This window comes from Podarcis gaigeae, assembly GCF_964106915.1.
Source record: "Podarcis gaigeae genome assembly, chromosome: 16".
NCBI lineage: Eukaryota > Metazoa > Chordata > Lepidosauria > Squamata > Lacertidae > Podarcis > Podarcis gaigeae.
In genome coordinates, this window is record NC_139693.1 from 17,051,573 (window position 1) to 17,109,536 (window position 57,964).

At 46.2% G+C, this 57,964-nt stretch overlaps 1 protein-coding gene across 1 annotated transcript; it reads left to right on the plus strand.

Moving 5' to 3' along the window:
• Window positions 1-2,396: 2,396 nt before the first annotated feature.
• On the plus strand, window positions 2,397-57,577 carry ITGA10 (integrin subunit alpha 10). The gene is given in 31 exon segments (XM_083716625.1): window positions 2,397-2,713; window positions 16,948-17,059; window positions 22,362-22,471; window positions 23,877-23,965; window positions 26,814-26,928; window positions 28,004-28,131; window positions 33,584-33,732; window positions 34,623-34,773; window positions 35,616-35,781; window positions 36,450-36,517; window positions 37,560-37,704; window positions 38,292-38,372; window positions 38,375-38,439; window positions 39,172-39,315; window positions 40,383-40,586; window positions 42,205-42,335; window positions 42,832-42,998; window positions 43,799-43,941; window positions 44,161-44,271; window positions 44,766-44,851; window positions 45,113-45,254; window positions 45,995-46,087; window positions 46,446-46,522; window positions 47,544-47,633; window positions 49,870-49,954; window positions 50,699-50,812; window positions 51,634-51,735; window positions 53,267-53,380; window positions 54,190-54,288; window positions 54,731-54,844; window positions 55,872-57,577. Coding segments are annotated over 31 exon segments (3,501 nt in total). The 5' UTR covers window positions 2,397-2,661; the 3' UTR covers window positions 55,926-57,577.
• Window positions 57,578-57,964: the final 387 nt, after the last annotated feature.

Here is a 57,964-nt window from a genome sequence, read left to right on the forward strand (position 1 = left end):
AACAGAAATCGTGCTCCGGCGGCGCAGCGACAGCCGGAGGCCCCATTAGCTAAAGTGGTGCTTCAGGTTAAGAACAGTTTCAGGTTAAGAACGGATCTCTGGAACGAATTAAGTACTTAACCCGAGGTACCACTGTACTTATTTCGGAAAGAGGGCACAGCAATGGGGGCTGTGGGTGTGTTTGTCCACCAGGGGGAGCTGCACCCTCAGGAATGAATGACCTATCCATGATGGGTCCCCATGACCCATCTGTCTATCCCTGGAGTTGGCAGGACAGGAAGAGTGTGAAGGTCATGGCTGCCCAGCACCTTCTTTCAAATCCAAGATGCACTGCAAATCCACTAAATGTCTCAATTTGCTCCGAGGCAAATCTGGCCTGTGCCCTTAAGCACCTATGGAAAATTTGGCATTTTGTGTCTTCAGAATATAAATATTCAGGATTCACCAGTGATATGAGCTGATGGGTGTGCTTTTTGGGGGGGGGGTTGGGTCTTGTGGGCCTAACTGAACCCCCAGTTGGCCAAGACCGGCCCGAGGGCTGCATGTTCTCCTGCTGAAGTCAATAAGTGCAATTGCCAACGAGGTTGGCACTGCCAGGCACATGGGCGTGGCAGGGGCCTCCTAGTTAATCCCTGGAGCCTCCTTGGCCTGCTGCTGCCCATCACTGTTGCTGCCAGCTGTTCACTTGCCCTCTCCAGGGGAGCAAGCCATGGAAGGAGCCAGAGGAAGGAGCCACCAGCGGCTCACTCCTTACCCTCTGGTGGATTGGGCCCAGAGGCAAAGCAGGTCAAGTGAATGGGCCGTTGTGACAGTGCCAAGGTGGATGGGGTGTCCTCGGGCAGTACTGAGAGAGCATCTTGTCCTCGGCCCGCTCAAAACCTAGATCCAGCCTGGATTGCTGCTCCATTGAGTGCCGAGGGCTTCAAGCAGAAGGCAAATGGCTTCACTTCAACAAATGTTTCAAAGTTCCTGCTCAGATTGGACCACTTTGGCAAGGAGTGGCTCGGTTTGGGAGGCCGCTCCCATGCCCCACTGTGCTGACAAGGAGTCCTTAATTCGGGGTTTTGGTAGCTCAAAGCTCCTACTCGCTTTCCACACAAACCTTTTAATTTCTTACCACAAAGGAATTTGCAGCTCCAGGGCAACGGCAAAGCTTTACAAGCGGAAGGAAACCGAAAAACACACACACAAATGTTGCCTTTTACTGATTCAACTGCATCGAGCATAAGAAGAGCTTGCTGGATCAGGCCAGTGGCCCATCTAGGCCAGCATCCTATTCTCACAGTGGCTGACATGCCTGTGGGAAACCTGCAAGCAACACCTGAGCACAAGAACTCTCCCTGCTCCTAGGGTACCCAGTGACTGGTTTTCAGAAGCATTGCTGCCTCTGACTTTGGAGGCAGAGCATAACCACCATGGCTCATAGCCATTGATAGCCTTCTCTTCCATTAATTTGTCCCATCCTGCTTTAAAGCCATCCAAGTTGCTGTGGGAATGAGTTCCACAGTCTGTGAGTTCCAGTCTTAAGTACAGTGGTACCTCGGGTTACATACGCTTCAGGTTACAGACTCTGCTAACTCAGAAATATTACCTCAGGTTAAGAACTTTGCTTCAGGATGAGAACAGAAATCGCACGGCGGCAGCGGGAAGCCCCATTTGCTAAAGTGGTACCTCAAGTTAAGAACAGTTTCAGGTTAAGAATGGATCTCCGGAACGAATTAAGTACTTAACCCAAGGTACCACTGTATTGTGGCATTGGTGACACTGGGACAAGCGTCCCCTGAAGTCTATCAAGAGGCCCTGATCCTTGTTTTCACGAATGTTTAGGGAATGGCTGTGGTTTTGGAGAAATTGCACTCTACATACATTCAGAGGCTAACTCATTTTAATTATTCCATCCCACGTTCCAGGGCTGAGACCAGGGTTGGCATTGCCATCAAGTTCCAGGGCTAGACTCATGCTTGGAGTGAAATGTCAGAGAAGTGTGTCAACTACTTTAATAAAACTAATAATTAATCAACAACAATAGGAAATGTTTGTCTATAAAAATGAAGAGTGTCATTGAAGATCATTGCCAGGGAAGTTGGCGCTTTCTGCTCCTGGAATGTCTCAGGTGGGAGAATCGGCTGTGCTTATTCAGCAGTAAAATAATTGCACTCTGTGTACTGTCAGAGATGGTTAAAACTTAAAGAATATCAGACAGTGACTCTTGGTCTCTTACAGCTTTTTATCACCATGGTTCACCCACAAAATATGAGCAATTTTCTCTCCATTTTCTGGCATATAATTTGGGTTATTTTCTACTTTGTGATTTTGGTATCTTTTAAAATAAATAACTTTCCCCTTCCCTCTCTTTTTTCTTTTTCTTTTTTTAAGCGAGTTGCATCTACATGACGAAGGAAGGAGCACAGAGGGAAGGCTGAACGTCTAATTTATTTTTAGCAGCCAATTGGAACTTTTTTCCCGAGATGAAGGAGGGAAAGGAAAAAAAAAATTGGTGGTGTACGAGAGAGGCCAGCAGAAGACAGTGTAACCTTTGAGGCTCTGCTGCTTCTGCAAACGCCACCACTCAGCTGCTGAGGCGAGGGTCCAAATGTCCAAACAGCCTCGGTTTTCTTTTGGGACGTCCTGCTACTAGTGCGGATTCTGACTGGAGTGATAATGATGGGGCCATACAGCTGCTCCTGCTACCTCTTCCTTCTCCTGCTACCAGGTACCCTTATTCCAGAATATTTAAGCCCATTTTAAAAGACGGAAAGGCTAGATGGCTGAATAATTATCCTGAAGTTAGGAGAGAACTGGAGAATGGAAGGGGGGCAGCTCTATTAAGATACAGGTTTACTGGATGTCATTAAGGGCTCCTGAGTGGGAGGAAAGCAGAACTGACCCAAGGGGAGACCATGTCTCAATCATGCTGCAATGGATTGATTGTGCAACCAGCCATTCAAAATTCCTTGTGCCTTCCTTTGGCTTAGCCTCTCTGCAAATGGTAGGAATAGAAGTTGTTTTTAAATCTTTTTATTTTAAGCATTTCATATTTTTTTTAAAAGCTGGCTCATCAGCAAAAAACCGCTCTCTGAGTGGTTTACAAACCACTACAAAAGAGGCAGTCCTTGCCTTCAGGCTTAGAATCTGAAAGAGACACAGCACAGAAGGAAAATGGTTGGGAGGGAGGAGGTAATACACAAGCTCAGGTTCAAGTTGGAGGCAGTGGTGGCCACCAAGGTGAATGGCTTTAAAAGAAGACTGGACAAATTGATGAAGGACAAGGCTATCAATGGCTACTAGCCACAATGGCTATGCTCTCTATGGTTGGAGGCAGTCATGCTTCTGAATACCAGTTGCTGGAAGCCACAGAAGGGGAGAGGGTTCTTGTGCTTGGGTGCTGCTTGTGGTCTTCCACAGACAGCTGTTGGTCCACTCCGTTGTTGCCAACCTAGCAGTTTGAAAGCACACCAGTGCAAGTAGATAAATAGGTACCACTGCAGCGGGAAGGTAAACGGCGTTTCTGTGCGCTCTGGTTTCCGTCATGGTGTCCTGTTGCGCCAGAAGCGGTTTAGTCATGCTGGCCATATGACCGAGAAAAGCTGTCTGTGGATGAACACCGACTGCCTCGGCCTGAAAGCGAGATGAATGCTGCAACCCCAAAGTCGCCTTTGACTGGACTTAACCATCCAGGGGTCCTTTACCTTAAGTTACCTTACCACCAATGAGATGCTGAACGAGATGGGCCACTGCCCTGATCCAGTAGCCTTCTTCTTCTGTCCTGATGATCTGTCTTAAAAATAATGATTTGGGTTTAAATCAGTGCCTTAGAGCATTCATACAAAGAGCTTCACGTCCATGTTATCAGTAATCCCTGTGACAACACTGTGAGGTAGCCCTGAAGCATTATTTTAACATTAGAAATGAAGGTATTGAAGTGGTGGACAAGATCCAACATCACACCCTGGGCTGTTACAGGGCCTCCCCTTCCTCTCTTCTCCTCTTCAGCACCCAGCCACCCAAATCTGCTCCAGAGTTCTCCTACCCTGTGGACCAGATTTGGGAGAGGGGGCTGAGACGCTGCTGAGGGGAGAGAAGGGGAACTCCTCTTTGACCAAGCAGGATGTCACAACTGGATAACCCCGAGAGATAAAGTCATGACAAGGGCGAGATCTTGTGTCATCTTAAAAAGTAACATATTAATTACGGCATAAGCTTTCACAGACTACTTCTTCATGTCTGAAGTGGTGTCCTGAGCTATAGGTATAAAGACACATCTTTTTTGGAGGGGAAGCAGGGATTGCAAACAGGTTGGAGGGAAATGAAATGTGGAAAATTATTACCTTGCTCTACGTAAAAGTATATAGCAGTTTTCGCCCACCTGGTGCCCTCCAGATGTTTTGGACTACAACTCACATCAGCCCCCACTAGCACAGCCATGCCGTAACCCAGCATGTTATGGTTTCAAAGTCCACAATAAAAAGTCACCAATTTAATCTTGGATTAACTCACGTAGAGACCACATAAGGAACCTGGAGGGAGATTAACTAGGAATAGCTATTGGCCAGATAACATGAACGGCCAGCTCTCTCCCAGCTCTGAGTGGGAGAGACCTTTTTCCCCTCTCTTTAAGAGGGGTCCTCATTTCCTTCCCTCTGGTTATAATGAGAACTTCATCGCTTCTGGTCACTTTTGCCTTCACTGTAGGGTTCCCCTGACAATGTAAGCTCTGCAAGACCTGAGCATGTTAAGTTAAAAGGAGCTTCTCATGAAAATACACTTTGCTAAACCTCAGCTGCTGGATAGCAGAGATCTAGCATCTTGCAGGTACCAGTTGGATTTGCAAAGCAGAATATAAAAATCAATCCTACACAGTGAAGCCAAGTTTTATTGACGTTTAGAAATCAGGTCTTGTTGGCAAAGCCGTCCACTGCCTTTTATTGCATCGGGACTGAAAATAACTTTGTTCTATGTTTCCCCAAAACTACATTTCCAAGGGGCTGCTTGAGCCTTGGGATCAGGAGGAATCATCCCAGATCTTTTTTTCCCCGTTGGGGCTTACATACATTGCACATCAATAGTTTTGCACAACTTCTGTTCATTTCAGAGGGGCTTGTTCAGGAGAACTTTCTGAAGGTGGATTTGTCCCTGGGGGTCAGATCCATCTCATTTCCCACTCTTCCACCCATTAATGGCACCCATAACGTCTTACTGGGAGTAAGAACTTGCTTTGTACTACATGGGAACAAAGGAAAGCTGCCTGAAGTGTAGGTGGGTTCCCACGATGCAAGACGCAGTGATAACAACAAGAACCTTTTATTGAACTACCGTATTTTTCCCCCTATAGGGCGCACTGGCCCATAGGGCGCACCTCGGTTTTTTTTTGGGGGGGGGAAATGAATAAAAAAAAATTATTCCCACCCACCAGCCACAGGGCTGGGGCGGGGGAAGCCCGAGCTTCCCCCGACCCCAGCCCCCAGAACAGGCTGCTATCCGCAAGCCTTGCGAGCCCGGTGGCAATTCCCGCCGGGCTTGCAAGGCTTGCGGATGGCTTCCTGAAGCCTGCATTCGCCCCATAGGACACACACTCATTTCCCCTTCATTTTTGGAGGGGGAAAAGTGCGTCCTATAGGGCGAAAAATATGGTACATGACTGGGAAACAGGGGCAAAGCAACTGCTTATATACATTTCTGAAAGCCTGGGCTGCTCCCAACGTGATTGGGTGTTTAAATTTCCAAGCTGCGAATCACGACCCAGAGTTCAAGGACCAATGGCAGAGGCCCAAATCCTGAAATGTTCTGTGATTGGACATCCTGTATCGAATCAGAATACAGGAGCTCAGAATCCTTAGTCCGGGCTCAAGCTCAGGCAAACACAGACCGCTGAATATATAATACTGCCTTTTCCCTAGCCAGACTACTGACCCATCTAGCCCAGTATTGTTGACACTGACTGGCAGCAGCTCTCCAGGCTATCAGACAAGAGTCCTTCCCAACCTATACATTTAAAGCTATATCATGCCACTTTAAACAGTTACGGCTTCCACCCAAGAATCCTAGGAAGTGTAGTTTCTTCAGGGTACTGAGAGTTGTTAGGAGACACCCCCACATTCCCCCCCTGCTTTGGATTCAGCACAGAGCAGGGCATGCCTCTGTTTCCCCAGCTTCCAGCCTCAGCCAATAATCCTAATCGTACTTCACCTGTAATTGTACTTCAGATTACAGGTGTACGGGAACTCATGTGACTGGATGAAATTAAGCTTTTCAACAACTAGCATCGCAAGGCTAGACTCCCAGCGCCGCCACCACCACATATTATGCTGGTTTTCTGTGTAGGAGGATTTTTTTCTGTAAGGATTTGATTGCAGGAAGTGTTCCAGGTGAGACACAGGCAGGGCCACTTCAGCCACACTCATAAGAACGTAAGGAGAGGCAGCTGGATCAGGCCAAAGGTCCAGCATCCTGTTCTTCCAGTGACCAACCAGATACCCCAATGGGAAATCTGCGAGCAGGAGCCAAGCCCAAGAGCCCTCTCTCTTCCTGTGGTTTCCAGCAGTTGATATTCAGAAGCATTGCTGCCTTCAGTGATGGAGGCAGAGCACAGCCATTGTGCCTAATAGCTATCGATAGCCCTTTCCTCCACATTCTCCATCTCAAGGACATGATTCAAGCAAATCTCCCACCCTCCTCCGGTCCCTACAATCTGTTTTTCCTCTTTCCCTCCCACGCCTTACTCTTTCTCTCTGTTGACTATTTCTGGACCACTCCCAGCTCTGGAGATGCTGCTAACCAGCTTATTTTTTATTTTTATGAATGGATATTGCAGGCTTCTTGAGAGCCTTCCTTTTGCAACACCCATTGTGATTTAGCAGGCTTGTTTATGAAGCTTCCTACAAGCTGGGGGGGGGGAGAGGTAGCTTTGGTTCGCATTTATTCCACCAGATCATCTTGTTCTCCACTCCCCCATTCCCACCCTCCAAATCTATTGACAATGCTAAGGCTTTGAAAAACAGCAAGTCCTTGAAACGTTGCAAAGGATTCTGGGATTCTTCTCTCATATTGTACTTTGCCAGTGTTAAGTATTGCTAATCCTGGCCCTGCCTGAAAAGCTGTAGAGTTTCTGCCAGCCGGTGCTGACAATACTGGGCTAGATGGACCATAGGTCTGAGTCAGTGTTATGCAGCTTCCTGTATTCCTGTGAAAGGTGGGGGGGTTAAGTGTAGCAAAATAAATTAAATCTGCCGGCCTCAAGTCTAAATAGAGAGAAGGATGAACAATGGACTTGACTCAAGGCTAATGTTGACAAACATTACACCCCCACGTCAGAGAATTTTGCTCAAAGAAACAGAGAAATCAGTTGCATTAGAAAAAAACACAAGATTACAGCTACAGTGGTACCTCTGATTACTTAATTCATTCCGGAGGTCCGTTCTTAACTTGAAACTGTTCTTAACCTGAGACACCACTTTAGCCAATGGGGCCTCCCGCTGCTGCCGCTGCCGCCGCCGCACAATTTCTTTTCTCATCCTGAAGCAAAGTTCTTAACCTGAGGTACTATTTCTGGGTTAGCGGAGTCCGTAACCTGAAGCGTCTGTAACCTGAAGCATATGTAACCCGAGGTACCACTGTATTAAAATACAGTGGTGTCTTGGTTCTCAAACTCAATCCATTCTGGAAGTCCATTCGACTTCCAAAACGTTTGCAAACCAAGGCTCTGGAAACAATTCCGACAGCCGAAATGGATGTTCGGCTTCTGAGAAACGTTCGCAGACTGGAACTCTTACGCTTTGCGGTGTTCGGGAACCCACTTGTTTGTCAATTAAGCCATTCGGGAACCAAGGTACCACTGTACTGAGTTAGGCGTCTTGATGGATAGAATAAAAAAGAACTTTACATGGTCCTCTAAGACCCACCCCACCTACCAATTTTCTCTTGCTCTGTGAAAAATGAGTTTTAAGAACCAATACTTTTATTGATTCTTTCCACTGTGAAATCCTTGTTCTGGTGGAAGAGTGAATTGGATGCTGCCCTTAGTGAGTAAACTGTTATGTCACTACCCCACACAAGCTCTGGGGGAAAGAAGCGCACAAAAGCTCATTTTCTTTTCCAGATGGGGATGAAGACTTGGGGAAGTGAAACCTAAAAGAAATTAAGAGCTTAAGAAGAGCCTGGTGGATCAGGCCAATGGCCCATCTCTCCCAGCATCCTGTTCCCACAGTGGCCAACCGGATACTTCATCTGGGAAACACAGAGCAAAAGACCCCTGTCCCGTCCTTCTTGTGGTTTCCAGCAACTGGTATCAAGAAGCATTACAGTGGTACCTCGGGTTAAGAACTTAATTCATTCCGGAGGTCTGTTCTTAACCTGAACTGTTCTTAACCTGAGGTACCACTTTAGCTAATGGGGCCTCCTGCTGCCGCCGTGCGATTTCTGTTCTCATCCTGAGGTAAAGTTCTTAACCCGAGGTACTATTTCTGGGTTAGCGGAGTCCGTAACCTGAAGCGTCTGTAACTTGAGGTACCACTGTACCGCCTCTGACCGTGGAGGCAGAGCATAGCCATCCTGGCTAGTAGCCATTAATAGTCACCTCCTCCTCTTCCTCCTCCATGAATTAGTCCAATCCTCTTCCAAAGCCATCTAAGTTGGTGGCCATCACTTCCTCCTGTAGGAGGGAGTTCCATAGTTTAACTGTGTGCTGCATGGAGAAGAACGTTTGTTTATTTGTTCCGAATCTTCTGAGATCCAGCTTCGTTGTATGTTCTTGACTCGTAGTGTAATTTTCTACTCACCTGTTATGTCACCTCATACTCGCGTTCTCACTAAAATTAAAAGCCCCCAAACACTGCAACCTTTCTTCACAAAGGGATTCGCTCCATCCCCTTTTCTGAACTTTTTCCAACTGTGCAATATCCTTTTTGAGGAGAGGTGACCAGAAGTGTCCACAGTATTCCAAAAGCAGTTGCGCCAACAATGTAATGTGTTTGAACTGCCTATAACTGTTCCTTGGACTTATTAGCTGCTGGAAGAACATAGGGATAGGTGAATCTGCAAATTTCGGTTTCTCATTTTTCCATTCTTAAATTCCGTTATTCACATTTCCGCGTAAGTTTAGGGTGATTTAAAAAAGAAACACAAAGTCCTAATGAAAATTTAAGTGTGAATTTCCCCCAGTGTACACATTTGTATGCAATTTTACCTAATACACTCATATTTTTTTGCAAAGCAACCCTCTATAATGTTTAATCTTTAGTATCTTATTTTCAGTACTATATAGCCTACTTTTCTTTGCATTGCACATTACTTGGCATTGCAAAATTCAGAGCTGTGAGAATGAGTGTGGATTTCTCCAAATAAACATATTTTTGTATGCACTTTAATGTTTTTGAAAGCAATTTCTCCTAATATGGTGCATTTTTGTACGTTATTTTCACTAATATGTTCATTTTCATGCATACATACTTTTACCTAATACGTGCATTTTTTGCAAACATTCCTTTGTTGGAGAACTGCACTGCAAAATTCAGAGAAGTCGAATTTTGAAGGCCGGCTGTGTTTCGGTTTGTGCATTATTTAACAAAAATGTAAATTTGGTAAGTTTGCCTTTAAAGGCAAACTCAATAAAGACGTTGTGTCCCATCTCTAGCCATAAGGATTCTTTCAATATTCCAAGACAAAGGCAAGACGGATTGGTTTGAATTCGCCCCCTTTAATTGGTGTTTCCTAAAATATGCTTGTGGGCTATGATTCCTTTGACATGCTTTTGCTACACCCACCACAGGAGAAAATAAGCAATTTTGACTGCTTATGTGAGATCTCTGAGAAGCAAGGAGGAGACCAAAAGTTTGGGATTTGTGAGGAGAAAGACCCTGGTACCTTTTTTTTAAAAAAAGGTATTTTAAATTGGCAAAAAGACAGCAATCTAACAAAAAAAAAAGTCTAGCAGTATCCTTTTTCCAGTCTCTCTCTCTCTCTCTCTCTCTCTCTCTCTCTCTCTCACACACACACACACACACACACACACACACATATCACTAACATCAGGGATGGCAGTGGTGACAGCAAATTATGACTGCTCTGCCCTCCCACACCTCATCGCCATTCCACCCAGCATCTGCCACCTGAAGCAGATGCCTCACTCTGCCTAATTGTAGGGCCGGCGCTGAACCTATGCAAAGACCCTATCCCTAGAGAGATGAATTAGGAATGGCTTCAGGACTCCACATTAGGAGCCTCCCAGACCCTGAGATTTCAGGGCCCAAACCTGAGATCTAGGGGCAGCACCTGGTGATGTCACAGGGCAGGCCCTGAAGAGACCTGAATAGGGACGGCGGAGGAGGGAGCAAAGGAGGACCGACCTTCTACTCCCGGAGTGTCTATGCTACAATCTGCAGCCAGCTCCTGTTGGGCCGAAGCTTGCAAGATGCATGCACGGTCTTCTTAATAGATCTATTTATTAAATGCCCCCTCACCCACCTGGAGATTTGAGACCTCCACCTGCCACCTGGAGGGGAGCAGGCACACCTGGAGATGTTCAGCTCAGACCTGGAGGTCTGGAACCCCTAAATCGGTATGAGAAACAATGTATCCAACATTACAGCAAAGTATAGGGCGCACACCTGAATTCTGGATAACATCGTGTGAATGCAGGTTTTTTTAAAAACACAGCAGTGGGAATGCAGTGAGTGTCCAGAGTGAATGCAAAAGTCTAGACTCTTAAGACTGTGCTCACATTCCCAGTAAAGGGCAGTGTTAGCAGAGCCTTAGAGTCTAGACTTTTGGATTCCCTCCCCTCACCACCAGTAGTTGAACTACACCAGCCAGCCTGGTGCCCTCCAGATGTTTCGGACCACAACTCCAATCAGCCCCTGTTAAGAGTCCAAAACATCTGGCAAAGGCCAAACTACACGGTACAAACAGCAAGGTTTGCTTTTGAACTTGTAGTGGAGGTTTGCTGGGCACATTCTCCATAAGTAAGAAACCGCAATTTATGATATGAGATATATATATTTCAGCTTCTACCAGTCCATGATTGCTTTGCTTGTTTCCGTTTGGCATTTGGAATCTGGGGCAGGGACAGACAGAGGTGCCATTGTGTGAGAGGCAACAGACAGAGGCGACACCCTTTCCATACACATCCACTTGCGAGCCAGGAAACGCTTTGCTCTTTTTTCCGGGGCTTTGCCAGATTCTGAGCTGCCGTTGGGAGGGCAGGACTATTGCTGCTGACCTCCGTTTCTGGAAATCGTTCCCTCAGATACTGGCGATGATGACTTTGACGCTACCTGCTTCTGTTTTTCCTTCCTTCCTTGCTGACAAAAGCAAAACACTGGCACACTTATTTCCAACAAATAGATTTCGACAGCTTCCATGTTATCCTTTGCCCCAGGCAGAATGCTAGGGACATTAATACTCATTTTCATATGGAAAGCAATTTGTACGATTCGTATGAAGGACCTCCAACAATCAGCTATGTATGTATTGTTGGCTAAGCCCAGGTTTCCAGCGTGTAAGAGTGTGTTTCCTTTGCCACGGAGTAACTGCAGCAATTGGAGAGCAGGATTACATTCATAAGATAGTATGGTTGCTCTGTAGGCTTCAGGTCATTTATTTATTTATTGGCAGTATTTATAGCTCACTCTTTATTGAATGTTTTCGATCCTGGAGCTGGGAACAAAGTAATAAAAATAAACAGAGGAAATCAATATACAAAAATTACAAAATCAAATACACAGGACCAATAAACAACATAACCATTCTATCATAAGGTAAACAAACAAAATTACTACAGCATAAATTAATACTTCCAATTTAACAAAATACTACTTCTACTAAGAATAATGTCAGATAGTGATGTGCAAGTGGATTTGCTGGCCTCCAACATCTCCTTACCGGCAGAGATAAATATCATTCAGGGGTCTTCCCCTCCATTTTACAAATTAAACCACTGCCTTTACCCTGATATCAGATGTGTGTAAAACAGTGATCCATGGCTAGAGACAAGGGGGAAAGTGAGGCACTCTGCACACGATCAGGAACACTGCCATTTTTACTATTGTCTCAAATGCACCTGGGCTGCAGGGCTGAAAACAGATTCTCAGGCGCAGCTTAATTTTTCTTATAACGACTACCTGCCAGAGGAGAACAGAGAAGTCTTTCTGAGCCAGCCAGAAGGGTAAACAATGTTCTTGCAGGGCCAAGATAAACTCTCTGTCCAAATTTCAAATACTGGCCCACGTTTGCTCCTGGCCTTCCCTTCCCTCCAGAGTGCGTTCGCTGAGCGGAGCGGATGTGGGATTGTGCCGGTAACTTGAAACGGACGAAATTTGTTGGGAACTTTGTGAAAGTTGGATTGGAATTTTGGCTCATAAGGCTGTGCCATGGCGGACTGCGGTGGGTGGGTTGCTGTTTTAGCAGCTGCAAACATTAGATCGTTTTTCTTCTTCTTGAGCAAATAAATCTCACCCCTCCTCAGCACATACATTCCCAACAACATGGCCGTAAGTTTAGGAGATGCAAAGCAGGCAGATGGCTGCTTTGTGTGAGAGAGTAGTTCCCAAACTGTTTTGAGCAACCACCCCCTTGGTTCCACAAACCCGTGGACATTCAGTTAACGTCAAGGAATGGTCTGGATCTGAAGATTGGGGAATGCAGTTGCAGGCAGATCAATTCCTCTCAGAAGAGGAGGGGGAATACACCTACCCACCCACCCACCTCCAGCATTTTCAGAAGCAGAGAGAGAGGCATACATAGACACAGAAGCTGAACAGATTAGGGAGGAGTTACCCAGCTATGAGATAATGACAAGAGATCCAGAAGGGAGGGGGCAGCTGGGAGACACATCAACTGAGAGTGTGTGGAAACCCCCCTCCCCAGGGACTCAGAGGTCCAAACGTATCAGAGAACATAGGAGGCTGAGAGGGGGAGGAACTTCCCATTGGCGCGCTCCTTGCTGCGGAAGTCAGAAGGAGGATTCAGAGTAGGCAACTGATCTTGCATAAGGTTTCTGTGTGTGCCTGCAACATGATGCTGTAATAAAAGGACTATAAATCTATCAACTGCTCGTTAATTCTTATCAGTGAGCTACCGAAGGGTGAGGGGAACTCCCACACTTGACAGTTAAGTGGAATGTTGGAAGATTAAGGCGGATAAAAGGAAGTCCTTCCACTGCGTGCAGTTAAACTATGGAATCTGCTCCCACAGGGGGTGGTGATGGGCTCCATCTTGGATAGATTTAAAAGAAGATTGGACAAATTCATGGAAGAGAAGGCTATCAACAACAACTTCAAAACACTAGCCATTACAGTGGTACCTCGAGTTACATACGCTTCAGGTTACAGACTCCGCTAACCCAGAAATAATACCTCGGGTTAAGAACTTTGCTTCAGGATGAGAACAGAAATCGCACGGCGGCAGCACAGCGGCAGCGACCTCAGGTTAAGAACAGTTTCAGGTTAAGAATGGACCCCCAGAACGAATTAAGTTATTAACTCGAGGTACCACTTTAATTGCACATTTATTCAAAATCCATTTAAAACAATTTAGTTAAATAATTGAATAAAATTGATGATCCAGTGATACCAGTTTTTCAAAGCCTGATGGTACCCTGCCAGCACCCCGATTTCTCTTTGTTCTCCCCTAAATAATCCCACGGCCTCCGAGGGGATGGTAAGACTCACCTTGGGAATCACTGGTGTGAGGCCATGAGCCCAAGTTCCTGTGATCGACATGTAGAAACAAGTTTCAGCCAACAAAGTTGTTTGTTTATGGAATGACTAATTTTTTAAGAATTAGTACAATTACTGCACATATGTGAAATCATAAGCAAAAAATAAGGTAGGTCCCTCCTGTGAGGAGCTTACAGTTTGAAATTTGATCACAAGAGAGGAAAATACCGGTATATATTCTAAAAATGTTTTGGATCCTGTTTTCTGGAAATAATGCTTGCTTTCATATAGGGCTGTATCAAACCACCCCCAAATTAGTGGTTCATCCAGTTTTGGAGGTGCAGTTTTGGAGAGGGATGACGATTGAAGAACACACACACACCCCACTCAAAACTGCAGCCCCAAACAGTAACCAAAATGATGCTTCCAGGTCCACTACCTGCAAGAGATAGGTGAATATAGAATAGCTCTTTTCTTTCACTCTCCAAATCCCTTGTTGCTCTTCCTTCCTGCATTTTAGGTGGGGTTGGTCTAGATGATCCTCAGGGTCCCCCAACTCTACAATTCTCTTATTCCAAGCAGTGTCTGCTGGAAATATTTTGACCTGGTAGGGCTGCAATTTTTAACCCTGCCGTTTTCATCCCAGTAGGACTTATAAAACAGTTATTTAGGAAAGTGTGCCGTTCTACACGTGCAGAGTGCTACTGTCTCCTCCTCTCTGAAAAAACAACCCGCCAGGTTCTCTGCACATCTATGGAGAGGGAAAGAGGGTCCCTGTGCGAGGGCTCAAGTATGATTTTCAGACAAGATTGACTCCACAACTCTTATTTGGAAATTGAGCCTTATCAGATGACATAAGTTTCTGAATCCATGTATTCACCCATTGCCAAAAAAACCCACAGATATAAATGCGAGGAAAATTTTATTCCCGTTGCATGCAGACCCCCCAAAAAAAACCTCTGGGGGAAAATCAGTTTAACTATTCATTATCCAAAACATTTCTCTCTCCCCCCCCCCCATCAAAAAACAAAGAATTCCAACCCAGGGGCTGGGGGAGATTTATTTCCTTTGAGCCAGGACACATTAGAGCATAGCAGAACATATTTGCAGTTCCTGACTCAGTCCTGAAAATGTGGCATAATAATCTTTGTTCATGTACAGGGTTCATAATGTCAGGTGATTTAATGATAAAAAGGGTATTTACTATAGAAAGAGACTCACAATTGCTTGCTTGTTCTCTCTCTCTCTCTCTCTCTCTCTCTCTCTCTCTCTCACACACACACACACACACACACACACCCCCCAACACGGCTACCTATCTGTAACACACACACACACACACACCCCAAGTACAAAACTAAACCCTCCCCACTCCCCAGCTCCTCAAAATAGGATTGTTGTTTTTCTGGCTTTCAAGGAAACAACTGTAAAAAAGTTAAAGGACCCCTGGGCAGTTAAGTTCAGTCAAAGGTGACTATGGGGTTGCACCTTTCAAGGAAACAGCTCTGAGCATGCTCAGAAGCAGTGTATGATTCTGATAGGCTAATGCAAGCACAGAGGGCTGCTTTTGAAGCATCTCCTGACATCTCCTACATCTGTTGTAGTGGCTGTGTTGAACAGGTCCCATAGCAACAGACAGAGTAAGAGCTTTTCTGGTTTTCTGGTTTTGAAACAGATAGGAAGGACCTCTAGCTATATTTCTGGATTAGGACTGGCTGAGTGATGCAGAGATTGGCCAGAGAACAGAAGATGGACAAAAATGCCTCTGTAACTTCAAGGAAGTATAAAACATATGTGGGACAAGAAGTAGTGTGTGGCTTTGAGTTTCGGAGGAGGAATTTTAAAAAAACAAACCCTGTTTGACATTTTCAGTGGGAGAGATGTCGCAGTTGTCCCAGTGGTCTAGCCTCCACTGCCATTAAGGTCTTCAGAGGAAGTTCCAACTCACACCCTATTTCAGGTTAGCTTGATGAGTATGAGCAGCAGGGGTTTCTCTGTGGTGGCACCTTGGCTCTGGAAATCCCTTCCTGAGGACGTAAACCCTTTCTTCTTTGGGGTTTTGTAAAGAGTCTTTTTACAGTGTATTTTTTTCTGCCTGTGGAATATGTGTCTTGTTGACGTTTATTTTATTACTCTTTTATTGCTTGGTTTTTTGGGGTAATTTTGTAATATTTTGACTCTGTGTGTGTGTGTGTGTGTGTGTGTGTGTGTGTGTTTTAATGTTTCCATGAGACAATTTGGAGGATGTCAGATAGAAAAGTGGTTCAGTAATGCTTGGGTTACCTTATAAATAATATAAGTCAACACACTCCTATGTATTGGTGAGGGCCTGAGTGCTAGCCAATATGTACCTTCCCTAGCCAGCATAGTGTATATTGGCCCTTCTAGCTTACCTTACTAAGAAATGCCTGAGTCAACTCTCACTCAGGCCATGGGTTATTGGTTCTAGTTCTGGAGTGCTGTTTGCAGCCTGCCACACAGCATCTTTTTCCGTTCAGTTTGCCATTAAAGTTCTTGTGGGTTATGCATCCTCTGCATGACCTTCTGCTCATGATACATTTTGGCCAGATTTTCTCAATCCAAGCTGTATTTCCCACCCCGGTGCGGAATAGTGACGTTTGTACTGAGCACACCTCAAAGTGGAAGTGCGTGTGAAAGAAGGAGGACTAGTCTAATCTGCAGGTGGAGCTGGGAAGACATAAAGATTTTGTTTGCTGTGAGAATCCAGAGCGATGGCATTGGGGAGCCCCTGCTCCCAAACCTAATGGTGGCCGGTTGGAGTGTATGTGGGTGTGTTAATGCTGTGAGCCTTTCAATTTTATACTCGGCCCGTATGTATAAATAAAATCATATACTGTATTACAGCGTCTCTAGTGACCTTCATTCTTATGAAAGCTAAGGTATTGCAATCCCCGAGATCTCCATAATTATCACTATTATTTACACCGTTCTCAACAGGAAGTGCTCAGAGCGGTGAACAAAATCATGAAATATAACGCAGACCAAAAACAGATAGCAAAACAGACTTCAAAGCAGTATCAATACAACAAGCACCGACAGTAGAAAAAAACATCACGAGGGCAAAAAAGGTGTCATTTATATAATTATATGTTTAATATGTGTCACTTAATGGGTCAAATCTGTATCATTTATTTATTTAAACAGATTTCTATCCTGCCTTTTCATTTGAGTATTAAAAGCATCTCACAATAAAAACCACATATCAGGTGACAGTAATGTAAGTAATGTAAGTGTATATATATTTGTAAAAATGCTCTCAATTTCTCTATCATTCAAGGGTTTGGAACTCCATTTAACATTGATGTGAAAAGACCTCAGATCTTCCGTGGCCCACAGGAAGCCCAGTTTGGGTACAAAGTCCTTCAGTACACAGCTCAGGGGCAGAAATGGTAAGTCAAGGCTGGTTAAACCTAACCTGCAATAGCTGTTTTGAATATGACCATTCCTCTCTTTTTTATAGATTGTCACCAAAACTTACACGTACGTGGAAGCTTAAAACCACGGCCTCAGCCTCTTGTTCAATTATCCAGAAACCTGAGGGAAGACATGTCCTTCCAGGGCCAGCCCTACTATTAGACAAAGTGAGCTGACTGACTCAGGCAGCTAATTTCCAGTGTCATGGAAGGGCAGACTACTTGCTGCTTACTTTTTAAATTTTAACATGTTATTATTTCATAAAAGTGTGCTGCATTTTTACTGCTGCCAGGGAGGGGAAGATATGCTGATGGGATTATCTTTAGGCCTCAGGTTCCAAAATAACTTGGCTAGCCTTTGACACTGCAATTTGATGGGCGGTGAGTGGTGTGTGAAGGATTTCCTGCTCCACCACAGGGAGCAAATTGTCTTCGGCGCGTTCTGTCTACAAATATATTTTTTTTGGGGGGGCGGTTATATTGCTCCAAAGGAGGGAGGCAAATTAGCACTTTGAATGCCAAGACGTAAGGGAGTGGAGTATGCCTGTACCCTCTCACAGGTTGGGGGGGAAATTGAGGGAATTCTTTGCATCCATCTTTATAGTGGAAAATCTAGGGCAGATTCCCAGTGCCTGAACTAACAACTTGTGCAGGAAGGGAGTCTGAGGAACTGAGGCAGATAGAGGTGATGAGATGAATCTAGGCCTAACAGGCACAATGAAAACTGACAAAAGTCCGGATGGAATCCACCCTGGGACTCAAACGTGAATTTCCTAATCTTCTAACAAAAATATGTAACTTGGTCCCTCAGATGAGCCTCCACACCTGTGGACTGGAAAGAAGACAGTGCAACACCAAGTTTTAGAAAAGGAGCCTGGAGGGATCCTTTGAAATTACAGGCTGGTTAGCTCGATGTCTGTCCTGGGAAAACATTGGGGTCTGCTGACCCCAGTGTGCTCCAACTCTGAAAATGATCTGCACTAGGGATCGTTAGGACAGGATTTGAAAAATAAAACTGCCAATATCATTATGCCGTTATATAAATCTATGCTGCGACTGCACTAGGCATACTATGTGAAGTTCTGGACACCTCCCTTCCAAAAGTATATTGTAGAGCAGGAGAAGGTTTCAGAAAAAAGGCCACCAACATGATCAAAGTGATGAAGCCACTCTTTCCCATGAGGAAAGGTTGCCACGTTTGGGACTTTTTAATTTAGAGGAAAGGCAAAAAAGAAGTGACATGATAGAAGTTTATAAAATTACACATGGCATGGAGAAAGTGGTTAGAGAAAAGCTTTTCCTCCTCTCATAACATTAGAACCTAGTGGTCAATAACCCAGGTAATAAACTGAAATCGTTGTGATGATCATGATGATAAAGATGATTCCTTAAGCATCTCTAGATATATCTCTAAGGGGCGATTTTGAATGGAATTTTTTACAGAGACTAGGGTATGTGCTGAAACATTCAGCGTTTCTTTTCTAGTGGCGGGGGGGGGGCGGGGCGGGGAGACTATTTGAATGAAGGTTTTGGCTTTGAGGCCAAGGATCTAAGGAATGAAACAGGCAATGATTTCCTGACAAATTGTAGTACCTAAAAAATCTGTCTTCCCCTACCACACCCTTGAGGCCTAAATGCAGGTCTAAAAACAGCCCCCTGTTGCTCATTTCTGCCTTTCCTCCGAGGCAGCTTCCACCTCTTCTCTGGTGTCCTGCGTCAAGTCCTGAATCAGAAAGGGAAATTCCAAGCTGCACCATTGATTTCCCCAATTGCACATCCGCTGGACTTGTTAAAGAACAAAAGAACAAAAGGGAACTGTTGGCAGCACTCGTGCACTTGAGAATAATTGACAGATGGAGAAGAAATTCAGTACAGTATATGCCAGACTTCCATATGCTGCCATTAAGGGTGGCCAGGGAACTGGGTCCAAAGATCACATGAAACACAGAGGCACTCAAGAAGAGCCTCTGTGTGCAGCCGCCATAGCTGCTGGTGGGTGTTTGGAGCGTCCCCTGATGGCTCAGAGCCACATGGAGGCTGTCCTGCTGAATGGGTTCACCAGATGTCTGGCCTCCTTAGCTTGAAATGATGCTGTGGGGGAGTTGGAAATGGGATGTCTCATGAATTTATGTTATCGGGGTGAAATATACTCGGAGTCGAGAGTGGATTTCATGCTCTTTATTCAGCTCATAGTGGTGAGGAGGAATGGAAGTTCCCCCAGAATGTCTGCTTTATATACATTATTTACACAATGGGCCCCACGTGATTGGCTCATTCTGGGATTCTCCTGTAGGCCAATCAGGTCGTGGATTCACTTCCACCTGGAGATGGATTGGTTGGCTCCTGTGGACCAATCAGACTGCTGCATTCTGAATCCTATTGTTCTAGGACCAATCAGACTGCTGCATTTTGGATCCTATTCAACTCAGTACATAACACAGGGAGACCTGAGCTTTCGACCTGAAAATGGGATTCAGTGTGGGTTAAGATTTGCCAACTGATCCAGGCCTTCTCTTGCGGTGTAGAAAGGTTTCTCAGCTTGGAGATAATGTAATGGAGGTGCCAGGTGATATGTAATGTAAGATATGTAATGGAGGTGCCAGGTGAGCCACCCTGGGGAGAGTACTCTACACAGTGGTGAAGGAATGAGGTGCAGTAGGTCCACGCCACCCCAGGTGTCACCACTCAGGGGGGTGACAAAATGCTGGGTGGGACTCACTGCGGGGCCTTCACGTCTCTCCTGGGAGAGATGCGGTGGTTTCTGCGCACGCAGGCTCTGCGCTGCCCAAATGGTTTGCCCGCTTCCTCCCTTCTCCCAGCTGTAGAGTGGCTGAGTGGAAGGAGGCAGGCAGACTCCCGAGGCCCCACGGTGCGCCCCACCCTTAGGTGCGCCGCCCCAGGCGCTCGAGTGGCTTCCTCCGCCGCTGACTCTACAAGTGGGGATCCACTGCAGAAAGGGCCCATTCTCATGTTGCCACCCTCCAGACATTTTGTAGAGGGGGCAGTTGAAGAAGGGCCTCAGAGGATGAACACAGGCTCTGGATTTCTTCACAGAATCTTAGAGTTGGGACCCCAAGGTTCATCTAGTCTAACTGCCTGCAATGCAGGAATCTCAGCTAAAGCATCCATGACAGATGGCCACCCAACCTCTGTTTGAAAACCTCCACCTCTCGTGGGAGTCGGTTCCACTGCTGAATAGCTCTTGCTGTCAGAAAGTTATTTTTTTACGAATTTTTAGTTGGAATCTCCTTTCTTGCAACTTGAAGCCATTGGTTCAAGTCCGACCATCCAGAGTGGGGGAAAACAAGCATGCTCTCGCCTCCATTGTGATGACAGCCCTTTAAGATATTTGAAGATGGCTATCATATCTCCTCTCTGTCTCCTCTTTTCCAGGCTAAACACACCCAGTTCCTTCAAGTGCTCCTTATGAGCCTTAGTTTCCAGACCCTTGATCATCATGTGGGGGATTGGTGTTATATACTCAAACCATCTTGGGGGCAACCTGGCCTGCTGAATTCATCTCACTGATGAGGAGTGGGGCTGACACACAGTTGCATCTTTTGATACCTCCAGATATTGTAATATGGTAGAACATTGGGGTGATAGGCTGTCAGGGAACTGACATCAGAGCGAGAAGCGGAGGCAGGGCTCCCGAGCGATGCCGGAGAGGGGACCAGCAGGGGGGAAGGAATTCAGGGTAACACCAATAGAGAAGAGAGGGAGATGGAGGAATTGGTGACAGGGCTCCAAGACCCTTCCCCCGAAACTAGTGGAGAGAGCGCTGGCACGCCCCTGCCTTCCCCTTACTTGCGCAGACGCGTTCCGCGCAGGGAACATAGGAGGAGACTCGGGGTCAAACAGCTTTTATGCTGGAAGAGGTTCCAGAAACGCCCACTGACGGATTCTGCAAGTGACTAACAGGTCACGGAGGGCGAGCTCAGACCCTAAGCATGGTTGGGCAAGCAAGCTAACTAAACCGAAGGCAATTTACGCACAAGTAACCCCTCACAACCATTACATAGGCTAAATCCCAAGCAGCACCTTCAGAGGAAAACTGTGGGGAATGCCCTACTTCCCCATAATATATTTCTATCGTATTACCAGAATGAAGGAGGAATCTGTGATCTTGCTGGCGATGATGAATCCAGGAATCAGATGCAAAGCTTAACATGATCATTCTGTTTCCCATGGAAAAGGCATCTCAGAGTGGGCAATGGGGCTCATGAGCTTGGGGGGACTGGCTTCAGTGAGAAAGTGGGGCAGCGTGTCGGATCCCGCCCCCAAACCAAGAACTGGGTTCTCCAAAGCCAACACTTTGGGGGGGGTGGGGTGCCAGTAATGTATTAGGGATGCCTCCCTTTCCTTTCTCCACCTTCTTTCCAGACACATTGAGTGAGTAGATGAGGTGGTGAGAACAGTTTTTGGGACCCCCTGGGAAAGGGGATGGACAAAATGAAGGGTGGGGGGAGGAATGAGAGAGGGGAAAGTGAGGAGGAGGAAGGAAATGCAGAGAAATGGGCCTCCCTCTTCTTTTCCCTTCCTTTCTCTCTCCTGCACAAACCTCCATCCAACTCTGTCCTGCCAAATTTCACAGTTCATCATCTAGTTTTCAGTACAGTAATAGTAATACAGTGCTTAAAAAAAAAATCCAAACTACTCTTCGTCTTTTTTTGCAAGATGTGATTTCCCTCACAACAATCCTGTGAGGTAATGCAGCACATTCACTCTACCCTTTTACAGATAAAGTGCTAGAATAGAGGGGGATGGCTACTTGCTAGATAGGGCCACTGCTGCCTCCATCTCCTCTTTTCTGGGGCAGCTCCTAAAAAGCTACATGGGGAGCAGCAATTGACAGTGTTTTTATAACCCTTAAAAGCCAGGGAATTAATCAGTGACATGAACCCATGGCTCCTAATTCCATGTGAAACTCCCGTTGCAAAGAACCGTGTTTTACCTGCAAAATTATGCCACAATACTCCAAAAAACAATATACAAATATTGGCATGGTTTCATGTTATTGTGACTTTTAAATCATTTAATGGCATCAGGCAGGATTTTCAGCACCTGCTGAAAACATTTTTGTTTAGACATGCCTATCCAGAATGTTGACATGTGGTTTTTTTAGTTTACCATTGGTTTTAATTATTATTTGAATGTTATGAATGGCTCTTTTAAACTGTGTTTTATTGATTTTTTTTTTGTAAACCGCTTTGAGTTTTCTTTTTCTTTTTATAGTCAAGTGGTTTATACATTTAATGAAATAAAGAAATCTCAACAGGATGCTGGTGGGGGCACCTTGGGATGGGACGGCAGATGACAGAAAAGGTGACATTTACAAGTGCATTGTGGGAGAGAGGAACAACTCAACGTGCGCCAAAGTCAACATAGGTAGGTATTGACATCATTGCTGAGAAGTACTTGCCCTGCCTCTGCCCCATCAGTTTCAGAACTCATACTGTTGCTGGGATTGGATGGCTTAAAGGTTTTATTCAATAAGTTAGCACAGTGTCCCAAAAATGAGTCTAGAAGTTGCAAGTTTATGAGGCACAGCAGGTAAGCTAAGATATTCCAAAAATTGGGGAGTCAGGGGCTGGACTGAGGAGAAATTGTGGGAACTGCCCCCCCCCTTCCTGCACCTTCCCTAGAAGAGGAGGACAGTATAGATTTAGAACAGTGGTTTGCAGAAGGTCATAGTTCAGAGGCTACAGCAGTGGGGTAGCGTGGGGGGTGCAGGGGGGGCCGGCCGCACCGGGCGCAACATCTGGGGGTTAGGGTTAGGGGGCGCAAATCCACGGGTTAGGCGGCGCAAATCCACGGGTTAGGGGGCGCAGATTACTTGCCTTGCCCCGGGTGCTGACAACCCACGCTACGCCACTGGGCTGCAGGGGGGAGAAGCTAGGAAATATTGGGAGAGCAGCGGCAGATAGACAGCTAACAGACTGAAGTGTCTCTTGAAAGTATTCCTGACGCCCCTTTTCCCAGAACAAGGCGTGCCTTGAGAGTAATAGAACAGAAAACTCAGAGGCAGAAAGCACAGATCAGCCAGCACAGGGGGGATGTAGAATAGGAGGGACTGAGGGGGTGGGACTTGGAGCAATGCCATTAACTAAGAGAGACCGCGTTCCTTTCTCTCTCTCTGTGAATATTGAATAAACTACTTGGTAAGAATTCTTTGTGTTTTTCCGCTTCTTGGCTTCCCACCGTGAGAGGGATAGGATTCCTGGAAGCCTTGACACCCCCCTGTGCTTCCTTTTTGAAGAGAGGGACAAATACAGCTATTTGAAAAGTTGAGCTTCTGAGCCTCAAGAGACTGGGCGAGCAATTGGGCACTGAGTGGGCCGTGACTGGTCCAAAGTCTCCATGAGGGTTAAGCACACATGGTCTTTTCATGCTGGCACTGTGTCCCTGGATTCATAGACTCATAGAATTGTGGAATTGGAAGGGAGATGGAGCAGAGACAGCAGGACCAGCTCACTGTTGGATTTATTGTCAGGTTCCCTGATTTAGGGCTTGTTGTACCCTTCTGTGACCATCCTTAATAAAAAAATAAATCGGGTATGATCCTGAGTCTTGCAGCAGAATTCATGGAGGGTTTGGGGGAGGCAAGGGCAGGCGTACATCACGGAAGAGGGTTTTAATGTACAGGGTAGCTATTACCTCTCATTCCAGTCCCAGCCATGATCCGATGCCAGGCTCATATTTTTGTATGTGTCCTTCCCCCCCCCCTCCACTTCCTCTTCTTACTTCTCTTCCTCCCCCACCCTCTTGCTGGCCTCTTGTGAACTAAAATTAGGTGACATGGCCCTGCAGAACAACTCCAGGCAAATCAAAAACATGCATTTTGGAATGTCGCTTGTGGCCAACAAAGATGACGGGTTTGTGGTGAGCAATATTTGCGGTGTCTTTTTCTGTATTTAAATTGAAAACACAAACAGAGACAGATGCACAAAAATGAGATCTAGGAAAGGCTGCTATTATTTCAATGGAAGCCAGGTGAACCGTAAGGCTAGGGTCCCCCACATGGCCCCATATTTTATTTCTAAAATGAAGTTTTGTTTGTTTATTTGAAAGAGGGGGTGTCTGCCATTTTGGTCTGTCTTTCATTTATTTTGGTATGTGTATTTTGCCTTTTGGGGGATAGATTCACATGCATCTGGGGCATCAGTTTATATATGATATCTCCATCAGTCTTCAGTTAAGAGGCTGGTCCCGTTCCTTGCATACAATGCTTCAAGCACTGAATTTGTGGTAGCCGGAGGGTTTTGCAACCTGGCTTTGCAAAAAACATTTTGTCATTTTTACCAAAGATAATGAAAAGACATAGAACAGTTCATTTACTAGGGAAGAAAGAAGTGCATGCTTGCATCCTGCAAACAGGATGCAGGGTGTGTTTTGGAAAAGCAGAGTGAAGAAACAAAAATTAGGGATTTTGATGGTAGTGTTCCCATTCACCCCACCTCCAGTCTCAGCAAAGCCCCTATGTCTTTTAGGAGCCGTGGGGTGTGCTGAAAATCAACAGGCAAGGCAATTCAGTAGCAGAATGGAGCAAGATTGACAAAAATGTTGCCTTGGGTATAGTCAGGATCTATTTATATTTTTTAAAGTAGTGTATTTCAAGAATACTTATTGTGGTTATTTTGTCGTGTCTCATGATAGCTACGGCAATTTTATTGTCACATGACTAACAACAAGCCCGTTGTTGTCAATGGACAAACAACCCATTTAATTCCCACTAAGCAAGGGGATTTAATGTGTAGGAGGATCGTGGCCTTGAAAACGAGAAACCGGCAACCTGGGAGAACCATTGTGCAGAGTCTCAAACGTGGCCCCTGATGGAAAGGCAGAGATTGTGAAAACTCTGCTTGTCATGTTTCTGCCTGCCAAAAACTTGCAAGTAACAGCGGGGTGGGGGGCCCCTTCTTTAATGGAGGTGTGCCTGTAAAGATCACAGCTGCAGCCAACGATGGCACACCCAAAGGAGCTTAATTCCTTCCCTGAACAGCTGGCCAGGGAGGCTGTGGCTGGTATCTAGGGCAGCTTGGCTGGGCGTTCCCTGCAAGCAGAGGAGGCCGTTAGCTGCTGCTTGGCTGGCTGGCATTTTTGTGGTGAGGCTCTTGTTTACTCTCAAAGCCCGCGTGAGCATCTGTTTGAAGCTGGCCTGAGGGCAGCGAGGCCCCGAAAGAAAGCGGGTTGAGCAGGACAGCCTTTCAAAGCAGCAAATGAACACAGGGGAGCTGCAGTTGTTGGTAATGGGGCTGAGTCCCGCAGCCCTGACAAGGGTTCCTGAGATGGGACCTGTGAAAAAATGGAATGAATAACTAAATATTCAAAACTTTTGCACTGGGAAACTTGGAATTCCACAGCCTGTATAATGAATTACATATGTGCCAGCTGTCCCTCTTTATTGGGGACAAGCCCTGTTTTTTTAATCCGTGTCACTGGTGCAAGAACTGGCTTTTAAACCAGAAATTCCCAAACCTGTTTGGGCTATTTCCACTTTGGTTCCCTAAACTCAACCCCGGTGTCCCGTACTCTATTAAAAAAAAGCACCATTCACTAAGGAAGGTGATAACACAATAAAATTCAAAACAGTAACAATTAGGGGTCATCCAAACTTGATTTTGTGCCACAAAACAGCTCTGCACTTTAAAGTGGAAAACCCAAATTGCCGCATATTCCGATTCAGTGGGTTTTCACGAGGAAAGTGTCGTGTGTGTGTGTGTTCGGACACAGCACTTTAAACCACAGACCTGTGCCTAGGAAGCACAGGGCAAAAGGTAATTGTGGATGAGCCCTTAGCTGCACATTTATTCAAAATCCAGTTAAAACTATTTACCGTATTTTTTTGTCTATAAGATGCCCCCATGTATAAGACACCCCCTATTTTGGGGGAATTTGGTTTAAGAAAATGGGGGGCGGGGAGATACTATCCGTGTATAAGATGAGCCCAGGTTTTGAACATTATTTTAGAGTAAAAAAAATAGTCTTATACACGGAAGGTCGGGACGCGGGTGGCGCTGTGGGTTAAACCACAGAGCCTAGGACTTGCCGATCAGAAGATTGGCGGTTCGAATCCCCGCGACGGGGTGAGCTCTCGTTGCTCGGTCCCTGCTCCTGCCAACCTAGCAGTTCGAAAGCACGTCAAAGTGCAAGTAGATAAATAGGTACCGCTCTGGCGGGAAGGTAAATGGTGTTTCCATGCGCTGCTCTGGTTCTCCAGAAGTGGTTTAGTCATGCTGGCCACATGACCCGGAAGCTGTATGCTGGCTCCCTTGGCCAATAAAGCGAGATGAGCACCACAATCCCAGAGTCGGTCATGACTAGACCTAATAGTCAGGGGTCCCTTTTCCTATACACAGAAAAGTATGGTAGTTTAATGAATTCAACAAGATGGATTAACTTAATCCAGTGATACCAGCTTTTCAAAGTCTGAGAGTCATTGACACCTCCAGCGCCCCCCCCACTGCCCCCTTGCCTCTTAGCTCCCCCCCAGGTAATCCCCACTGCCCACAGGGGGCAGTACCACACACTTTTAACCCCTCCTGATTGTACCCAAAACTGTCTCAGTTTCTGAACATGCTAAGAATTGTCTGGCAAAAGAGAACAGGAAGCTGTCAGACCGTTGGTCTATCTAGCTCAGTAAAGTCTGGCAGCAACAATCCACTTAAACCAGTTTGCATCTTCTCTCCAGTGTGGCTGGGCAGGTTCTTATGTCCGGTTCTCTTGACAGGCCTGTGCCCCCCTGTGGTCCCAGGAATGCGGCACGTCCATGTTCAGCACCGGGATTTGCACCAGCGTGGATGAGAACTTCCGCCTGACGGAAAACATCGCCCCAACAGCTCAGAGTAAGTTTTGGCATGGTGTGTCAGATTTCTAAAGCGGCCAGCATTGAGGGCCGCGGCTGGAAGCCCTTCTTCTCTCTACTCCCAAGTCCCTCAGAAATAGTTGTGTTGGTCCAGGAGAAAGGGAAATGCCATTTTGCACATGTTCAGAAGTGCTCTGGGCTAGCCAATACGGCACCCTCTTGTTGCAGCATTTAAGGTAGCAGGTGATGATAAGAAAGAAGAGAGTTTGGATTTGATATCCCGCTCTATCACTACCCTAAGGAGTCTCAAAGCGGCTAACATTCTCCTTTCTCTTCCTCCCTCACAACAAACACTCTGTGAGGTGAGTGAGGCTGAGAGACTTCTGAGAAGTGCGACTGGCCTAAGGTCACCCAGCAGCTGCATGTGGAGGAGTGGGGAAGCGAACCCGGTTCACCAGATTACGAGTCTACTGCTCTTAACCACTACACCACACTGGCTCTCAAGGAGGGCCTTTATCTACCTGAAATCCTGGAGAGAGTTGCTGCCTCCCAGAGTAGGCTGGTCTGAACAAGCAGTTTGACTGAATATATGGCAGCTTCCTGTGTTAAAAGCTGTTGGGTGTTTTAGTGATTTGAAATGCAGGAACCACTGTGAGCATTTAAGCCCCCCCCCCCGCCCCGCAAGGTTAGTGTTTTCCTTCAGCCTGCAGGCCCAGAAGAACTCATTGCAATGATTCCACATGACTCAGGCTCTGGAAAGTCGTGTTGGGACATCAGTCATGCATCGTGTGCCAATGACTTTTCTCCATGGACTCACTGAGGTGGCAGCCTTAGGCCTCTGTTGAATCACTTCAGGCTAGTGGGGCCGTGTGCCATATTTTACAGAGAGCAGACCCCTATTTTAAGAGCGTGGCCTGGTCAAAATCCAGTTTAGGGATTTTGTAAAGGAGGAGAGGGGTGTGTATATGTTTGGAAGTTGCCCATTCCCCATAAATGGGTCATCTTGCTAGTCCCAGCTTTTTGGAGAAAAACATATTTGCCTGCCACTATCCCCCCTGAAAAAAACAACCCTCCTTTGCCATTGCCTAACTTTCTGCCTTTTCAATTACATACAGGATGCTCAACTTACATGGACATAATAATTGTTCTGGATGGTTCCAACAGCATTTATCCTTGGTACGAGGTGCAGAACTTTCTTAGCAACATCCTTAGCAAATTTTTCATCGATCCAGAGCAGATCCAAGTGAGTTTGCTATTTTGTTTGAAATGAGTTTTTAAATGATCATCCAAACATATATGATGGAAAAAATATATTTGAAATTGCAGTATAGGCTTGGCTACCTATTCATATACTAAGCTACACTTCAATTTATAAATTACAGTGGTACCTCGGCTTACATACGCTTCAGGTTACATACGCTTCAGGTTACATATGCTTCCGGTTACAGACTCCACTAACCCGGAAATAGTACCTCAGGTTAAGAACTTTGCTTCAGGATGAGAACAGAAATCGTGCTCCGGCGGCGCGGCAGCAGCAGGAGGCCCCATTAGCTAAAGTGGAGCTTCAGGTTAAGAACAGTTTCAGGTTAAGAACGGACCTCCGGAATGAATTAAGTACTTAACCCGAGGTACCACTGTATTGTTTCTTTCCATTATTTGTTAAATAGTCATTCTGCAGCTTCACACAATCAACTGCAAAACCGTCAGCTTCTAGCGCTCAGTAAACATATGGGACCACTCAGTTCCACTCATTTAACTCTCCTCTTGATAACTTAGCTTCACAGTAACTTACTTATTCCAAATCAGCTTTCACAGGGCAAAATCACTGTGGAAAAATTTTATAAGGCAATATCACTGTTGCAAACTAGAGATTTGATGGGGGGGGGCGGTTCTTGAAGATTCTGTGCTTGCTGGTCTGCTGGGAGTTGAAATCCAAAACATCTGGAGGGCAGCAGGTCAGGAAAGGCCAGTATACAGTGTGACTTGTTTTAAAAGGGGCAGAGGGTTGAGAGCCACCCAAGACATCCCTGTGAGAGTCTGCTTGGCTTCCTCCCCACATCCTCCGGCTATGTTGGCTGAGGAAACGCTTAGACACTCTGCTTGGACCGTTTCCCTGACTCACGCATGATGAGAAGGAAGCTGTGCTGGGCCAAAGCCAAGGGCAAGGCATTATTACCATCAACACCACTAGTCATTATTATTGGTATTCTTACACCCTATATTTTTCTAGGCACTGTAGATGAATAAAGCAACATAGTCCTACTCACAAGCTTATAGTCTAATGGGCAGGGATGCTGTTCCAAAGGACAGGGGCAGCCACACTAAAAGCCCTGCTCTGAGTTTACGGCAGAGCAGGCTTCTGAGATCTTTGGATCTTGAAAGATAAACTCTCCTGCAGACTGTTGCCATCTGCTGGGTGTATAAGGGATAAGCCGGTCCCTCAAGTAAGCTGGACCAGAAGTGTACGTTACATGTTAGTGGCAACACCATGAACTTGGCCAGATAGTAAATTGGCAGCCAGAGCAAATCCTGCAAGAAAAGATCTTACGTTTCACAATGTAAACTCAGAACATCCATTGCTATACTCAAGTGTCAGAGAACCTAGATTTCGCTGACCCAGATTATGATGGTGGCAATCTGCTGCTTCTAGTAATTTTGAAATTTTGACCATATTTAATTTGTTGCCATTAAGCAATGCTCACCTTTTTGAAGGCTAGGTTGCATATAAATATTATACCCCATATGAAGAGTTTGGGAAAACCATTTTGTGTGTGTGTGTGTGGAATGTATTTGTTCAGATGGCTGGTCTTAACAACAGCCATCATTTGATATTTAAGCTACGCAATGTCAAGTTTGTGTATAATAATTCAGCTCGGAAACAGAAGGAAACCTTGGCATGCAAAGCCACCTTCTCAGTTATATATCCACTACTGTTTCTGAGCAGAATTTTAACTTTCAATAACTCAATTACTCTACACATAATAACATAAAAAGAACCCTTCTGGATGAGACCAGAGTCCCAGCATCCTGTTCTCACAGTGGCCAACCAGATGCCTGTGGGAAACCTTCAGGCAGGATCCGAGCACAAGAACAACTCTCCCCTCCTGCAGTTTGCCTCCGACTGTGGAGACAGAGCATAGCCATCATGACTAGCAGCCATTGATAGCTTTATCCTCCATGAATTTGTCTAATCCTGTTTAAAGCCATCTAAGATAGGGACCGACATGCCCTCCTGCAGGAGGATTTTCATAGTTTAACTATGCACTGTGTAAAAAAAATCCATTCTTTCTCTGTCCTGAGCCCTCCAACATTCAGTTTCCTTGTATGTCCATGAATTCTAGTGTTGTGAGAGAAGGAGAAAATCTCCAGAATTGACAAGGAACTGTGCCAGGGTTTGATATCTCCTCCACTTCATCCATGCAAAAACTTGAGAGCCAGTGTGGTGTAGTGGTTAAGAGCGGTGGACTCATAATCTGGTGAACCGGGTTCGATTCCCCGCTCCTCCACCTGCAGCTGCTGGGTGACCTTGGGCCAGTCGCACTTCTCTGAAGTCTCTCAGCCTCACTCACCTCACAGAGTGTTTGTTGTGGAGGAGGAAGGGAAAGGAGAATATTAGCCGCTTTGAGACTCCTTCGGGTAACGATAAAGCGGGATATCAAATCCAAACTCTTAAAAAAATATATCCATGCAAAAACTTAAATCGCCCCAACTTTTAATTAATGCAAAAAAAGGGGGAACCATAAATTAAATGGAATGTGCCCCTAATGGCCATGTGTGACTCTCAGAGTGTGGCCACGTTCTGTAGTTCACCCCTAAATACTTTATTTCTCCTTGGCCTGTTAGCAGCACGTGCTGGGGTATCGCTTGACCTTTTCCCCGATCTCCGTTGCTGCTGCAGGATGGAGCCTGTGCCAGGGCAGAGGCGTGGGACGTTTCAAAACCCCAGCCTGTGGAAAACAGGAAGCTTAAAGAAAACAGGGAGAGGGAGGGAAGGGGACCTGGTTCTGTGTAGCCTCATTGTGAGCCGCAGAGGGGCTCTCTGCTGAGTCAGCATGAGCGCGAAAACCTTCTCCGAGGCTAAGGAAGGGTTGGCAAGAAGGGGAGCGGATGGCAGTTCCCCAAGCAAAACACACCTTTTGTTGTTGCAGATGTTTCGGACTCCAACTCCCAGAAGCTCTGCTAGTCAGCATGGGCAATAGCCGGGGTGTGTGTGATGGGATCTGTAGTTCAGGGACATCTGATGGGCTGGGAGGGGGGAAAGAGAAAATTCCCTTTGTGGTTCAGTACAGAGGCTCACACCAAACACTCTTTTTAAATTTTTTCCTTATATATAATTTTTATTAAATTTTCCGTTTTACAATTTAAAATACTCATTTAAACATCCTTAAAAGATCAGTGACTTCCCTTCTTCTCTTTCCATGGTTCGTTTTGCATATCTGTCAGAGCTGCCTGAAGTCCCAGCTCACAGAGGACCAACGCCAGGTCGTTGTTATATACAAAAGTCTTTATTGAAGTTCAGTCTCTATTTCAAAACCGTGGCGCGCAGCTCTACGTCTTAAACCCTAGACCGCCGAAGCTCCGTCTGAATCTCCTCCCCTCTGACACCAGTTTAAGACTCTAGCCCTGCTCCACCTCTTCCTCTGCTCTCTCCTCCTCTGGGTCCTCCTGTCCGCTAGGGCATTCCCCTTTCTGGACTCTTCTGACGCTGAGTCCCCTGACTCCTCCCCCTGCCTCCGGCGGGCTTTAGGACCTGGTTCCCAATCCGGGTTCTCTGCTGTCCCGCGCGCCTGTACATTTGAACTTGGCGCTCGCGCCAACCCAGTGACCTTCCTGCTGACCGTTACACTGCTTTTGTCGCTGCTTCCCTCTTCCGGGAGGCTAGCTGGACCTGACCTCCCCTCCGTTCCCTGACTCTCCGATGGAGGCGTGGTCAGCCCTGACTCATCTTCTCTCCCTGCTGGGGAAGATGCTGGCCCCGATACCTGGGACTCTTCCCCCCCACTACGCTCTGGTGGGGAAACTGGTCCTGATCTCCAACTGCTGCTCTGGGAGTCCCCGCTGGCCCCTTGCTTCTGGAGTGTCCCCCTTGGGACCCCCCTTGCCCTGGCCACCGGCGCCCCCTTCTGTGAATCTTCTGATTCGCTGGAGAGGCTCATGGAATCTCTTGGGCCACTGTCATCTTCTCCTACGCTGCCCTCAGATTCTTCCCCTTCACTCTCCATTTCCTCTCTTCCCTGTGCCTCTGCTCCTGAGCCCCTGACAATATCATAAATCCCTGCATATTTTACAAAAACTAAGCCATTCAGTATTCTATTATTACATCCATCAAAACTTATTTACATTGTTGAATTTATCTTAACGCTGCCAACGTTTTCAAGTGTATACAATTTCCCCCCATATATTCAATAAGGGTCTTCTTACTCTCTTATTCTGTATGTTAAATCTGCAAGCTGCGCATATTCTGCCAGCTTAAGTTGCCATTCTTCTTTAGTTGGGACCTCACTTGTTTTTCCACTTTTGGGCTAGCAAAACATGTGCCGCAGTAGTGGCATACATAAATAACCTTTTTTCCTCCTTTTTTTTTTTGGTTCACACAAAGTTCTCAGTTAGTCAGACTTATTCAGAATTGCATTACAGGATAGAATCCAAAATAGCCTGTGGAAGCATTTCCATTAGCACACATCCTAGATGGGCAAAATATATGTCATCTTGGCCAGTTATTTTCCAATCAACCAACCTTCTGCCGCCTGAGTACCACACTATCTGTTCTTCCAATCACAGTCCTTGAAAACACTTCCTCAAGTTTTTGCTGTATGTGCAGAGCCCTCCTTATACCTTATCTAGAGTTGTTTTTCACTCTTAACCGTCAGTGTTAGGTTTTCTCCTGAATCCAGTTTTGTGGCCAGACAGCCCCCTTACGTAGTAACACTAGTCTTACTGAGTTCTGCAGAATTTCTACCTCACCCTGCCCCTTGCAGTTTCCCCCTCCTTGCCCTCTCCACTGGGTCACACTAACAGCCAGGTAGCCTGTATCAGCTGCTCTCCTTTATAATAATATCATTCTTATCATTCATGTAGCATGAATGCTTATCACTTATGAAGCTCTTTCACATTTTACTTGGTGATCCTTACTGCAGTCTTGACCCTTAACTGCAGTATAACAATTAGCTCCAAAACATAATAATGCACACACAGACGTACATGCAACACAGATATATTATTATTCTTTCATTTATATCCCACCTTTTTCCTCCAAGGAGCTCAGGGTGGTGTAGATGGTTGCCCTCCCCACATTTATTTCCCACAACAAGCCTGCGAGTTAGGTTTCCAGGGGACAATGTAGAAGAGATAAATTTGTAGAGGTCTCGCTTTATTTTATTACATATGTCAATATGTCAATAAGCAATAACATGGTCTGTCCCCTCTCTCTGCTTATCAATGGATTTGGTTGATCCAATAATATAGGATGCAATTCCTCTTTAAGATTCTTTCCACCCACAGCATGCATGGTTTTATTTTATTCTATGTTTAAAATCCTCCTCATCTTTATATTTTGAATTATGCCAGCCTGGTGTGTATTTCTTTTTCTTAACCCAATGATGTGTTCTCTTACAGTCACTTTTCTTGTTTTCTTTGTAATAATAAAAAGGGGAAAGGAAAAAAAAACACACAAGCAAACCTTTCTCTCCTTGTAGGTTGGGGTATTGCAGTACAGCGAGGTTGCTGTCCACGAATGGACTCTGAAGGATTACCAAACAGCAGAGGAGGTCATTGAAGCCGCCAAAAACATCAGCCGCCAGGAGGGGCTCGAAACTAGGACAGCGTCTGCCATCCACAAAGCCTGGTGTGTGTGTGTGTGTGTGTCTCTTGATCCTGACAGAGACAGACAAGCAGGAACCCAGCTCACGTCGAAAGAGGCATTTTGCAAAGAAGCAAGTGGCTTTATTGGGGTGTGTGTGTTGTGTTTTGAATGAGCTCCGATGGTTTGGTGTGTATGGATGCAGCGTCTCTCAGCCTGACCTACCTCACAGGGTTGTTGTGAGGATATAACAACAACAACAACAGCAACAACAATTGGTTGGGTGGCTCACAACAGAATATTAAAAACATGATAAAACATCAAACATTAAAAACTTCCCTAAACAGGGTTGTATTCAGATGTCTTCTAAAAGTCACATAGTTGTTTATTTCCATGACATCTGATCAGAGAGCATTTCACAGGGCGGGCGTCACCACCGAGAAGGCACTCTGCCTGGTTCCCAGTAGCCTCACTTCTCACAGTTAGGGAACCGCAAGAAGGCCCTCAGAGCTGGACCTCAGCGTCCGGGCAGAACTATGGGGGTGGAGACGCTCCTTCAGGTATACTGGGCCGAGGCCATTTAGGGCTTTAAAGGTCAGCACCAACACTTTGAATTGTTCTCAGAAATGTACTGGGAGCCAATGTAGCTCTTTCAGGACCGGTGGTATAGAGCCTTGTGCAACACCATGGAGGAAAGATAGGAAGGAAAAGCAGTAAGTAAATAAATAAGTTCTCCTGCATTTCAACATGGTTTGTGCAGGAGAACATCCTGGCAGGTGGTGCTCTGGTGAGTTGGATCTGTTAGGCTTCCATTGGTGCTGGTCTGAATGGCACACAAAATCTTGCCCACTGCCAGTGTCTCCAAGAAACGCCATTCTCAGAACAGGAGTGCATTTTGGTTATCCTCCCTCCTCACCTCTTGTTTCTCTCTTCAGCACAGAGGCCTTTAGCCCAGAAAGAGGCGGGAGAGAGGGAGCCACCAAACTGATGATTGTGGTGACTGACGGGGAGTCCCACGATGGCGAAGAACTCCAAGACGCCCTGGAAGAGTGTGAGAAACGGAACGTGACACGCTACGCCATTGCAGTGAGCATGCGCTGGTGCCAGGAGGCTTTTGGGTGGCGGCAGTGATGTGGGTGTGCATGCGTGTGAAAAAGAGAGTGAGCAAGGGCTGAGAGAGGTGCCATGTGAAAAAAGAGTTCAAAGCAGCTTCTTCTGCCATGATTCCATGTCTAGCTTCCTTCCACCTTGACAGGTAATAAGGGCTTTATTGCTAAATGGCTTCATTACTATATTTAATATTGGTTCATTCCAACTTGCATATGAAGGAGCTGCAAATTTATATATTTAATGATTTCAGTGTGAAAGAGGCGGAAGTTGACATGGTCTTCTGAGATAACTAGCAGAATCTATTGCTTGAATCCTTTTGTATTGCCCTCTCTTGGTCCCCACTATTGTATTCATCCCCCACCCACCCAAATATTTTCAGGTGAGTTTCAAGTGGGGAGGTAAGAAGGGCGTTGCTTTCTGTCCCACCCTGTTTTCCTCCCATGCAGCCCTGTTTCTATTCTGCTGCAGTCCACCCTTTCCTAAAAACGACATTATTCATCTCACTGTCCACCATGGCGACATAAATTACGTTATTCCACCTCATTCATTTCAGTGCAGAGGAAGCACAATGCAAATGGTGGTGGTGAGGGAAATGTAACCAACTGCAAATTGTTTGTGGACTGAAATCAACAACAACAGTGAATACCAGTCGTATCCTCTGGATTGATTCCCGTTCCAGACATCAAACAAATAAGCAAAGTGGGCAATTTTCTGCTCCCGTTTCCATTTTCTGCGGAATTCTCTTACACCCTTAGTTGTCATAATGAGCACTTCTTGCACCTCAAACATTTTTTGAAAAATGGCTTTTGTTCCCTCAGGTGTTGGGGCACTACATTCGGCGGCAGAAAGACCCAGACTCTTTCATCAACGAGATTAAATACATTGCCAGCGACCCTGATGAGAAGTATTTCTTCAACGTGACAGATGAGGCGGCCCTGAACGATATTGTGGATGCCTTAGGGGACAGGATATTTAGCCTTGAAGGTTTGAGAAGGGGAAGAGTGAAAAAGGGGGGAGGCTACCACCAGATTCCCTGTGGTTTATGAAAGTTAAACAAAATGGAGTGCAGAAGAAGTGTTGGTAGGAAACTCTCTAACACCTCCCTCATAACAAGTTCCCAGCTGTCCTTTGTAAACCTCAGTGTGAGTGGGGCACAGTGCTGGCTCGAACCTTAAGGGCCCTCAGCACTGGTGCCCTCTTCTGCACTAATAGCGCCCCCTGTTGGGCTTACACGGTAGTGGCCACAGTCAGTGTCAGGTGACCCTTCATTTTAATTTCCCGCAGTGCCCTAGAGCAATAGAACATTGGGAGCACTGTGGAGGAATTAAAATAGTGCCTTCCTTTGCCAAAAGCTGTGTGGTGATACCAGACAAGCAATGGGCACAAGATTCTCTGCTGAGGGAGATTTGGGTAAATCTCATAAAGGAGGGCATTCACAATGGAGAATTGGCAGGGCAGATTAAGCCCCTTCCCTCCCTCCCTGTCAGTGCTCACCTGCTGTTTCAGCAAACAGAGCACACCTTGTTCATTTATCAATCTGCCTACTGTATTTATCTTAGTACTTTGTTGCTTTTCTACTAAAAAAAAATACCCAAAGAGGTGTACAACTATTAACAGATTTCTTCTCCCCCCGCCCCCCCCATTCTCCTCAGGGACCCGTGAATACAGCTCATTCGAGTTGGAAATGTCTCAGATTGGCTTCTCTATGCACCTCCTTGAGGTAAGGAGACACATTGTGGTGCAAAGTGTGGTTCTCAAACCTTCCCCCACAGACCATTTGAAAATTGCAGAGGTTCTTGGCCTCGCCACTTAAGGGTTATTCTGCCTGTTTGTAGCTCTTGTAATGCTAGATGCCGTATGACTTCTATTTGTAATGTTATGGGCTTCAGATGGTTCAGTCTGGATGACCCCTTAAGATCCTTTCCAAATCTGGGATCCGGGGTGTCAAAGGCTAGAGTCTATAGAAGAAAGCTGACTGAAGTGAGCAGGCCAGTTCCCATGTCAAGATAAAGGCCTTATCTAATCAGCTAAGAGCCCATCATTCACATCTTCAAGAAGTGAGCTCTGTTTCCATAGAGACAAATAGTGAGACTTGTCTCACTCCACCAGGCTGGATACCTCAGCATCCTAGGAAAGGGGAATGATAGGACAAAGCAGGGAGTTGTGGGTGAGAGTTTGGCTGGTGCTGGAAGCTGGATCCACAGAGATGTGTGTGCTCTGTGTTGGATTTGGGCCTTCCCTTGAAATCTAATAGGAAAGCAGGATCTCTTGGGGTACGAATGCTGTGAGCCCCTCCATCCTATGCTCAGGTTGTAGAAATGCATAAATACAATCGTATACCCTAAAGACACCACAGTCTCCGTTGTTGACCTTCAGTCCAAGGCAACCAAACCCTGGGTAAGCACTGGAGTAGTTGAATTTGCAGGCACCATTATTTTTTACAGACCTCTGAATGAAGTTCATGGGTCTCTCTGTTGGTCCGCAGACCACAGTTTGGGAACCACAGAGGGTAAGCTGACATGCCCAGGTTTAGCCAATGTGATGCCTTCCTAAGGTTGTTGGACTCCATCTCCCATGAGCCCTTGCCCAGGGGCCACTGCTGCTTGGGGCTCATGGGAGTCATGGTGCAACAGCATATGGTACACCCCCTGCTGGCTACCTCTAGTATCACTGTGTGAAAGGCAGGGGCAAATGGTTTCGACTGCAGTCTTTCTTGTGTTGTCTGGCTGGACTGCTTATGTATCTGCTTGTTTCCCTGGCAGGATGGGATCCTCTTTGGCATGGTAGGGGCATATGACTGGGATGGCGCAGTCTTGAAGGAGAGCAGGAGTGGGCGGCTCATCCCGCCAAGGGAGGCCTTTGAGAGGGAGTTCCCCCTGAGGCTGAAAAACCACGCAGCCTATCTGGGTAAGGAAGGATGCCGCTTCCCATTATACAGGGAGGGAAAGAGTGGAGACCCACAAAGGGCACAAAGATAAAATCAGACCACCTGCAGGATCAGGCCGGAGGTCCTTCTAGCGCAACATCATAGAGGCCTCTGGGAAGTCCACAAGGAGGTCAGGAAGCCAGTAGTCCTCCCCTGGTATCTACAGGTAGACTTGCCCTGTACATGGAGGCTTCATTTAATAGTCAAGGCAGTAGGCAGGCCTGTTCTTCACCCCATCTCCCCAATTCTCAATGGCTATTTGTTTCCAAAATCAAGGCGATAAAATGATCCCAGCATGTTTCAAGCATGGCTCCTGTTCAGAATAGAAAACTAAAGTGAGATTCACTTGTTTTGTTTGTTTGTTAAACCACTTGCTTATGTAGGATGAATAAAAGCAAGGCAGTCCTTTGCTTTCCCCTTTCACCAAGTGTGTGAGGCCAGTCAGTGCTTGTTCCCATTTTGCAGAAAGAAAAACTTAAGGCTGTGAGTGAAAAGCTAGCCAATTAGTTCAGGGCAAAACAAGAGTCCGCACAGCTTTATTATTTCTCTCTCTCGTTTCCTTCCCCAGGATACACAGTCTCCTCTATCAAGCTCAGGAACGGGAAGGGGCTGTATGTGGCTGGTGCCCCCCGCTTCAAGCACAAGGGAAAGTGATCCTGTTTGAGATGAGCAGTGATGGCAGCGTAACCATTTCCCAGGCCCTTACTGGGGACCAAGTGGGTTTTGGGGCAGTGGAGATGATAGTAGCTGATCCCTAGAAACCTTGTTCTTTCATTCCCGAATATGTGTGCAGTTACTGAGAGAAGAGAGTAAAAGACAGTCTGCACATGATCAGAGACACTCCTCCCTTTCATATAACCTCACCTGCTGGCTATGGCTGAGTCCCAAACTCATTATGGTGGGAGGAGGCAGGGGTTAGGGGTCTTGCTCCTTAGGGGAGGGAGGTGCAAGCCTTCCACTATCTTTGCAGGCACAACTAGAACTCGTGACGCAGAACTTTGGGGTCCAATTAGATGGAGGCGGTTTCCAGCACAATTTATAGCAGCCAAGGATGGGTTGGGGGTGGTGGGGGTCATTATGGATTGGGGGCTGAACTGAAATCCCCTCTGCACCTGAATGTAAATACCTGAATGTATTAATTTTTTTCTACAGCGCCATCAATGCAGGTGGTGCTGTATAATGAGCAGGTATTTGAAAACTCTGAATTCCTCAAGATTCTGAGTCTTGCCTGACCCCCCCCCCCCCCACACAAAATAGATTAGATAGATAGATAGCCATGGAATTGCCCCCTGGACCTGTGAGTTTGCATCTAGGTGTCTGGGGGTGCATCTTTCTTTATTGAGATCTGGAAATGTGTAAAATCAGGCTTAAGATGCAGGATTGCACTGATGTCCAGTGCAGAAGAACTTGTGCAATTCTGACATAGCAGGTGGCATCTTTCTCTGCAGATTGGCTCCTACTTTGGCAGTGAAATGTGCCCGGTGGACGTGAATGGAGATGGAATCACGGACGTACTGCTGGTGGCTGCCCCCATGTACCTGGGCCCACAGAACAAAGAGACAGGCCGTGTTTACATCTACAAAGTGGGGCAGGTGAGTGTTGTTGTTTTGGTTGTTTTCTATAAACAGTTGGCAAGAATACAGACAATAGCAATGGGAAACGACAATGTCTCCATCATCATACATTAATACAATACAGCAGTACAATACATTAGTACAATACAGCAGCAGGAACAGGAGCAGCAACAACAACTAATAATAATAATAATAATAATAATAATAATTTATTTATACCCTGCCCATCTGGCTGGATTTTCCCAGCCACTCTGGGCGGCTCCCAATAGAATATTAAACAAAATGAAACATCAAACATTAAAATTTCCCTAACATTTGAGTTTATCCTGGCAATGAAGTAGACAAGGAAGTGTCCCTCCTGCAAGTTCCCAGTCACCTAACAGATGAATGGGTACCAAGTTTGAACAACTTTATTAGGGCTCTCCTGCATTCTTGAGTAAGCTTATCATTGACTGCTAATTGCCAAACTCTCTCCTCCCAAGTGTAAACAGGAAGGCTGACCACTCCCTTCCAAGTTTGTGCCATTTCCAGTCTGGCCTCTGCTGAGCAAAGAAATATTTTTCACATGGGAGAGGTGCTTACAAAGCCAGTAAATTTCAAGCTCTTCTGTCACATGACCCACCTGGAACCTCATCCTGCAACAAAAAGTGCAACACTTGTATTGCAGCACTTAGCCTTCCCCAACTGGATGCCTTCCCTCCCAGGTGTTTTGGACTACAACTCCCATCAGCCCCTGCTAGAATGGCCAATGGTCAGGGATGATGGGAGCCATTGTCCAAAGCATTGCAATGTTTTAGTTGGCTGAGCATAGGTGCTTTATCCTGGGTCAGATTGCCCAGTACTTTGCTGAGAATTCGCTTTCCAGGATCTGAGGCAGAGAAGGATCTTTCTCAGCTGCTATCTGAGATCCTCTAAACTGGAGATGCCCTGGTTAAAACTGGGACCTTCTGCATGTGCTTCAGTCCTGAGCCTTCTTCACAGTGCTTCACAGCACACCATTATGGGGGAGGGGGTTTTCTATCCTGAAGCCAATGCCTAACGGCTCCACTGTGCCTCCCATTTTAACCTTTCTCTCTCTTCTGAAGTTGCTTGTGTCTTTAAACGGGACCCTCCATGCCGACCCAAAACCTCAAGACGCTCGTTTTGGCTACTCCCTCCTGGCTGTCCCTGACCTTAATCACGACAGCTATAATGACGTTGTGGTGGGCGCACCGCTGGAGGACAACCACCAGGGGGCAGTCTACATCTATCATGGCTACCGCACCACAGTGCTGCCCCGCTTCAAACAGGTGAGTGGGAGCCAGTGTCTGGCTCCAGTGTTTGAGTACTCCCCACTATTCCAACAGCTCTTCCCACTAGGACGTTTCCCCCAATGTTTAACCAAAATCGGTGCCCCATGCCATTTCCACCCCCAGGCCCTGTTCCTATTCACTTCCCGTGATCTGGGAGCCTTAAGATGGCATTTGTGTTTTTAGCAGGCAAATCACACTGCTGGGTGATATTCAGCTAAGATGCCCATGTCCTTTCTTAGCTGTGCTCCTGCCAGGCCAAGTCTCCTTCCCTCATCCTAAACATGCACCTTCTATTTTATTTTATTGCCACTAAATGCAGCGCTTTCACATTCGACTCTGTAGTATCACAAGCTGTTTTAGGTTTCAGCTCCAACCTGTCAATATCGTTTTGCTTCTTTTTTGCCTTTGGTGAATAACTATTTATTTCGTTTTTAACCATGACAGTACACACAAAAATATATCAACGAAAACCAATAGCAAAAGAGAAGAGTAAAACGTAAAAGAGAGAAATGAGAAAGAAAACCATAGATAACAAAATTAAGCAATGTCCTTGTACCATTTTGATTTTTGATTCTGATTCTCTCACCGCACTAAGTTCAGGACAGATAAAAGAAAATCCAGCGCATGGTTTAACTATGGAACTCTCTGCCACAGGAGGCAGGGATTGCTACCAACCTTATGGCTTTAAAAGAGGATTAGACAAACTAATGAAGGAGAGGGCTGTCAATGGCTACCAGCCACAAGGGCTGTGTTCTTCCTCCACTCTCGGAGGCAGTGATGCTTCTGGATATCAGTTGCTGGAAACCACAGAAGGGGAGAGGGCTCTTGAGTTCAGGTCCTGCTTGATGGTTTCCCATTGGGGCATCTGGTTGCTCACTGTGAGAACAAGTGGCTGGACTAGATGGGGTCTCCTTCGGCCTGTTCCAGCAGGTTCTTATGTTCTTAAGTACATTTGGAACGACTGCAGTCAGGGCTCTTACAGAGCAGCCTCACTGATTAAAACCAAACACCCCACATTCTCCCCCCCCCCTTTTTCTTTTTGGATTTGCATTTTATTTATTTGTTAACATTCTTATATTACGTCGGTAAACATTGTCATATTACATTACAGGACTTACTATAATATAATTTCCAACATGTATACAAAAATTATATACAAATTTTATATACCAAGAAAGAAAATTAAACAAAAAAAAGAAAGAACAAAGAGAAAAAACAAACAATCCCACCCCAAATCATATGCATACTAGACTTCCTGTCTTTCCCGTTGTATATTCCTTTTTTACAAATGAATGTACTCTTATTATTGTATATTTCTTTACATATTATCTAATACATTCCTATATCAATATGTGCTCTTAGTCTTATTTCTCAACTCAGTCTCACTCCAATGTCAATCAAATGCTAGCATAGATAGCAAACCTTTACTGTATTTTTGAACATATGTTTTATATCTATCCCACTTTTCCATATTTTTTTTTTTTGAATTGCTTCTCAGGGTATTTGTTAACTGCGCCATTGCAGCAAATTCTTGTAGCTTGTAATGCCAGTCCGTTATTGTCGGGGCTTCACACATTCTGTGTGTCTTCAGCTTTTGATTTGCTCTTTCCGACAGCGCATTGAGTCGGCCGGCCTCCGCCGAGGCCTCCGCTACTTTGGCCGCAGCTTGGACGGGCAAATCGATTTGGATGGAGATGGCCTGGTGGACCTTGCCGTTGGAGCACAGGGTGCTGCGGTGGTGTTGAGGTGAGGGGAGCTGGAAGGTGGGAGGGAATGAAGGCTGCACCCGGGCAGAGGGAACATCAAGGTCATTGAAGTGAGCTTCATGGCTGAATGGGAATCTGAACACTGGTCTCTCCCCAGGAACTAGTCTGATACTCTAACCGCTACACCACGCTGCCCCTCAAAGCAGTATCATAACACTTTAAACAATCACAGTTTCCCCAAAGGAAACTGCAGTATTTTAAGAGCTGTTGAAAGATCCATATTCCCCTTCCAGAGCAACAGTTCCCCAAGTGGTTTAGCAATCAATCCCTTTTCACTTTCACAGGGAACTCTGGGAATTGTAGCTCTGTGAGGGGAATAAGGGGTCTCCTAATAACTCTCAGGATTCTTTGCAGGGAGCCATGACTGTTTAAAGTGATACGATATTGCTTCAGACGTATAGCGCAGACCTTAGGCCCAACTTTGGGATTTTTTATTTATTTAACAATATCATTTTCCTTCTTGCTGAGGGGGGCAGGTCAAGGAGGATTGTGCAGGTCAACACTTCGGTCACTGCTAACCCTCCGTCCATCAATGTGATTCAGAAGAACTGCCAGAGGAACGGAAAGGAGTCTCTTTGTGTGACGGCAAACATCTGCTTCAGGGTGTCTTCCCGGTCTCTGGGCCCGAGGGACAGCCACTTCAGTGAGTAGCGCCCTCTCGGCAGGCGAGTTGTTAGGGGTTGGCAGGATCTTCTCCACGGTGTCCTCTGGACTGTTTCTGGGCAGTTAATGCATTTGGAGAAAACTTGAATTGGAGTGTTATCTGGGTTGCAAGGCAGGATCTTAATTTGGGGACGGAATAACTAAATATAAGGTAACTTTTAACTAGAGATTATTTACAGGATAATGAATGGGGGCAATGGAAGGGAAATTGATTTGCAAACAGGATCAGTTGGAAAATTAACTGGGGGTAAATTAATTAACGGGAAGCTGATTGGGGGCAGTCTGGGGCAGGGGGCAGATTTGTTGAAGAATTTATCCAGGGGGATATGGATGAGAAATCAGGCAGCTTGCCTTCTGTGATACTTTAAATCTAAACTCGTTTTTGTGCCTGTAGGCCTGTGCCCCTAATCCAGGCATAGGCAAACTCGGCAATCCAGATGTTTTGAGACTACAACTCCCATCATCCCTACAGGACCAGTGGTCAGGGATGATGGGGGTTATAGTCCCAAAACATCTGAAGGGCTGAGTTTGCCTATGCCTGCCCTAATCTTAAACTACCTTGCAACACCTCTGGGCCAGCTCTTGAGGAGCCTTGTGATTGGCTGTTGGCTGATCACATGACTGAAACCAGGCATCACCAGCCTAGGACCCTCCATAAGTTTCTGACTGCAGCTCCCACCAGCCCCAGCCCCCATGGCCAGTGCCCAAGGAGGATAGGAAATGTAGTCCACAGTTAGCAAAGGCTGGCTTTGCTTGACTCCACTCACTGCTTGGCCCTAGGTATAAAGTACAATGTCTCCCTGGATGACAGGAAGTTTGGGGCAAGGGCCGTCTTCGATGGCAACTCCCAAAAGCTGCTACAGAAGAGGACCCGGGCCACCGTGGGCAGGACAACCTGCTCAGCAGTCCGTTTCCACGTGATTGTGAGTACAAGTGTGGGTGGGTCAGTTCTGACTCCGACTGATGCAGAGAGAGACCCCACGGGTCATCTAGTCCAACTCCCTGCAAGGCAGGAATCACGCTAAAATATTCCAAAAACCACCAAGGTGCATGGTGTTCTCCTGTTTTAATCTCAGCAATGCTGTGAATCTTTATCAGGCCTGCTGTCTAAAGAGAACCCTGGATTTGTTTATCCTTTGCAGGACACCTCCGATTACCTGAGGCCGGTTGCAGTCCTGGTGAAGTTTGTACTGAATGATGCTGAGCCAGGCCCTGTGCTGGACGATAAATCACCCACCAGTGTTAAGAAATTGGTGAGTAGCACATGCACAGATGCCCCATTACCAACTGCCCACGCCATTCCGCACGTCAAACCAGACCATCTTTGCTGCATGTCCTACAAGACCTGCTTTCTGCTTTGCTAACCTGGGGGTCAAGATTTCATTTTGGAGATACTTAATTCTTGCTATTACTGATATTATTATTTTTGTATTGTTACAGTTAGACCTTATTATGACCTACGTGGTATTTGTCTAATTTTATTGTATAGTTACTGAAATTAATTTTTAAAAGGACTAGTTTATCTAACGCATATACGGCTGCTTTTAGAAACAGAGCAGCATTCCCCCTTTGCGTACCTTGCTTGAGAACTATATAGTTGTGTAACCTATTCATATAAGTTTATCTGTTTTTGACTTGGGATTAATTCATAATACAATATAAAATAAAAATAAATTAATAAATTAATAATATTGTGGAGAGGGGTTTGCATCACACAGAATCATCCTGCCTCTTGCTTTCTCTTTAGATCCCCTTCTTTAAGGATTGTGGTGAAGACGATGAGTGTATAACAGATCTGGTGTTGCGAGCTCAGATGGACATCACAGGATCCAGGTAGGAATTAGAGTGAAAGGTTCCTCTTTCCCTACATCAGGCCAAGCAAGTAGTTCATCACCTTAGTTCATCAGTCACTTGCTGGTCCTCCTGGCCCAGGACCCTGTCAATCCAGTTCCTCCGTAACAGGTGGCAGGAGATCTGTTGCTGATGATAACCAGCTTGAGAATCATTTGATTGGGAGGCTGGGCAGAAATCAAGACTCCTGCCCTCCTCACCTTTTGCAAGGCAGGCGTTTGCCATCTCCTCTTCTCGTTCCAGGCAGAAGCCGCACGTGATCCGCAAAGGGAAGCGGAAAGTCTTGGTGGACGTCCTGCTGGAGAACAAGCAGGAGAATGCCTACAATGCCAGCCTGTGGCTTTGGTTTTCCAGAAACCTCCACTTTTCCAGCCTCGTGCTCAAGGTAAAGCAGAGGCCCTGTTCCCGACTGACGTTCCGCTGTGGTCAAAAGTGATGGGCTGGAAGCAGAACGAAATGATCGCTAGGATACTGAGGGTCACCCTCTGGCCAGGGACGATGCTGGCTCCAGGAGGACTGATAGTTGCCATAGCATTCTGGAAAGAGAGGCTGTCACATCTCTGAGGCTTAAATGTCATGGTGCCAACCTGAAAACTCCTGTGTGAATCATGCAGATGTGCATATTTTCACATCCCTTACTCTGCTTCTTCATTTCTTCTTATTGGGGGGCTGGGGGAGGGACTTGAGCTCCAGAAATTCAACAACTCCCCTCACTTCTGAGATTGCACCAAGGATTCTAGCTTTGTCTTTGCAGCCAACGGTGCTTTGTCACAATCACACGGTCTATGTGTGTGTTTTCTTTTTTAAAAAAAACAAAAGGAGAGAATATGCGACTGTTTACCAAATCCTGCAGGTTTTCTGTAGCCCAGAAGGTATACAACCTGGCCTCCGCAGCCCAAGGCTCTTTGAACACCTGTGTGATAAGCAGAAATTGAATGGGCACAGTTTTCTCTAGCACAGAGGTGTAGTAACATTACGCATTGGATCTCTGCCTCCCGTGAACCTTTCTGAAAGCTCTTGCCAGGAAAGCAAAAGGTGGAAACTCAAGTTGAGTAGGCTGGATCCCATTCCATGCGCTTGGTGGTTCTCTCCTTTTGCAGCTTTGCTCTCTCCTTCCTTCCACAGGGGGAGAACTCAGTGAAGGTGGAATGCACCTCCCCGTCTTCCCAAACCCGAGCTTGCCGTGTGGGCTACCCTGTCTTCAGGTCCTTAGCAAAGGTGAGAAAGAAGGAGCAGCTCTTCAGGGTCCCCTTAGAGCGGGGTTCCTTGGAGCATTTCCTAGGTGAACAGTATTCCATTTTTTCATGTAGGAAAAATAAAATAAAAGGCAGCTAAAGGAAGACGTGGGCTGTGTACTCGCTATACGCTTAAAGCACATGACTGCCCCCAAAGCATCTTAGGATCTGTAGTTTACCTCCCATGGAGCTACAATTCCCAGCACTCTTAACAAACTACAATTACTAGAGTTCATCGAGGGAAGCCAATGTATGGCACGTACACAGCTGTGGTACAGAGTTTATGAATGGTGTAGAAAAAGCAGATGCGGAAATGTTTCTCTCTTTTCTCTCTTTCACAGGTAGCCTTTGTCCTGGAGTTTGAATTCAGCTGTTCCACCCTTCTGAACAAAGCACAGGTGAAGCTCACAGCCAGCAGGTGAGAACCAGGGAAAAGTCAGAATGAAGGCCATATACCTATCTATCTATCTATCTATCTATCTATCTATCTATCTATCTATCTATCATCTATCTATCTATCTATCTATCTATCTATCTATCTATCTATCATCTATCTCTTATCTATCTATCTATCTATCTATCTATCTATGTATCTATCTATCATCTATCTATCTATCTATCTATCTATCTATCTATCTATCTATATCTATCTATCATCTAACCACCTCTTCAGCTTTGTATTTATTTTTGATTCAGATTTGTCATGGCCAATGACAATACAGTCGTACCTTGGTTGTCAAACTTAATCCGTTCTGGGAGTCTGTACAACTCCTGGAACCTTTCGACAACCAAGGCGTGGCTTCCGATTGTCTGCAGGAGCTTCCTGCACTCAGTCGGAAGCCATGTCGGATGTTCAGCTTCCCCCCCAAAAAACGTTTGCAAACCGAAACACTCACTTCTGGGTTTGTGGCGTTCAGGAGCCAAAACACCCGAGTAAAAAGGCGTTTGAGAACCAAGGTACGACTGTAAAGTTATTTGGTTTTGCATTTGACCAACTAGAAGTTGTGTAGAGGAGGGTGGCCCTCAAAATCAAGGGCCTTAAAACTGAGCCTAATGAGGAATTGTTGAGGAAGTTGAGGATGCTTAGCTTGCAGAAGAGAAGGCTAAGAGCTGATAGGACAGCCATGCTCAAATATCTGAAAGGCTGTCACACGGGAGATGGGGTAAGCTTGTTTTCTGCTGCTGCAGAGGCCTAATGAGTTCAAATTACAAGGAAGAAATTCTGACTAAACAGTAAGAATAACTTTCTGACAGGACAGCTGCTCGGCAGTGGAATAGACTACCTCAGGAGGTGGTGGACCCTCCTTCACTGGATGTTTTTAAATAGAATTTGGATTGCCTTCTTTATCTGAGATTCCTGCAGCACAGGGGTTGGACTTGATGGTGCTTTGGGTCCCCTCTAGCCCAACAATTCTATGATTCTATTATCTTTCCTGCAGTGACAGCCATGAATTGAATGAGACCCTGACCGACAACATGGCACAGCCCCTTGCCTATATCCGTTATGAGCCCGACCTTTTGCTGACCAGGTGAGGACCTCTGTGTAGAGTTTGCTGCATGCAGGTTGAATAAGAGGACGGAGCCCCCTCCTTGCAAGGTGTCCCTGGCAGGATGATTCAGCTCCCCCAGGGTGGAGAGTAAACCAAATGTGAACACCATCATCACTTGGCTAATTCAGTCCAATGGCTACCTTTTATCTCTGTTGACATTCGAGGCTCTGGTTCCTCATGCAGGGATGCTTTCAGTTCTGACGCAACTCCCCAAAAGGACTACTCTGGCCTGTCTTAATACTTAGATTACCCTTCTAACTGTTGGCTGGCAAGGAAAAAAATAGGAGTGTAAAGGAGAATTCCCTGGATAGCAAAATCCAAGTTTGGGGCAAGTACTCTTTTGTGAGAGAACCCCTGCAGAGATGTAAAATCACAAGATATGCAGCAAAGTAAAGTGTGGAAATATATAGGCTGTTTATTTAAAGGTCTAATATGCCCTTGCAGGTGGCGCTGTGGGTTAAACCACAGAGCCTAGGAGTTGCCGATCAGAAGGTTGGCGGTTCACATCCCCGCGACGGGGTGAGCTCCCGTTGCTTGGTCCCTGCTCCTGCCAACCTAGCAGTTCGAAAGTGCGTCAAAGTGCAAGTAGATAAATAGGTACCGCTCCGGCAGGAAGGTAAACGGCGTTTCCATGCGCTGCTCTGGTTCGCCAGAAGTGGCTTAGTCATGCTGGCCACATGACCCGGAAGCTGTACGCCGGCTCCCTCGGCCAATAAAGCGAGATGAGCGCCGCAACCCCAGAGTCGGCCACGACTGGACCTAATGGTCAGGGGTCCCTTTACCCTTTAAGTTCCAAAACTCCCCTCTGCCCTTAGCATAGAAAAAGACCACACGTTTGGTAAGTTAACAATGGTTTACTTACAAACTCTTCAAAGGTCAGATTCATGTGTTTTCCTGTACAGTGTTGAGAAAACACAGGCAGCAAAACTTTGGTAGGTTAGTTTCAAAGTGGTGAAAGTTCCTAATTATTTGTATAGGAACACAAGGGTGGCTTGCAGAAAGCCATGAGTTCTGAGCTGGGAGCCACCAGCTCCTCTTTACACATAGGAGTTCGCATGGTAGACTGAGGGAGATAGTAGACTTGACTTCCTTCCTCTCGAGGTGGAGTGACTTAGCTAAGCCTGGCAGGACAGCTTACCCTACGGCATAAACCCCTTCATGCATTAATTAGACTTAAGCATTTTGCTTATATGAGACTGGTTATCCGACACTGAACTTGACAACCTTTTGAGTTTCATTAGCTCTAAACATCCCACAGCACTTATTGTCATTACGGGTGGTCTGAATACAAGGATTGATGATGACATCTCTAGGCCTCCCATTTTCATAATATATAGATTGGGAAGATCTCTTCCTTTTGGGATATCCTTCCAGGGATAGCTGCCTGAACCATCAAGGGATATTGGAATGGATATGGAGTTTGGAAAGAGTTGAAGTTACAATTGATCTACATGGCCTACCTTCCAGGGGGAGAAACGGGTGCTACTAAAGGATGTCAATTTATAAATACTGTATTTATGTATACCATTTATATCCCACTTTTTTCTTCATGGAGCGCAAGGCGGCTCACATGGTTCTCCCCCTCCTCATTTAATCCTCACAACAACCCTGTGAGGTAGGTTAGACTGAGACTAACTGGCCCAACATCACCCAGCGAGGTTCATGGCTGAGTGGGGATTCGAACCCTGGTCTCCCACTCCCTGGTCTGACACTCTTAACTGCTACATCACCGTAGGAGATGGGACTAGGTGGAAGGTATATGGATTTTCTTCTTCAGGCAACAAAAGGCCTTGGGTTTGGATTTGATAGAAGAGCTTGGATTTGATATCCCGCTTTATCACTACCCGAAGGAGTCTCAAAGCAGCTAACATTCTCCTTTCCCTTCCTCCCCCACAACAAACATTCTGTGAGGTGAGTGGGGCTGAGAGACTTCAGAGAAGTGTGACTAGCCCAAGGTCACCCAGCAGCTGCATGTGGAAGAGCGGAGACGCAAACCCAGTTCAACAGATTACGAGCCTACCGCTTTTAACCACTACACCACACTGGCTCTCTCATCACCTCTGTAGAGAGACTCTCTCTGGGTCATCTCTGTAGAGTGTGCAGTAAGCAAACAATCTGGGTTATTTGCAAGGGTTGCCGTGGAGAAATTGGAAACTGCGGCCTACACAATCTAAAACTGACCCGGCTTATTTTCTATGGTTCTTCGCTCCCTCAGCGAGTCTACCCTGAACCGCTACGAGGTGCATCCTGTTGGGACATTTCCAAGCGGTATGAGCCCTGAGTTCAGGACTACTGTCAAGGTAAATAAGGAGTTGGGACAGGGTTTGTATGTCGGCACTAACACAGGGAAGGGTGGCCAATTTTCTCTCTGGCAGGGCTCCTCTGCAGAATATCACGCTTTATCATTAGCGGCATTAGTAAGGCAGTGGCGAACCTGTGCCTGGGCTGGACCTCAGATCGCAGGTAGGGGCTCCTCTAAGTAAAATATACAAGCATATCTCTGTGTAGAAGTCTAGCTTATCAGGGGTCTAAGTCTCGAAGCTTAATCCAGACTGCAGGACTCAGATGACTAAATGCTTCTCCAGCAGACCCAGGAAAATTGGAGTACCAATGCTTTAAGATCAGGGCTGGCCCCCCAGAAGCTTTTGAGCTCCCATTCCCATCAGCCCCCTGGCCAGCATGGCCAATGGTCAGGGATGATCAGAGCCTGATAACAGTTAGAAAGCCACAGGCTCCCCTCTCTTTCTTTTGGGCATCTGGTTCCACAGACACACCTGTTGACTTATTACTGTGACCATCTTTCTTCTCACCACTGCAATGCCTAATAGAAAAAGAAGAAAAGCAACTGGCAAAGGCACTGTTCACTCCTGTGGGTTCAGAGACTGAGTATATAGCTCCTGCCCAATTAGATTTTCAAAGTTCAGCTTAGAGAAATCCACAGTTCCAGGTTCCAGTTTCCAAAAATGGTGACCCTACATGATTTTTTTTTAAAGCTTTGTGCAGTTTTTTGCTTCATCTGTTGAACACTCTTCTCATCCTTGTAGGTGCAAAACCTCGGCTGTTATGCAGTGGAGAATCTCTCCCTTGTCATGGACCTGCCTGCCACAGCCTATCAGAACAGTGAATTCCTCTCCGTCACACGCATCATTGCAGATAACGTGAGTCACTAGGCCTTCACCCGTATAAGTGCTTTGGGTCCTCTGTTCTTGCTGTCATTTGGGGTCTTAGGGGGAAATTCCAAATGACACTTTGCTGCTCATGGGGCGGCAAGTTCTCTTGCACAGCCCTGGCAATGCACCACGTATGACATCGGGACAGATTTGGCCTAGAAGGCTGCTGTTGCTGATTTGCTCAGTTTCAAAATCTGCAATCTGGTTTAGAGTGAACACCTACTATCTTGCTGGCAAAAGATGTTCTTGTGGTTGCCATCGGGGCATCTAGTTGGCCACTGTGAGAGCAGGATGCTGGACTAGATAGGCCCTCTTTGGCCTGATCCAGCAACCAGACTTTCCCTATGCTCATGGCTCACAAGGTCCTCTTATACAAGTCCTTAGATCTAAATGTTCTAAAAGCCCAGCTTTAGTAAAGTTTAATTTGCAAACAGCTCTGACCACTTCCTCTAGCACTTTGGGTTCAGCAGGTTCTTCTTAATTTTAGCTGGCTGCTGAGCAGGGCCTTTTTTCAGCCAGAATTTGCCAGTTCCAGCACCTCTTAGGTGGGTGCTATTGCCATTATAAGAGAACAAAGACAGTTTTCATGGTGAGTTCCGGTGCCTCTTTTTCTAGAAAAATAGCACTGCTGCTGGGTATTGTTTAGGACATCTTAAGACAGAGAGCGCAAAATGGGAAGGGGCCGAACATGAATAAGGGGAGGGAAGGAAATCTGCTCCTGTTCAGAGACCTGGGTGTCTGCTGCAGGTGCTCAAGGAAAAGCTTAGAAGGACCCCTCACACATGTTGATGTCCCTTTCCATTTTCCAGGTGACCTGCACCATGCAAAATCTGACAGAGGCCTCTCAAAATGCAGCTGGTGGTGTGATGATCCCTGTTCATCCAGAAGAACTTGTGCATGTAGAGAAACTGGTGAGTGCCCTGTTAGCAGACCTTGCAGCTTGGGTGAATTTGATTGAAGTAATCACTTACAGTTTCTGGAGTTTAAAGGCTTATTCATTCAGGAACTATGTACAGTATGAGTGGAGATGAGAGAGTAAATAATAGATATCTTGTCTGGAGAGAATAGCAAACAAAATGGCTCAGCTTTTTTGGGTAAACATAGACATAAAAACTAAAAACAAGTGCTGGCCAGATTGCAACACAAAGAGTGCCATCGTGTGGTTTAAAGTAACTCAAGAGAAGGAGATGTATTTGCCTTTTTCCAACTTTCCCTTGTCTGGCTTCCTCACTGTGATTCAGGCAGCTTCAAGACTGGCTGTCTCTATCATAACCCAACTGTTGCTTTTCCATTGCAAGCATTTTAGTGCAAACTAAAATGTCAGTTAAAATTGTTTTAACACAATTTAAAATGGTACCATCCAGAAAGGTAAATAGGGAGAGTGCCAAGTGGAGATATCTCCCCCCCACCCCATTTTATGTTGCATCCACGATTGCAGAGTGTGTACACAAATTTTTACTTATTTGTTTGTTTGTTTAGATTTCATGAGAACCATTTACCGCTTGAGTGTTTTTTAAAAAACCTTCATAGCGATTTAGAAAGAAAATAAAGCAATACAATTATTAGTAAAAACAGTTAACAGCATATATTTTAAAACATTCAAAATATACAGTGGTACCTCAGGTTGCAGACGCTTCAGGTTACGGACTCTGCTAACCCAGAAATAGTACCTCAGGTTAAGAACTTTGCTTCAGGATGAGAAGAGAAATTGTGCAATGGTGGCGTGGCAGCAGCGGGAGGCCCCATTAGCTAAAGTGGTGCTTCAGGTTAAGAACAGTTTCAGGTTAAGAACAGACCTCCAAAATGAATTAAGTTCTTAACCCGAGGTACCACTGTAAAGTAAAATCAGCAATAAACTAAAACAGATTAAAACCCCTAAACCTACCACATGCACACCATGTTACCAATGAAAACCACCCCATAACCACCCCATTTGGGCCTGGTAAAAGGGGGGGCTACCCACCCCCTCCACTTCATAATGTTATTTGGATTTTTGAAGCCCGAGAGAAGAATTGATCTTCCAGTTGCAGGCTTAAAGGAGGACAGCAAGGATTGCTGATGGGGTGCTAGCCAGGGTTGTGCAGTGGTTACGGTGTTGGACTAGTAACTGGGAGACCAGGGTTCCCCACTCAGCCATGAGGCTCCCTGGGTAACTTGGAACACAGTCACTGCCTCTCAGCCTATCGTACCTCACAGGGTTGTTGTGGGGATTAGATGAGGAGGGCTGGAGAACGTTGATCTCCTTGGAGGGAAAAAGGTGGGGCTTAAATATGCAACATATAATTAAATAAATAATGCACCCACATCTGGAAGCAGCCTAGGTTGTGAAGTAGGGGTGGGGGTGGGGAAGGCTGGGGAAAGGTAAAGAAAATGCCTAGAATTCTGCCCATGCTTTGATTGGGTCTTGGCAAAGAAAGGGCTGAGGTCTCTCTTTCCTGCCAGAATTGCACCAACGCCAGATGCCAAGTGGTGAAGTGTGAACTGCCGCACATCGAGAGGAACGCGGAAGTCTCCATCCACCTGCTCAGAGCGGTTCACAACGAGTTTTTCAGGAGGGTGAGCTCAGACTTTGTGCCCTCTCTCATGCATGCACCCTTGAATTCCTGCTTAAGAGGGTCTTATATGCCCTTCACTGGTAGCATGGGAAAATCTGGACCAGTGGTGTAGCGTGGGTTGTCAGCACCCGGGGCAAGGCAAGTGATTTGCGCCCCCTAACCCGTGGATTTGCGCCCCCTAACCCGTGGATTTGCGCCCCCTAACCCGTGGATTTGCGCCCCCTAACCCTAACCTCCAGATGTTGCGCCCGGTGCGGCCGGGCCCCCCTGCACCCCCCACGCTACGCCACTGATCTGGACTGAATGTGTTTGTGTGTATAGGTAGATAGGTGTGTGCATGTGCAGGCTGTCGTGACTATGACTGTGTGGACCTTGCATAAAACCTGCATGTCCAATTTGTTCAGATAGAGCAGTAAACTCCCCTGGAAGCACCTGGTGAGTTTGAAAGTCACCAGGATGGAATTCCTTCTTTGCTTTGTTCAAGAACGCAACAGGGTTAGAGAGCATCTGGTAGCAGGTTGAGGTGGTGATGGTGGTTGTGGAATGCAACCCCTAAAAAAGGCAAACTTGCCTCTATTCAGTAAAGCAGTGTTGTGCTGAGAATCCAGGGGCATCACAGCCTCTCAGTCTTACAGGATTGTTGTGGGCTAAGGGAGAGCCATATGCACCACACTCCCTTGGAGGATAAATGCAAGAATGAAATAAACAAAAATAAATGCACTTGCCAGCTGGGAATCTGCCTTGGGAGGCTTTTCTTCTTCTTCTACTAAACACCCTTCTTGTCTCTTTCTTTCCATCTCGTGGATGAAGGCTAAATTCAAGACCGTGAAGGTTGTGAGCAGGTTCACGCTGACCAGCCAAGAAGAGGAGAGCCTCCTTCTGCTGCCAGAAGCTGCCCATCAACGGGAGGTAGGAGGGGCTGCTGGCCTTTCTAAGGCTGGGGTTGTGGTGGTCTGAGCTGTAGCAGCTTCTGCATCACAGCCAAAAAAAAAAAAAAAAATCCCCTTAAGAATGAATGGAAATTGTTGACTTTGTTATGCAAGTGAATGATTTCCAGGGAATGCAATGTGTATGGTAAGCGGGACCTGTCTATATGTATTCACAATAGCAATAAGGGATGAAAGCTTGGTGTGTGTGTGTGTGTGTGTGTTTTTTTTAAAGAGTTAAGTGCATTGGGCTTAGGCTTAAGAGAAATCAGTGAGAAAACCCTGTTCATGTCAACTGCTCTCTTGCTGTCTTTGTGATGCCCTTTCAGTCTGAGCTAACCAGCTCTGAATCCTCATCACGCCTCCCAACACTACCAGTGGGCTTTTGCTGGGATTCAGCAGATTTCTCCCCTTTCTCGTTGCAGACCATCTTGGAGATCATCCAGACCAATCTGGTCCCTCTTTCGCTCTGGATCCTGATTGGCAGCATCATTGGGGGGCTCCTGCTGCTGGCTCTGATTATCATCTGTTTGTGGAGGGTAAGAGTCATGCTAACGGCCTCTGGTTGCACCTGCACAGGGAGACAAGCTTAAACAGGTCACAGGACTAGTTTGGCCTTCTAGCTTATGAATTCTTAATTGCTGAGACACAGCACCAAAAGAAAAATCACATGGTACAAAATTCCTGGGACTGTCGACACAGGCAGGGGGGAAGTGCCCTTTCCGCAGCCCGGTGCCTTCCAGATGTTTTGGACTACAACTCCCAGGAATCGTGGTCTGAAACATTTGAAGGTCACCATAGGGACATCAGAAGAGCCTGTTGGATCTGGCCAAAGAGGGCCCTTCTAGTCCAGCATCCTGTTCTCACAGTGGTCAACCATGTGCAATACTCTTCCCTGCTATAGTTTCCAGCAACTGGTATTCAGAAGCCTTGCTGCCTCCAACTGTGGAGGCAGAGGATAGCCATTGCAGCTAGTAGGTGGCGAAGAGAACCCTACATAAAGAGAACCTAGCGGGCCAGGGAGAGATTTAAATTCTAGCTTTCCGTTTATTCCCAAAGGTTCATGAAAACTGAGATTGACACAAGAGTATATGCAGCTACATACAATTATCCACCTGTGGTTGAAAGTGGTACAGTCCTAGGCATTCTCTACCACCTGATTTTTCTCTATGGAGACAGAGCAGCACAAAGATTCATCTCGGGGAAATTTTCATGCTTGTTTTCAGATGGGATTCAATCTCATACCAGAAAATTCAGGCTGCAAAATTATAGCTGATTCAGAGCTCTTCCACAGCAAGCCCCAGAACAGTTTGGCCCTTTTGCAATATGGAAAATGATGGGAATGCACAGGAAAATGTGAGGTGCTGCTTGCTTTGATTCAGAGCCATCTAACCTCCCTGCAGACAAATCAGGATGAATGCTCAATATATAGTAGGTTGTTTAGAGAGCCCTGAACCCAAGACATCAGAAGACTAGGTTCCCTGTAGCTGAAAAACAAAACATATTTTTCTCATGCTAATCTATATATTCTTCTTCTGCTCCCTTTTCCTTTACCACCCCCTCCAGCTTGGATTTTTTGCACACAAAAAACCTGGGGAAGAAGAGAAAGAAGAACAATAAAACATGGAATTTGAGCAAGGACTCAAGCAAGGACTTCACACAGGAAAAATGAGCAAGGGGAGAAAATCCAGTGGGTGGTTGCTGCTGCCCTCCTTTGACTCCTTGTAAAAAGTGATGGAAGATCCAGCAGTTCTGAAGACAATCTGCAATCTCATAGCATCCTTTTGCTTTTGGGAAGCTAAGAAAATGCAACAACCTTCCCCCTGTGTTGGAGCCACAATTAAACACACCAATACACACACTTTGGTCTTCAGACTGGGGTGGGTAAACATCCAATTTTGCTTCCCATGTTCAGGGAGTGGAGAAAAAGTAGTGCGTGCAGGCCAGCTTAGGCCCAACCCTTCAAGGTGACAACAGATAGGGGTTTCAAAGATGGCTCCGTCCCCTGTGAAAAGTGACTTAAGTGCTCAAATCATGTGGAGTATCTCTATTCCAGATACCTTCTTCATGCATTGCAGGAGGTCTCCTTTCTAACTCTACAATTCAATAGTTTCCATCAGTCCTTTGGGATGCAGCAGCTTGTCTTGACAAGGTGGAGCTTCTCTCGTCTCCCTTGAACAGAACTTTGTTGCATAGAAGCAAAAAAGAATTTTACATAGTCCTGTATTCCTGTTACCTTTTGGGTATGTTGGTGGCTGGTGCAGAGCAGCCTCATTCACTTGGAATTGCAAAAGGGTAGGGCCCTTTGGTTTGGCAGCTGTGAGCACCATCAGGAAATCAGGGGAATGGTTTGTGCCCGTTGCTTGGCTTGTCCGGATGGAGGATAGAGAGGGGCATGTGCCAGTGGCTGTGGAACCCAGCCCCTTGTAAAAAAGGTAAAATTTGCATATATTGCTCCACCCACTTTTGTGCCTGGCCCCACCCACCACTGGCAGGTGGCTTCCAGAAGGGGATTTGGCCCTTGGCCTGAAAAAGGCCCCCAATACTCTCCTTCCCTGTGTGCAACCAGAGGCTTACAAACTGCCCACCAAGTGCATGGAGCTGCCTTCTGGCCACAAATGGGAGAATGAGATAAGAACATAAGAGCCCTGCTGGATCAGGCCAAGAGCCTATCTAGCCCAGCCTCTTGGTGGTCAACCAGATGCCCCAAAGGGAAACCCATGAGCAGGAGGACCCAAGCACAAAAGTCCTCCCCTCCTGTGGTTTCCAGCAACTGGTATTCAGAAGCATTGCTGCCTCCCAACTCTGGTGGCAGAGCAGAGCCATCATGGCTAGCAGCCACTGACAGTCTCCTCCTCCGTGAGCTGATCCAACCCTCTTTTAAAGTCATCCAAGTTGGTGGCCATCACGGCCTCCTGTGGGAGAGAGTTCCATAGTTTTAGCTATGTGCTGTGTGAAGTTGTAGGCTTACCCAATGCCAATGGATGTGCCAACCTCCCACTGTGAGCCAGGATTGCAATGGAAGGTGATGGGCAAGGGATGGGATAAAGTCGAGGTGCGTGCTGTTCTCCCTACTGCTGTCTTTTTCTGAACTTGTTTGTGCAATGGAAATGTAAGGATTTGCTTGTCCAGCCCCAGCAAATGTCTCACCAGAAGCCCATCGTGAAGCTCACAAAGATGAGAGCCAGGAGGTAACTGGTTTCCCTCTCAGGCCAAATAATTTTGCACCGCCATTAAGCTGCATGAATTGAATAAACAAGTTTCTCTCCCCCCACAGTATTCATTCTGCTTTGTCGGTCATGGAGAGGGACACAGAGGCACTGCACCTCTTTGCTGGTCCCATGAGAAGCTCAGTCTTTGTTAAGGTACAAATATAGGAGGAATCGCCATGGATGCCAATGCCACTGAAATCTCAAGAGCCATAATCCAGGGAAGGGAAAGAGGCATGCAGAGCCCTGGTGTCCAGATTGTGGGGAAGCCTGTTGGGCCAACCCCCCTCCCTGCTGTCTATAGGGTCTGGGGATTTTACCAGGCATTGCCCACATACTCTCATGCCTTTCGTTTGCAACCTTAATAAGGGCCAGATGTTTTGCCTCTATGTCAGTAGCTCCAAACGTGAATCCAAATTTAATGATTTAGGACAAACTAAAATAACTCAA